We start from the raw sequence: 59,715 nt of genomic DNA on the forward strand, positions 1-59,715 counted from the left end.
TTGTATGCCAAAGCAATACCCTGCTAAATGTCAGCCATTTGTATCCCACAATGCCCTGCTGTGGCAGCCATCTTGTATTCCATAGTGATCAGTGCCAGCCATCTTGTATCCCACAATGCTCTGCTTTGGCAGCCATCTTGTTTTCCATAGTGATCAGTGTCAGCCATCTTCTATCCCACAATGCCCTGTTTGATGTCAGCCATCTTGTATCCTACAATTCCCAGCATGGTCTCAGCCATTTTGTATCCCACAATGCCCTGCTGTGTCAGCCATCTTGTATTCTATAATGCTTACTGTCAACCATGTTGTATCCCACAATGTCCTGCTAAATGTCAGCCATTTTGTATCATATGATACTCAGTGGCAGCCATCTTGTATCCCACAATACCCTGTGTTGTCAGCCATCTTGTATCCCACAATTCTCTGCCTTAGCAGCCATCTTGTATTCCATAATTTTAAGTGTCAACCATGTTGTATCCCACAATGCACTTCTAAATGTCAGCCATTTTGTATCCTATGCTACTCAGTGTCATCCATCTTGCATCCCAGAATACTCTGCTAAATGTCAGCCATCTTGTATCCTATGATACTCAGTGTCAGACATATTGTATCCCACAATGCCCTCCAAAATGTCAGCTATCTTGTATTCCATAGTGCTTACTGTCAATCATGTTGTATCCTAGAATGTCCTGCTAAATGTCAGCCATTTTGTATCCCATGATACTCAGTGTCAGACATGTCATATCCCACAATGCCTGGCTAAATGTCAGCCATCTTGTATCCCAGAATGCCCTGCTAAATGTCAGCCATTTTGTATTGAATGATATGCAGTGTCAGCCATGTTGTATCCCACAATGCCCTGCAAAATGTCAGCCATGTTGTATCCCACAATACCTTGCTAAATGTCAGCCACTTTGTATCGAATGATACTCAATGTCAGCCATGTTGTATCCCACAATACCCTGGTTTAGCAGCCATCTTGTATTCTGCAGTGATCAGTGTCAGCCATCTTGTATCCCACAATGCCCTGCTTTAGCAGCCATCTTGTATTCTGTAACTATCAGTGTTGGCCATTTTGTATCCCACAATGCCCTGCTGTGTCAGCCATCTTGTATTCTATAATGCTTACTGTCAGCCATCTTTTATCCCACAATTCCTTGCTAAATGTCAGCCATTTTATATCCTATGATACAGTGTCAGCCATGTTGTATCCCACACCGCCCTGTGATGTCAGCCATATTATATCCCAAAATTATCAGCGTCGGCCATTTTGTATCCCACAATGCCCTGTGCTGTCAGTCATCTTATATCCCACAATGCCCTGTGCTGTCAGCTTTCCTGTACTCTATAATGCTTAGCATCAGCCATTTTGCATCCCACAATGCCCTCTGCTGTGTCAACCATTTTGTATCCTATGCTACTCAGTGTCAGCCATCTTGTATCGCACAATGCCCTGTGCTGTGTCAGCCATCTTGTATCCCACATTGCCTTGCATGTCAGCCATGTTGTATCCCACAATTCCCTGCAAAATGTCAGCCATCTTGTATCCCACAATTCCCTGCTTGGGCAGTCATCTTGTATTTCATAATGATCAGTGTCAGCCATTTTGTATCCCACAATATGCTGCGCTGTCAGCCGTCTTGTATCCCACAATGCCCTGCTAAATGTCAGCCATCTTGTATCCTATGATACTCAGTGTCAGACATATTGTATCTTACAATGCCCTGCTAAATGTCAGCCGTCTTGTATCCTACAATTCTCTGCAAAACGTCAGACATGTTGTATCCCACAATGCCCTCCAAAATGTCAGCCATTTTGTATCCCACAATTCCCTTTGTTGTCAGCCATCTTGTGTCCTACAGTGCTCAGTGTCAGCGATCTTGTATCCCACAATGTCCTGCTAAATGTTACCCATTTTGTATCCTATGATACTCAGTGGCAGCCATCTTGTATCCCACAATGCCCTGCTAAATGTCAGCCATCTTGTATCCCACAATGCCCTGTGCTGTCAGCCATCTTGTATCCTAAAGTGCTCGGTGTCAGCCATCTTGTATCCCACAATGCCCTGTGCTGTCAGTCTTCATGTACTCTATAATTCTTAGCATCAGCCATTTTGTATCCCACAATGCCCTGCTAAATGTCAGCCATTTTGTATCCTATGCTACTCAGTGTCAGCCATCTTGTATCCCATAATACCCTGCTGTCCCAGCCATCTTGTACCCCACAATTCCCTGTCTTTGCAGCCATCTTGTTTTCCGTAATTATCAGTGTCAGCCATTTTGTATCCCACAAAGCCCTCTGCTGTGTCAATCATTTTGTATCCTATGCTACTCAATGTCAGCCATCTTGTATCCCACAATACCCTGTGCTGTCAGCCATCTTGTATCCTACAGTGTTCAGTGTCAGCCATCTTGTATCCCACAATTCTCTGATTTAGCAGCCATCTTGTATTCCGTAATTTTAAGCGTCAGCCATTTTGTATCCCACAATGCACTTCTAAATGTCAGCCATTTTGTATCCTATGATACTCAGTGTCAGCCATCTTGTATCCCACAATGCCCTCCGAAATGTCAGCCATCTTGCATCCCTCAAATCCCTGTGCTGTCAGCCATCTTGTAACTTCCAGTGCTCAGCGTCAGCCATCTTGTATCCCACCATGCCCCTCCTCAATCCCACAATGCCCCTCCCCAATCCCACAATGCCCCTCCCCAATCCCATGATGCCGCTCACCAGTTCCGGCCTTCCCGCAGGTCCCCACGCGCCCCAGGCACTCCTTGTGGGCGGGGGCTCGGCAGCGGCTGCAGCGATAGCCCTGGTAGAAGGTGCCCCTGGGGACACGGGGAGTACACGAGGTCATGGTCACAGAGAACACCACCAGATGTGCTCCACACCCACCCAAGGCCACCCGGGACTGCCCAGTCCAGGACTGGCCAGTCTATGGTTGCCCTGAGCCCACCCAGGACTGACCAGTCCATGGTTGACCCACTTTGGCCTTGACCTCCACCGAACCTTGACCCAGCTTGTTCTTCATCCTCCTTGTAATTTTCTACCCAACCATTGACCCACCTTGACCTCTTGATCTCCACCCAACCTTGACCCACTTTGGCTTCCACCCAACCTTGACCCATTTTGGTCTTGACCTCCACCCAACCATTGACCCACCTTGACCTCCTGACCTCCACCCAACCTTGGACCACTTTGGTCTTGACCCACCTTGTAATTTTCTACCCAACCATTGACCCACCTGGACCTCCTGACCTCCACCCAACCTTGGTCTCCACCCAACTTTCCCCCACCTTGACTTCAAACCAACCTTGACCCACCTTGGCCTTGACACACTTTGGTCTTGACCTCCAACCAACCCTTGACCTACTTTGGTCTTGACCCACCTTGTAATTTTCTACCCAACCATTGACACACCTGGACCTCCTGACCTCCACCCAACTTTGACCCACCTTGACTCCACCCAACCTTGACCCACTTTGGCCTTGACCAACTTTGGCCTTGACCTCCAACCCAACCTTGACCCACCTTGGTCTTCACCCACCTTGTTGTTTTCTACTCAATCTTGACCCACTTTGGTCTCGACTTCCACCCCACCTTGGTCTTGACCCACCTTGTTGTTTTCTACCCACCACTGACCCACCTGGACCTCCTGACCTCCACCCAACCTTGACCCACCTTGGTCTCCACTCAACCTTGTTCCGCCTTGACTCCAACCCAACTTTGACCCACTTTGGCCTTGACCTCCATCCAACCTTGACCCATCTTGGTCTTCACCCACCTTGTCATTTTCTACCCAACCTTGACCCACCTTGGTCTTGACCCACCTTGACCCACCATGACTCCAACCCAACCTTGACCCACCCTGAGGTCACTCAGAGCTTGACCCCCCAAGGATCTCCTTGACCCCCCAACCCTTGACCACCCTCCAAGGCTTGACCCACCTTGACCTTGACCTTCCCACCACCCCACCAGCCCCTCCATCACCAACTTCCACCTTGACCTCACCACCCCAAGGCCATGTCCCACCCACCTCCACCCTCCTGGGGGTCTCCTCCTCTCCCAACCCCTCCATGGCCTCTCCAGGACCACGTGGACGAAACTTTGGGTTCCTACCTCAGCAACATCTGGCAGGCCCTGCAGGATGTGGTGTCCTCGAAGGAGAACATCTGGAAGTCGTGTCCATCAGCCAGGGCGTTCTCAGGGAAGATGTTGGACCTGCCGGACACGGGGAGGGACCTGGGTCTGGTGGGGACAGCCCGGGCGTCCTCAGGAGCACCCGGTGGGGCAGGTGGGACCTCCTGGGTGGGGACAGGGCCACCTACAGGGCCATCTCGAACTGCTCCAGCCACTTCTTCTTCAGCTCGCGCGTCTTGAAGAAGAGCTCGTAGTCCGGCAGCCCGGCCATGTCCAGCAGCATGAAGGTGTGGGACCACTGTGGGGTGGGGCGGGGTCACGTGGGGACATTGGGGTCACCACCCTCCACCTCTGGGGTCATCGGGTGGTGGGGTGGCCACTGAGGAGGTGGACATGAGGGTGAACCAGGGACGAGATTTTGGAGATCCACCAGAGAATGGGGTTTTGGGGTCCACCAAGGAAAAGGATCCTGGGATCCATCAGGGAACACAGTTTTGGGGTCCACCAAATCCGGACATTTGGCACCACCAGGGACCTGGATGTTGGGGTCCATCAGGGAACAGGATTTGGGGGTCCATCAGGGAATGGGATTTTGAGGTTCACCAGGGAATGGGGTTTTGGGGTTCACCAGGGAATGGGATCTTGGGGTCCACCAGATCTGGACATTTGTGACCACCAGGGACCTGGATGTTGGCATCACCAGGAACCAAAATCCTGGGAGCCACCACACCTGGACCTCTGAGGCCATGGGGAAGAGGATCTGAGGACCACCAGGGAATGGGGTTTTGGAGTTCACCAGATCTGGACATTTGGGACCACCAGGGACCAGAATCTTGGGATCCACCAGGGAAAGAGGGTTTGGGGTTCACCAGGGACCAGATTATGGAGATCCACCAGGGACCAGGATGTTGGGGTCCACCAGGAACCAAAATCCTGGGATCCACCAGACCTGGACCTCTGAGGTCATGGGGAAGAGGACCTGGGGACCACCAGGGAATGGGAGTGTGGGGTCACCAGGGACCAGATTTTGGGGATCCACCAGGGAATGGGGTTTTGGGGTCACCAGGGACCTGGATGTTGGAACCCACCAGGAACCAAAATCCTGGGATCCACCACACCTGGACCTCTGAGGTCATCGGGAAGAGGACCTGGGGTCCACCAGGACGTGGACACTCAGGACCACTTGGAACTGGACACCAGTATCCACCAGTGACCAGGTTCCTGAGATCCACAAGACTGGAGGACACCTGTGTCCACCTGGTTCCTTTGGGACTGGAGGAACGTGGACACTGATGTCCCCCTGATGTCCCCATGATGTCCCCATGGTGTCCCAGGTACCTTCTTGCCATCGCGAGGCTCGAGGTCACCATCGTGGAGCTGGTGGCTCTGGAGGTCCACCACGTCCTTGGTCTCGTAGGAGTCCCCGCGGCGCTTGCAGATGATCAGGGCCTTGTCCAGGAGGAAGCCGTACCTGGAGATGGTGGCAAAGGTGGCACCGTGTCCCTGAGGCCACCGCGCTCCACGGGGTGTCCTCATGGCTGCCCTGGACCACCAGGAACCACCACACACCTCCAAGTGTCCCTGCGGTGGCCCTGTGGTGTCCCCAAGGGTGTCCCCATGGGGAGGTCTCGGTTTTCTCACGTCCCCGTGGTGTTCCTGAGGTGTCCCCATGGATGTCCCCATGGCCCCGTGGTGTCCCCATGTCCCTGAGATGTCCCCATGGATGTTCTCATGTCCCCATGCTTGTCCCCATGGTGTCCCTGAGATGTCCCTGAGGTGTCCCCAAGGTGTCCCTGAGGTGTCCCCAAGGTGTTCCTGAGGTGTCCCCATGGATGTCCCCATGTCTCTGAGGTGTCCCCATGTTCCTGAGGTGTCTCCACATCCCTGAGGTGTTCCTGAGATGTTCCTGAGGTGTCCCTGAGGTGTCTCCATAGATGTCCCCATGTTCTTGAGATGTTCCTGAGGTGTCTCCATGGATGTTCTCATGTCTCCATGGTGTCCCCATGATGTCCCCATGTCCCTGAGGTGTCCCCAGGTGTCTCCACGGATGTTCTCATGTCCCCATGGTGTCCCTGCAGTGTCTCCATGGTGTCCCCATGTCCCTGAGGTGCCCCTGAGGTGTCTCCATGGATGTCCCCATGTCCCTGAGGTGTCCCCATGTCCCTGAGATGTCTCCAAGGTGTCTCCATGAATGTCTCCATGTTCCTGAGGTGTTCCTGAGATGTTCCTGAGGTGTCTCCATGGATGTCCCCATGTCCCTGAGGTGTCCCTGCAGTGTCTCCATGGATGTTCTCATGTCCCCATGGTGTCCCCACGTCCCTGAGGTGATCCTGAGGTGTCCCTGCAGTGTCTCCATGGATGTTCTCATGTCCCTGAGTTGTCCCTGAGGTGTTCCTGAGGTGTCTTCATGGATTTCTCTGCCTTCTTGAGGTGTTCCTGAGGTGTTCCTGAGGTGTCTCCATGGATGTCCCCATGTCCCTGAGGTGTCCCCATGTCCCTGAGATGTCTCCAAGGTGTCTCCATGGATGTCCCCATGTTCCTGAGGTGTTCCTGAGATGTTCCTGAGGTGTCTCCATGTCCCTGAAGTGTCCCCAAGGTGTCCCTGAGGTGTCTCCATGGTGTCCCTATGTCCCTGAGGTGATCCTGAGGTGTCCCTGCAGTGTCTCCATGGATGTTCTCATGTCCCCATGGTGTCCCCATGTCCCTGAGGTGACCCTGAGGTGTCCCTGCAGTGTCTCCATGGATGTTCTCATGTCCCCATGGTGTCCCCATGTCCCCGAGGTAATCCTGACGTGTCTTCATGGATTTCTCCGCGTTCTTGAGGTGTTCCTGAGATGTTCCTGAGGTGTCTGTGAGATGTCCCTATGTCTCTGTGGTGTCCCCATATTCCTGTGGTGTCCCCAGGTGTCCCCAGATGTCCCTGTGGTGTCCCCAGGTGTCCCCAGCCCACCTGTCCACCTTGGAGCGTCTCTCGGCGCTGGAGACCTTCAGCTCCCCGTCGATCTTGGGGCGCCCGAACTGCGCCAGGGACTGCGGCTGGCACGGGGTGGACATCGGGGGTGAGGTGGACATCAGGTACGGGATGGACATCAGGAACGGGGTGGACATCGGGGGTGAGGTGGACATCAGGTATGGGATGGACATCAGGAACGGGGTGGACATCGGGGGTGAGGTGGTCATCGGGTACGGGATGGACATCAGGAACGGGGTGGACATCGGGAATGGAGTGGACATTGGGACAACGGGAATGGGATGGACATCAGGAACAGGACATTGGGAATGGGACATCGGGAATGGGGTGGACATCAGGAACGGGATGGACATTGGGACCTCAGGAATGAGGTGGACATCAGGAATGGGGTGGACATTGGGGACAGAAATGGGATGAACATCAGAAATGAGGTGGACATCGGGAATGGGGTGGACATCGAGAATGGAGTGGACATTGGGACAACGGGAATGGGACGGACATCAGGAACAGGACATTGGGAATGGGACATCGGGGGTGAGGTGGACATCGGGTACGGGATGGACATCAGGAACGGGGTGGACATCGGGAACGGAGTGGACATTGGGCCAACGGGAATGGGATGGACATCAGGAACAGGACATTGGGAATGGGACATCGGGAATGGGACATTGGGAAGGGGGTGGACATTGGGAATGAGGTGGACATCGGGAATGGGGTGGGCATCAGGAACGGGATGGACATTGGGACATCAGGAATGAGGTGGACATCGGGTACGGGATGGACATCAGGAACGGGGTGGACATCGGGAGTGAGGTGGACATCGGGTACGGGATGGACATCAGGAACGGGGTGGACATCGGGAACAGAGTGGACATTGGGACAACGGGAAATGGGATGGACATCAGGAACAGGACATTGGGAATGGGGTGGACATCAGGAACGGGATGGACATTGGGACCTCAGGAATGAGGTGGACATCAGGAACGGGATGGACATTGGGACATCAGGAATGAGGTGGACATCGGGTACGGGATGGACATCAGGAGCGAGATGGACATCGGGGGTGAGGTGGACATCGGGTACGGGATGGACATCAGGAGCGAGATGGACATCGGGAACAGAGTGGACATTGGGACAACGGGAATGGGATGGACATCAGGAACAGGACATTGGGAATGGGACATCGGGAATGGGGTGGACATCAGGAACGGGGTGGACATTGGGACCTCAGGAATGAGGTGGACATCAGGAATGGGGTGGACATCGAGAATGGAGTGGACATTGGGACAACGGGAATGGGACGGACATCAGGAACAGGACATTGGGAATGGGACCTCAGGAATGAGGTGGACATCAGGAATGGGGTGGATATCAGGAATGGGGTGGACATCGGGAACAGAAACGGGATGGACATCAGGAATGAGGTGGACATCAGGAATGGGGTGGACATTGGGACATCAGGAGCGAGATGGACATCGGGGGTGAGGTGGACATCGGGTACGGGATGGACATCAGGAACAGGGTGGACATCGGGAACAGAGTGGACATTGGGACAACGGGAATGGGATGGACATCAGGAACAGGACATTGGGAATGGGACATTGGGAATGGGGTGGACATTGGGAATGAGGTGGACATCGGGAATGGGGTGGACATCAGGAACGGGATGGACATTGGGACATCAGGAATGAGGTGGACATCGGGTGCGGGATGGACATCAGGAACGGGGTGGACATCGGGAATGGAGTGGACATTGGGACAACGGGAATGGGATGGACATCAGGAACAGGACACTGGGAATGAGGTGGACATCAGGAACGGGATGGACATTGGGACCTCAGGAATGAGGTGGACATCAGGAACGGGATGGACATTGGGACCTCAGGAATGAGGTGGACATCACGAATGGGGTGGACATTGGGACATGGGGTGGACATCAGGAATGGGATGGACATTGAGAACAGAAATGGGATGGACATCAGGAATGAGGTGGACATCAGGAATGGGATGGACATTGGGACATCAGGAGCGAGATGGACATCGGGGGTGAGGTGGTCATCGGGTACGGGATGGACATCAGGAACGGGGTGGACATCGGGAACGGAGTGGACATTGGGACAACAGGAATGGGATGGACATCAGGAACAGGACATTGGGAATGGGGTGGACATCAGGAACGGGATGGACATTGGGACCTCAGGAATGAGGTGGACATCAGGAACGGGGTGGACATCGAGAATGGAGTGGACATTGGGACAACGGGAATGGGACGGACATCAGGAACAGGACATTGGGAATGGGACCTCGGGAATGAGGTGGACATCAGGAATGGGGTGGATATCAGGAATGGGGTGGACATCGGGAACAGAAACGGGATGGACATCAGGAATGAGGTGGACATCAGGAATGGGATGGACATTGGGACATCAGGAGCGAGATGGACATCGGGGGTGAGGTGGACATCGGGTACGGGATGGACATCAGGAACGGGGTGGACATCGGGAACAGAGTGGACATTGGGACAACGGGAATGGGATGGACATCAGGAACAGGACATTGGGAATGGGGTGGACATCAGGAATGGGATGGACATTGGGACCTCAGGAATGAGGTGGACATCAGGAATGGGGTGGACATCGAGAATGGAGTGGACATTGGGACAACGGGAATGGGACGGACATCAGGAACAGGACATTGGGAATGGGACATCGGGAATGAGGTGGACATCAGGAATGGGGTGGATATCAGGAATGGGGTGGACATCGGGAACAGAAACGGGATGGACATCAGGAATGAGGTGGACATCAGGAATGGGATGGACATTGGGACATCAGGAGCGAGATGGACATCGGGGGTGAGGTGGACATCGGGTATGGGATGGACATCAGGAACGGGGTGGACATCGGGAATGGAGTGGACATTGGGACAACGGGAATGGGATGGACATCAGGAACAGGACACTGGGAATGGGGTGGACATCAGGAACGGGATGGACATTGGGACCTCAGGAATGAGGTGGACATCAGGAACGGGATGGACATTGGGACATCAGGAATGAGGTGGACATCGGGTATGGGATGGACATCAGGAGCGAGATGGACATCGGGGGTGAGGTGGACATCAGGAATGGGGTGGACATCAGGAACGGGGTGGACATCGGGGGTGAGGTGGTCATCGGGTACGGGATGGACATCAGGAACGGGGTGGACATCGGGAACAGAGTGGACATTGGGACAACGGGAATGGGATGGACATCAGGAACAGGACATTGGGAATGGGACATCGGGAATGGGGTGGACATCAGGAACGGGGTGGACATTGGGACCTCAGGAATGAGGTGGACATCAGGAATGGGGTGGATATCAGGAATGGGGTGGACATTGGGGACAGAAATGGGATGGACATCAGGAATGAGGTGGACATCGGGAATGGGGTGGACATTGGGACATCAGGAGCGAGATGGACATCGGGAATGGGGTGGACATCGGGAATGGGGTGGACATCAGGAATGGGATGGACATCAGGGAGACATCATCAGGAACGGGATATTGGGAACAGGACACAGGAATGGGGTGGACATCAGGAATGGGGTGGACATTGGGAACGGGATGGACATCAGGAAGGGGGTGGACATCAGGAAGGGGGTGGACATGAGGAATGGTGTGGACATCAGGGATGGGTGGACATCGGGAACGGGGTGGACATCGGGAATGGGGTGGACATCCATCAGGGATGGGGTGGACATTGGGAACGGGGTGGACATCAGGAACAGGATGGACATGAGGAGCGGGATGGACATGAGGAGCAAGATGGACATGAGGAATGGTGTGGACATCAGGAACGAGATGGACATCAGGGATGGGGTGGACATCAGGAATAGGTTGGACACCGGGACATTGGAAACAGGGTGGACATCAGGGATGGGGTGGACATTGGGAATGGGACATTGGAAATGGGGTGCACATCCATCAGGGATGGGATGGACATCAGGAGCGAGATGGACATCAGGAATGGGGTGGACATCAGGACATCAGGAATGGGGTGGACATCGGGAACGGGGTGGACATCAGGACTTCGGGAACGGATCCTGGGGGATTTTTGGGGTGTTTTGGGGGGTGTTTTTTTGGGGTCCCCACCATGTTGTGCAGGCAGAGCTGGATGCTCGTGAGCTGCTTCAGGGTCTCGTTGTCCCGTTTGACCTCGTTCACGCACTGCGCCAGGTCCTGCCGGCGTTTGGGGGGGCTCCGGTCAGAGACCCCCGAACCCCCAAAACCCCCAAATCCACCCGAACCCCAAAATCCCACCCTGAAATCCCCACCCAGAATCCCCAAAATCCCCCAAAATCTCACCCAGAATCCCCAAAATCCCCCAAAATCTCACCCAGAATCCCCAAAATCCCCCAAAATCTCACCCAGAATCCCCAAAATCCCACCTGGAATGCCCAAATTAACCCTGGAACCCCCAAATCCTCCCCTGGAACCCCCAAAATCCAACCCAGGACCCCCAAAATCCCACCCTGGAACCCCCAAATTATCCCGGGAACCCCAAATCCTCCCCTGGAACCCCCAAAATCCCACCCTGGAACCCCCAAATCCTCCCCTGGAACCCCCAAATCTTCACCTGGAAACCCCAAAATATCTCAAATTCCCCCCGAACCCCAAAATCCCACCCAGAATCCCCAAATCCCACCCCTGGAACCCCAAAATCCCACCCAGAAAACCCAAATCCCACCCCTGGAACCCCAAAATCCCCTCCAGAAACCCCAAACCTCCCCTGAACCCCAAAATGTCCCCGGGATTCCCCCAAATCCCACCCTGGAAACCCCAAAATCCAACCCAGGACCCCCAAAATCCAACCCAGGACCCCCAAAATCCCACCCTGGAACCCCCAAATTATCCCCCCTGGAACCCCCAAATCCTCCCCTGGAAACCCCAAATCTTCACCTGGAAACCCCAAAATATCTCAAATTCCCCCGAACCCCAAAATCCCACCCTGGAATGCCCAAATTATCCCTGGAACCCCCAAATCCTCCCCTGGACACCCCAAAATCCCACCCGGAATCCCCAAATCCCACCCCTGGAACCCCAAAATCCCACCCAGAATCCCCAAATCCCCCCCCTGGAACCCCAAAATCCCACCCAGAAAAACCCCAAATCCCACCCTGGAAACCCCAAAATCCCACCCAGAATCCCCAAATTCCACTCCGGAACCCCAAAATCCCCCCCAGAAACCCCAAACCTCCCCTGAACCCCAAAATGTCCCCGGGATTCCCCCAAATCCCACCCTGGAAACCCCAAAATCCAACCCAGGACCCCCAAAATCCCACCCTGGAACCCCCAAATTATCCCCCCTGGAACCCCCAAATCTTCACCTGGAACCCCCAAATCTTCACCTGGAAACCCCAAAATATCTCAAATTCCCCCCGAACCCCAAAATCCCACCCTGGAACCCCCAAACCTGCCTCGAACCCCAAAATCCCACCCAGAATCCCCAAATCCCACCCCTGGAACCCCAAAATCCCACCCAGAATCCCCAAATCCCACCCTGGAAACCCCAAAATCCCACCCAGAATCCCCAAATTCCACCCCGGAACCCCAAAATCCCCCCCAGAAACCCCAAACCTCCCCTGAACCCCAAAATGTCCCCGGGATTCCCCCAAAATCCCACCCTGGAAACCCCAAAATCCAACCCAGGACCCCCAAAATCCCACCCTGGAACCCCCAAATTATCCCTGGAACCCCCAAATCCTCCCCTGGAACCCCCAAATCTTCACCTGGAAACCCCAAAATATCTCCAATTCCCCCCGAACCCCACAATCCCACCCTGGAACCCCAAATCCCACCCCTGGAACCCCAAAATCCCACCCAGAATCCCCAAATTCCACCCCGGAACCCCAAAATCCCCCCAGAAACCCCAAACCTCCCCTGAACCCCAAAATGTCCCCGGGATTCCCCCAAATCCCACCCTGGAAACCCCAAAATCCAACCCAGGACCCTCAAAATCCCACCCTGGAACCCCCAAATTATCCCTGGAACCCCCAAATCCTCCCCTGGAACCCCCAAATCTTCACCTGGAAACCCCAAAATATCTCCAATTCCCCCCGAACCCCACAATCCCACCCTGGAACCCCAAATCCCACCCCTGGAACCCCAAAATCCCACCCAGAATCCCCAAATTCCACCCCGGAACCCCAAAATCCCCCCCAGAAACCCCAAACCTCCCCTGAACCCCAAAATGTCCCCGGGATTCCCCCAAATCCCACCCTGGAAACCCCAAAATCCAACCCAGGACCCCCAAAATCCCACCCTGGAACCCCCAAAATCCCACCCTGGAACCCCCAAATCCTCCCCTGGAACCCCCAAATCTTCACCTGGAAACCCCAAAATATCTCAAATTCCCCCCGAACCCCAAAATCCCACCCTGGAACCCCCAAACCTGCCTCGAACCCCAAAATCCCCCCCAGAATCTTCAAATCCCACCCCTGGAACCCCAAAATCCCACCCAGAAACCCCAAACCTCCCCTGAACCCCAAAATGTCCCCGGGATTCCCCCAAATCCCACCCTGGAAACCCCAAAATCCAACCCAGGACCCCCAAAATCCCACCCTGGAACCCCCAAATTATCCCCCTGGAACCCCCAAATTATCCCCCCTGGAACCCCCAAATCTTCACCTGGAAACCCCAAAATATCTCAAATTCCCCCCGAACCCCAAAATCCCACCCTGGAACCCCAAATCCCACCCCTGGAACCCCAAAATCCCACCCAGAAAACCCCAAATCCCACCCCTGGAACCCCAAAATCCCACCCAGAATCCCCAAATTCCACCCCTGGAACCCCAAAATCCCACCCAGAATCCCCAAATCCCACCCCTGGAACCCCAAAATCCCACCCAGAAAACCCCAAACCTCCCCTGAACCCCAAAATGTCCCCGGGATTCCCCAAATCCCACCCTGGAAACCCCAAAATCCAACCCAGGACCCCCAAAATCCCACCCTGGAACCCCCAAATTATCCCGGGAACCCCAAATCCTCCCTGGAACCCCAAATCTTCACCTGGAAACCCCAAAATATCTCAAATTCCCCCGAACCCCAAAATCCCACCCAGAATCCCCAAATCCCACCCCGGAACCCCAAAATCCCACCCAGAATCCCCAAATCCCACCCCTGGAACCCCAAAATCCCACCCAGAATCCCCAAATCCCACCCTGGAAACCCCAAAATCCAACCCTGGAACCCCCAAATCATCCCCTGGAATCCCCAAATCTTCACCTGGAAACCCCAAAATATCTCAAATTCCCCCCGAACCCCAAAATCCCACCCTGGAACCCCCAAACCTGCCTCGAACCCCAAAATCCCACCCAGAATCCCCAAATCCCACCCCTGGAACCCCAAAATCCCCCCCAGAATCCCCAAACCTCCCCTGAACCCCAAAATGTCCCCGGGATTCCCCCAAATCCCACCCTGGAAACCCCAAAATCCAACCCAGGACCCCCAAAATCCCACCCTGGAACCCCCAAATTATCCCCCTGGAACCCCCAAATCCTCCCCTGGAACCCCAAAATCTTCACCTGGAAACCCCAAAATATCTCAAATTCCCCCGAACCCCAAAATCCCACCCTGGAACCCCCAAACCTGCCTCGAACCCCAAAATCCCACCCAGAATCCCCAAATCCCACCCCGGAAACCCAAAATCCCACCCAGAAAACCCAAATCCCACCCTGGAAACCCCAAAATCCAACCCAGGACCCCCAAAATCCCACCCTGGAACCCCCAAATCCTCCCCTGGAACCCCCAAAATCTTCACCTGGAAACCCCAAAATATCTCAAATTCCCCCCGAACCCCAAAATCCCACCCTGGAATGCCCAAATTATCCCTGGAACCCCCAAATCCTCCCCTGGAACCCCCCAAATCTTCACCTGGAAACCCCAAAATATCTCAAATTCCCCCCGAACCCCAAAATCCCACCCTGGAATGCCCAAATTATCCCTGGAACCCCCAAATCCTCCCCTGGACACCCCAAAATCCCACCCGGAATCCCCAAATCCCACCCTGGAAACCCCAAAATCCCACGCTGGAACCCCAAACCCGCACCTGGACACCCCAAAATCCCACCCAGAATCCTCAAACCTCCTCTGGAAACCCCAAAATCTCCCCCCCCCCACCCAGGACCCCCCAAATCTTCCCCACATTCTCCCCAGGACCCCCTCAAATCCCCCCCCCCCCCCCAGGAACCCCAAATCTCCCCCAAGACCCCCAAAATTTCCCCCTAATTCCCCCAAATCTCTTCCAGAACCCTCCAAATCTTCCCCAGGACCCCCAAATTGCTCCCAAATCCCCCCAAAATCCTCCCCAGGACCCCCCAAATTCTCCTCAAATCCCCCCAAAATCCCCCTCAGTGCCCCCCAGGACCCCCCAAATCCCCCTCAGGACCCCCAAATCTCCCCCAAATCCCCACAAACCCCTTAGGACCCCCCAAATCTCCCCCAAATTTCCCCCACAGGAGCCCCCAAACCCTCCCAAATCTCCCCCAAATTCTCCTCAAATCCCCCCAAAATCCTCCTCAGTGCCCCCCAGGACCCCCCAAAACCCCCTCAGGACCCCCAAATCTCCCCAAATCCCCACAAAATCCCCTCAAATCCTCCCCCAAAATCCCCCCTCAAACCCCTCAGGACCCCCCAAATCTCCCCCAAATTTTCCCCCACAGGAGCCCCCAAACCCTCCCAAATCTCCCCCAAATTCTCCTCAAATCCCCCCAAAATCCCCCTCAGTGCCCCCCAGGACCCCCCAAATCCCCCTCAGGACCCCCAAATCTCCCCCAAATCCCCACAAAACCCCCTCAAATCCTCCCCCAAAATCCCCCCTCAAACCCCTCAGGACCCCCCAAATCTCCCCCAAATTTCCCCCACAGGAGCCCCCAAACCCTCCCAAATCTCCCCAAATTCTCCTCAAATCCCCCCAAAATCCTCCTCAGTGCCCCCCAGGACCCCCCAAATCCCCCTCAGGACCCCCAAATCTCCCCCAGGACCCTGTCAAATCCCCCCTAAATCCTCCCCAGGACCCCCAAATCCCCCCCGCAAAATCCCCCTCAAACCCCTCAGGACCCCCAAACCTCCCCCAAATTTCCCCCAAATTCTCCTCAAATCCCCCCCAAATCTTCCCCAAATTCCCCAAAATCCCCCTCAATGCCCCCCAGGACCCCCCAAATCCCCCTCAGGACCCCAAATCTCCCCCAAATCCCACAAAATCCCCTCAAATCCTCCCCCAAAATCCCCCTCAAACCCCTCAGGACCCCCCAAATCTCCCCCAAATTTCCCCCACAGGAGCCCCCAAACCCTCCCAAATCTCCCCCAAATTCTCCTCAAATCCCCCCAAAATCCCCCTCAGTGCCCCCCAGGACCCCCCAAATCCCCCTCAGGACCCCCAAATCTCCCCCCAAAATCCCCCTCAAACCCCTCAGGACCCCCCAAATCTCCCCCAAATTTCCCCCACAGGAGCCCCCAAACCCTCCCAAATCTCCCCCAAATTCTCCTCAAATCCCCCCAAAATCCCCCTCAGTGCCCCCTGGACCCCCCAAATCCCCCTCAGGACCCCCAAATCTCCCCCAAATCCCCACAAAAATCCCCTCAAATCCTCCCCCAAAATCCCCCCTCAAACCCCTCAGGACCCCCCAAATCTCCCCCAAATTTTCCCCCTCAGGAGCCCCCAAACCCTCCCAAATCTCCCCCAAATTCTCCTCAAATCCCCCCAAAATCCCCCTCAGTGCCCCCCAGGACCCCCCAAATCCCCCTCAGGACCCCCAAATCTCCCCCAAATCCCCACAAAATCCCCTCAAATCCTCCCCCAAAATCCCCCCTCAAACCCCTCAGGACCCCCCAAATCTCCCCCAAATTTTCCCCCTCAGGAGCCTAAAACTCTCCCCCCAAATCTCCCCCAAATTCTCCTCAAATCCCCCCAAAATCCCCCTCAGTGCCCCCCAGGACCCCCCAAATCCCCCTCAGGACCCCCAAATCTCCCCCAGGACCCTGTCAAATCCCCCCTAAATCCTCCCCAGGACCCCCAAATCCCCCCGCAAAATCCCCCTCAAACCCCTCAGGACGCCCAAACCTCCCCCAAATTTCCCCCAAATTCTCCTCAAATCCCCCCCAAATCTTCCCCAAATTCCCCAAAATCCCCCTCAATGCCCCCCAGGACCCCCCAGGACCCCCCAAATCCCCTCAGGACCCCCAAATCTCCCCCAAATCCCCACAAAATCCCCTCAAATCCTCCCCCAAAATCCCCCCTCAAACCCCTCAGGACCCCCAAACCTCCCCCAAATTTCCCCCAAATTCTCCTCAAATCCCCCCCAAATCTTCCCCAAATTCCCCAAAATCCCCCTCAATGCCCCCCAAGGACCCCCCAGGACCCCTCAAACCGCCCCCAGCCCCACCCTCATGGCGTCCAGGGCCCCCCTCAGCCGCTCCCGCTCGGCCGCGTCCGGGGTCAGCTTCACCAGCTCCTGCGCGGGGTCAAAGGTCAGCGTGGGCACAGGTGACCCCCAGGTGTGCCCAGGTGTGCCCAGGTACACCCAGGTGTGTCCCCAGGTGTGCCCAGGTGTGCCCCAGGTGTGTCCCAGGTGCCCCCCAGGTACCCCCCAGGTGTGCCCAGGTGTGTCCCAGGTACCCCCAGGTGTGTCCCAGGTACCCCCAGGTGTGTCCCAGGTGTGCCCAGGTGTGCCCAGGTGTGTCCCTCCCTCCCAGGTGTGCCCAGGTGTGCCCCAGGTACCCCCCAGGTACCCCCCAGGTGTGCCCCAGGTACCCCCAGGTGTGTCCCCAGGTGTGTCCCAGGTACCCCCAGGTGTGCCCCAGGTGTGACCCCAAATGTCTCCAGGTGTGCCCCAGGTGTGCCCCAGGTGTGCCCAGGTGTGTCCCAGGTACCCCCAGTTGTGTCCAGGTGTGCCCAGCTGTGTCCCCAAGTTGTGCCCAGGTGTCCCCAGGTGTGTCCCAGGTGTGTCCCCAATGCCCCCAGGTGTGTCCCAGGTGTGTCCCCATGTCCCCAGGTGTATCTCAGGTGTGTCCCCACGTGTGTCCCCATGTCCTCAGGTGTGTCCCAGGTGTGTCCCAGGTGTGTCCCCATGTCCCCAGGTGTGTCCCAGGTGTGTCCCAGGTGTATCTCAGCAGTCCCCAGGTGTGTCCCAGGTGTGTCCCCGGTCCCACCTGGAGCAGCAGGTGATATTTCAGCACCCTCTGCATGGGCACCATCAGCAGCTGCTGACCCCAGGTGTGTCCCCATGTCCCCAGGTGTGTCCCAGGTGTGTCCCCAGGTGTGTCCCAGGTGTGTCCCCAGGTGTGTCCCCGGTCCCACCTGGAGCAGCAGGTGATATTTCAGCACCCTCTGCATGGGCACCATCAGGAGGTCGCGCAGGGAGAATCGCCCGTTGGTGGCGCGCTGCGAGCACTCCTGGGGACAGCGGGGGACATGCGGGGACATTTGGGGACATTTGGGGTCACTTTGGGGACATTCGGGGTCAGTTTCGGGTTTTTTGGGGGCCGCTTTGGGGTCATTTGGGGAAATTTTGGGTCGGTTTGGGTCGTTTTGGGGTCGTTTTGGGGAATTTGGGGTCACTTTGGGGACAATTTGGGGCTGTTTGGGGACATTTGGGGTCAGTCTGGGGTCACTTTGAGGACACTGGGGTCACTCGGGGGTCACTTTGGGGACGTTTGGGGTCAGTTTCGGGTTTTTTGGGGGGGAATTTGGGGTCATTTGGGGAAATTTTGGGTCGGTTTGGGGTCGTTTTGGGGACATTTGGGGAAATTTTGGGGACAATTTGGGGCTGTTTGGGGTCATTTGGGGTCAGTCTGGGGTCACTCTGAGGACACTGGGGTCACTCGGGGGTCACTTTGGGGACATTCGGGGTCAGTTTAGGGTTTTTTGGGGGGGAATTTGGGGTCATTTGGGGAAATTTTGGGTCGGTTTGGGTCGGTTTGGGGTCGTTTTGGGGACATTCGGGGTCACTTTGGGGACAATTTGGGGCTGTTTGGGGTCACTTTGGGATCACTTTGAGGACACTGGGGTCACTTGGGGGTCACTTTGGGGTCACTTTGGGGTCTGTTCGGGGTTTTTTGGGGGCCACTTTGGGGTCATTTGGGGAAATTTTGGGTCAGTTTGGGTCGGTTTGGGTCGTTTTGGGGGCATTCATGGTCATTTTGGGGACATTTGGGGTCATTTTGGGGTCATTTGGGGTCAGTCTGGGGTCACTTTGAGGACACTGGGGTCACTTGTGGGTCACTTTGGGGACATTTGGGGTCACTTTGGGGTAATTTTGGGGATATTTGGGGTCATTTGGGGAAATTTTGGGTCGGTTTGGGTCGTTTTGGGGTCGGTTTGGGGACAATTTGGGGACATTTGGGGCTGTTTGGGGTCATTTGGGGTCAGTCTGGGGTCACTCTGAGGACACTGGGGTCACTCAGGGGTCACTTTGGGGACGTTTGGGGTCAGTTTCGGGTTTTTTGGGGGGCGCTTTGGGGTCATTTGGGGAAATTTTGGGTCGGTTTGGGGTCGTTTTGGGGACATTCGGGGTCGTTTTGGGGACAATTTGGGGCTGTTTGGGGACATTTGGGGTCAGTCTGGGGTCACTTTGAGGACACTGGGGTCGCTCGGGGGTCACTTTGGGGACGTTTGGGGTCAGTTTCGGGTTTTTTGGGGGGCGCTTTGGGGTCATTTGGGGAAATTTTGGGTCGGTTTGGGGTCGTTTTGGGGACATTCGGGGTCATTTTGGGGTCATTTGGGGTCAGTCTGGGGTCACTCTGAGGACACTGGGGTCACTCGGGGGTCACTTTGGGGACATTTGGGGTCAGTTTCGGGTTTTTTGGGGGCCGCTTTGGGGTCGTTTGGGGAAATTTTGGGTCAGTTTGGGTCGGTTTGGGGTCGTTTTGGGGACATTCGGGGTCACTTTCGGGACATTTGGGTCGGTTTGGGGACAATTTGGGGCTGTTTGGGGACATTTGGGGACACTTTGGGAACATTTGGGGCTGTTTGGGGGCAATTTGGGGTCAGTCTGGGGTCACTCTGAGGACACTGGGGTCACTTGTGGGTCACTTTGGGGACATTTGGGGACACTTTGGGGTAATTTTGGGGATATTTGGGGTCATTTGCGGAAATTTTGGGTCGGTTTGGGTCGTTTTGGGGACAATTTGGGGCTGTTTGGGGACATTTGGGGTCAGTCTGGGGTCACTTTGAGGACACTGGGGTCACTCGGGGGTCACTTTGGGGACATTTGGGGTCAGTTTCGGGTTTTTTGGGGTCGTTTGGGGGTCATTTAGGGTCACTTTAGGTTCAGTTCATGGTTTTTTGGGGTCACTTTGGGGTCGCTTTTGGTCACTTTGGGGTCACTTTGGGGTCACTTTGGGGTCACTTTGGGGTCAATTTGGGTCAATTTGGGGTCACATTGGGGACATTTGGGGTAATTGGGGTCAGTTTAGGGTTTTTTGGGGTCATTTTGCGGTCACTTTGGGGACATTTTAGGGTCATTTTGGGGACATTTGGGGTCAGTTTAGGGTTTTTTGGGGGCGCTTTGGGGTCACTTTTGGTCACTTTGGGGTCAGTTTCGGGTCACTTTGGGGACATTTGGGGTCACTTTGGGGCAGTTTGGGGTCATTTGGAACCAGTTTGGGGTCAGCGGGGACTTTGGGGTAATTTGGGGTCAGTTTGGGGCTGTTTGGATTCATTTAGGGCAATTTGGGGTCACTTTGGGGCCATCAGGGACATCGGCGCCACTTTGGGGCCATTTGGGGATTTTTTGGGTTTTTTTTTTTTTGAGGCCTACCTTGATCTTCGTGGGGAGTTTCGGGAGAAGATTTTGGGGGGTTTTGAGGGATTTTTTTGGATTTTTGGGGTTTTTTGGGGGCTCACCTGGAGCTTCATGCGCAGGTCGGTGCAGGTGGAGAGCTGGTCCAGGCGCCGCGCGGCCGCTTCCACCTGGCTGCAGTAGCGGCCGTAGAGCAGGAACCTGGGTGGAAACCCAAAATCAACGAAAATCAACCCAAAATCTGACAAAATTCACAAAAATTCCAACAAAATTCCCGCCAAAATTAAAAAAATTCATCCAAAATTCAACCAAAATCCACCCAAAATCCACCTGGCTGCAGTAGCGGCCGTGCAGCAGGAACCTGGGGTGGAAACCCAAAATCAACAAAAATCAACCCAAAATCCGACAAAATTCACAAAAATTCCAACAAAATTCCCGCCAAAATTAAAAAAAATTCACACAAAATTTTAAAAAAATTAATCCAAAATCCACCAAAATCCACCCGGCTGCAGTAGCGGCCGTGCAGCAGGAACCTGGGGTGGAAACCCAAAATCAACAAAAATCAACCCAAAATCTGACAAAATTCACAAAAATTCCAACAAAATTCCCGCCAAAATTAAAAAAAATTCATCCAAAATCCAACAAAATTCATCCAAAATCCACCAAAATCCACCCAAAATCCACCCGGCTGCAGTAGCGGCCGTAGAGCAGGAACCTGGCGTGGAAACCCAAAATCAACAAAAATTCCAACAAAATCTGACAAAATTCACAAAAATTCCAACAAAATTCCCGCCAAAATTAAAAAAAATTCACACAAAATTTTAAAAAAATTAATCCAAAATCCACCAAAATCCACCCGGCTGCAGTAGTGGCCGTAGAGCAGGAACCTGGGGTGGAAACCCAAAATCAACAAAAATTCACCCAAAATCTGACAAAATTCACACAAAAAAAATTCCAACAAAATTCACACAAAAATTTAAAAAAATTCATCCAAAATCCAACAAAATTCAACCAAAATCCACCCAAAATCCACCTGGCTGCAGTAGCGGCCGTAGAGCAGGAACCTGGGGTGGAAACCCAAAATCAACGAAAATTCACCCAAAATCCGACAAAATTCACAAAAATTCCAACAAAATTCCCGCCAAAATTAAAAAAATTTCACCCAAAATCCACCAAAATCCACCCAAAATCCACCTGGCTGCAGTAGCGGCCGTAGAGCAGGAACCTGGGGCGGAAACCCAAAATCAACAAAAATCAACCCAAAATCCGACAAAATTCACAAAAATTCCAACAAAATTCCCGCCAAAATTAAAAAAATTTCACCCAAAATCCAACAAAATCCACCCAAAATCCACCCAAAATCCACCTGGCTGCAGTAGCGGCCGTAGAGCAGGAACCTGGGGTGGAAACCCAAAATCAACAAAAATTCACCCCAAAATCTGACAAAATTCACAAAAATTCCAACAAAATTCCTGCCAAAATTTAAAAAAAATCATCCAAAATCCACCCAAAATCCACCCAAAATCCACCTGGCTGCAGTAGCGGCCGTAGAGCAGGAACCTGGGGTGGAAACCCAAAATCAACAAAAATCAACCCAAAATCTGACAAAATTCACACAAAAAAAAATTCCAACAAAATTCACACAAAAATTTAAAAAAATTCATCCAAAATCCAACAAAATTCAACCAAAATCCACCTGGCTGCAGTAGCGGCCGTAGAGCAGGAACCTGGGGCGGAAACCCAAAATCAACAAAAATTCACCCAAAATCTGACAAAATTCACAAAAATTCCAACAAAATCCGACGAAATTTCCACAAAAATTTAAAAAAATTCATCCAAAATCCAACAAAATCCACCTGGCTGCAGTAGCGGCCGTAGAGCAGGAACCTGGCGTGGAAACCCAAAATCAACAAAAATCAACCCAAAATCTGACAAAATTCACAAAAATTCCAACAAAATTCCCGCCAAAATTAAAAAAAATTCACCCAAAATCCAACAAAATTCAACCAAAATCCACCCAAAATCCACCTGGCTGCAGTAGCGGCCGTAGAGCAGGAACCTGGGGTGGAAACCCAAAATCAACAAAAATTCACCCAAAATCTGACAAAATTCACAAAAATTCCAACAAAATTTAAAAAAATACAACAGAAATCTGCCCCAAATCCAACAAAATTCACACAAAATTTTAAAAAAATTAATCCAAAATCCACCAAAATCCACCTGGCTGCAGTAGCGGCCGTAGAGCAGGAACCTGGGTGGAAACCCAAAATCAACAAAAATTCACCCAAAATCCGACAAAATTCACAAAAATTCCAACAAAATTCCCGCCAAAATTAAAAAAAATTCACACAAAATTTTAAAAAATTAATCCAAAATCCACCAAAATCCACCCGGCTGCAGTAGCGGCCGTAGAGCAGGAACCTGGGTGGAAACCCAAAATCAACAAAAATCAACCCAAAATCCGACAAAATTCACACAAAAAAAAATTCCAACAAAATTCACACAAAAATTTAAAAAAATTCATCCAAAATCCAACAAAATTCAACCAAAATCCACCCAAAATCCACCTGGCTGCAGTAGCGGCCGTAGAGCAGGAACCTGGGGCGGAAACCCAAAATCAACAAAAATCACCCAAAATCTGACAAAGTTCACAAAAATTCCAACAAAATCCAACAAAATTCACACAAAATTTAAAAAAAAATTCATCCAAAATTCAACAAAATTCAACCAAAATCCACCCGGCTGCAGTAGCGGCCGTAGAGCAGGAACCTGGGGTGGAAACCCAAAATCAACAAAAATCAACCCAAAATCGGACAAAATTCACAAAAATTCCAACAAAATTTCCCGTCAAAATTTTAAAAAATACAATGGAAATCTGCCCAAAATCCAACAAAATTCACACAAAAAATTTTTAAAATTCACCCAAAATCCGACGAAATTCACCCAAAATCCGATAAAACTCACCCAAAATCCGATAAAACTCACCCAAAATCCGATAAAATTCACACAAAATCCAACAAAATTCACCCTGAATCCCCTCAGGACCCCCCAAATTCCCCCAGGACCCCCCAAAGTATCCTCAGAACCCCCCGGGTCCTCTCCAAAAGCCTCCCAAGACCCCCGAAATCCCCCTCAGGACCCCCCAAAAATCCCCCCAAATCCCCCTGAATCCCCTCAGGACCCCCCAAAATCCCCCCAAGATCCTCTCGGGACCCCCCAAAATTCACTCAGGACCCCCCAAATCCCCTCAGGACCCCCCAAACCCCCCAATTCCACCCCCAAAATCCCCCCAAAATCCCCCTAAATCCCCTCAGGACCCCCCAAAATCCCCCCAAGACCCCCTCAGGACCCCCCAAATTCCCCCAGGACCCCCCAAATCCCCCCAAGACCCTCTCGGGACACCCCAAAATCCCCTCAGGACCCCCCAAACACCCCCAGGACCCCCCAAAATTCACTCACGACCCCCCAAATGCCCCCAAATCCCCCTCAGGACCCCCCAAAATCCCCCCAAGACCTCCTCGGGACACCCCAAAATCCCCTCCGGACCCCCCCCAAACACCCTCAGGACCCCCCAAATCCCCCCAAGACCCCTTCGGGACCCCCCAAAATTCACTCAGGACCCCCCAGATTCCCCCAGGACCCCCCAAAATCCCCCCAAGACCCCCTCGGGACCCCCCAACCCCCCCCCAGCACCCCCCAAACCCCCCAATTCCACCCCCAAAATCCCCCCAAAATCCCCCTAAATCCCCTCAGGACCCCCCAAAATCCCCCCAAGACCTTCTCGGGACCCCCCCAAAATTCACTCAGGACCCCCCAAAATCCCCACAAGACCTTCTCGGACCCCCCAAACCCCCCAATTCCGCCCCCAAAATCCCCCCAAAATCCCCCTAAATCCCCTCAGGACCCCCCAAGACCCCCTCAGGACCCCCCAAAATTCACTCAGGACCCCCCAAAATCCCCCCAAGACCCCCTCGGGACCCCCCAACCCCCCCCCAGCACCCCCCAAACCCCCCAATTCCACCCCTAAAATCCCCCTAAATCCCCCTAAATCCCCTCAGGACCCCCCAAAATCCCCCCAAGACCCCCTCGGGACCCCCCAAAATTCACTCAGGACCCCTCAAACACCCCAAACCCCCCAATTCCGCCCCCAAAATCCCCCTGAATCCCCTCAGGATCCTCCAAAATCCCCCCAAGACCCTCTCGGGACCCCCCAAAATTCCCCCAGGACCCCCCAAAATCCCCCCAAGACCCCTTCGGGACCCCCCAAAATTCACTCAGGACCCCCCAAATTCCCCCAGGACCCCCCAAAATTCACTCACGACCCCCCAAATCCCCCCAAATCCCCCTCAGGACCCCCCAAAATCCCCCCAAGACCTCCTCGGGACCCCCCAAAATTCACTCAGGACCCCCCAAAATCCCCTCAGGACCCCCCAAATCCCCCCAAGACCCCCTCAGGACCCCCCAAATCCCCCCAGGACCCCCCAAATCCCCCCAAGCCCCCCCCCCGTACCTCTCCTTGTACTGCAGGAACAGGGGGGGCAGCGCCCGCCCCCCCCCCCCGGGCCCCCCCAGCGCCCCCCGGAGCTCCCCCAGGAAACGGCGATGGAGCCCCAGCAGCTCCTGGGGGGGAACTGGGGTTACTGGGAGCACTGGGAGCGAACTGGGGTTACTGGGAGCACTGGGAGCGAACTGGGAGAGCCCCAGCAGCTCCTGGGGGGGAACTGGGGTTACTGGGAGCACTGGGAGCACTGGGAATGGGCACTGGGAGGGAACTGGGGTTACTGGGAGCACTGGGAGCGAACTGGGGTTACTGGGAGCACTGGGAGCACTGGGAATGGGGACTGGGAGCGAACTGGGGTTACTGGGAGCACTGGGAGCACTGGGAATGGGCACTGGGAGGGAACTGGGGTTACTGGGAGCACTGGGAGCACTGGGAATGGGCACTGGGAGCACTGGGAGAGCCCCAGCAGCTCCTGGGAGGGAACTGGGGTTACTGGGAGCACTGGGAGCGAACTGGGGTTACTGGGAGCACTGGGAGCACTGGGAGAGCCCCAGCAGCTCCTGGGAGGGAACTGGGGTTACAAACTGGGAGCAAACTGGGAGGGACTGGGAGCACTGGGAGCGAACTGGGGTTACTGGGAGCACTGGGAGCGAACTGGGAGAGCCCCAGCAGCTCCTGGGGGAGGGAACTGGGGTTACTGGGAGCACTGGGAGCACTGGGACTGGGCACTGGGAGGGGACTGGGAGAGCTGGAAGGGGTCACTGGTGTCACTGGTCAGTGTCCCCTGTCCCATTGTCACTGTCACCTCCCCATCACTGGTGTCACTGGTGTCACTGGTGTCACTGGTGTCACCGGTCAGTGTCCCCGTGTCCCCCTGTCTCTGTCATTGTCACCTCCACATTGATGAAGACGCTCTCCATGTCCCCTGTCCCCTGTCCCCATGTCCCCATTGTCACTGTCACCTCCATGTCACTGGTGTCACTGGTGTCACTGGTGTCACTGGTGTCACTGGTGTCACTGGTGTCACTGGTCATTGTCCCCCTGTCCCCCTGTCCCCCTGTCCCCGTGTCCCCCTGTCCCCGTGTCCCTGTCACTGTCACCTCCACGTTGATGAAGACGCTCTCCATGTCCCCCTGTCCCATTGTCACCGTCACTTCCCTATCGCTGGTGTCACTGGTGTCACTGGTGTCACTGGTGTCACTGGTGTCATTGGTCATTGTCCCCGTGTCCCCATGTCCCCACTTCACCTCCACGTTGATGAAGACGCTCTCCATGTCCCCCTGTCCCCCTGTCCCCGTGTCCCCCTGTCCCCATTGTCCCCGTGTCCCCCTGTCCCCCTGTCCCCCTGTCCCCCTGTCCCTGTCACTGTCACCTCCACATTGATGAAGACGCTCTCCATGTCCCCGTCCCATTGTCACTGTCACCTCCCCATCACTGGTGTCACTGGTCAGTGTCCCCGTGTCCCCAGTGTCACCTCCACATTGATGAAGACGCTCTCCATGTCCCCTGTCCCATGTCCCCATGTCCCCATTGTCACCTCCATGTCACTGGTGTCACTGGTGTCACTGGTGTCACTGGTGTCACCGGTCAGTGTCACTGGTGTCACTGGTGTCACTGGTGTCACTGGTCATTGTCCCCCTGTCCCCCTGTCCCCCTGTCCCCGTGTCCCCCCTGTCCGTGTGTCCCTGTCACTGTCACCTCCACGTTGATGAAGACGCTCTCCATGTCCCCCTGTCCCATTGTCACCGTCACTTCCCTATCGCTGGTGTCACTGGTGTCACTGGTGTCACTGGTGTCACTGGTGTCATTGGTCATTGTCCCCGTGTCCCCGTGTTCCCGCTGTCACCTCCACATTGATGAAGACGCTCTCCATGTCCCCCTGTCCCCCTGTCCTGGTGTCCCCCTGTCCCCCTGTCCCTGTCACTGTCACCTCCACGTTGATGAAGACGCTCTCCATGTCCCCGTCCCATTGTCACTGTCACCTCCATGTCACTGGTGTCACTGGTGTCATTGGTCATTGTCCCCCAGTCCTGGTGTCCCCCTGTCCCCGTGTCCCCGTCACTGTCACCTCCACATTGATGAAGATGCTCTGAATGTCCCCCTGTCCCCCTGTCCTGGTGTCCCCCTGACCCCATGTCCCTGTCATTGTCACCTCCACATTGATGAAGATGCTCTGAATGTCCCCCTGTCCCCCTGTCCTGGTGTCCCCCTGTCCCCGTGTCCCCGTCACTGTCACCTCCACGTTGATGAAGACGCTCTCCATGTCCTGGGGGCTCAGGAAGTGCCGCAGCGGCCGCAGGAAGTGCTGGGGACAGCAGGGGACACCAGGGGACATCAGGGGACATCGGGGGACAGCAGGGGACATCGGGGGACATAGGGGGACATCAGGGGACATCAGGGGACAGCAGGGGACATTGGGGGACATTGGGGGACATTGGGGGACAGCAGGGGACATTGGGGGACACCGTGCCTTACTGGGAGAACTGGGAGGCCACCTCTGTCCCCAGAGTCCCCAACGTCCCCAACATCCCCAATGTCCCCAATCCCCCCAGTGTCCCCAATGTCCCACCTGGCAGATGGACTCCAGGGTCTCCGTGTACCCAATGTCCCCAATGTCCCCAACGCCCTCAATGTCCCCAATCCCCCCAGTGTCCCCAGTGTCCCCAGTGCCCCCAATGTCCCCAATTGTCCCCAATCCCCCCAGTGTCCCCAATGTCCCCAAGGTGTCCCCCAATGTCCCCCAATGTCCCCAATCCCCAGTGTCCCCAGTGCCCCCAGTGTCCCCAATCCCCCCAGTGTCCCCAGTGTCCCTACTGTCCCCAATGTCCCCAATGCCCTCAATGTCCCCAATCCCCCCAGTGTCCCCAATGTCCCCAATGCCCTCAATGTCCCCAACACCCCCAATGTCGCCAATCCACCCAGTGTCCCCAATGTCCCCAGTGTCCCCAACATCTCCAATGTCCCCAATATCCCCAACATCCCCAGTGTCCCCCAATGTCCCCCCAGTGTCCCCAGTGTCCCCAATGTCCCCAATCTCCCTCAATGTCCCCAACACCCCCAGTGTCCCCAATGTCCCCAGTGTCCCCAGTGTCCCCAATGTCCCCAAGGTGTCCCCAATGTCCCCAATGTCCCCCAGTGTCCCCAACGCCCTCAATGTCCCCAACACCCCCATTGTCCCCAATGTCCCCAATGTCCCCAGTGTCCCCAGTAACCCCAATGTCCCCAATGTCCCCAATGTCCCACCTGGCAGATGGACTCCAGCGTCTCCGTGTATCTCTCCTCCGTCTGCCGCAGCTCCTGGAGGCAGCAGAGCCGCCGGTCCACGGCGCCTTTCTGTGGGGACATTGGGGACACAGGGGACATTGGGGACAGTGGGGACAGTGGGGACAGTGGGGACACAGGGGACATTGGGGACACAGGGGACATTGGGGACAGTGGGGACAATGGGGACAGTGGGGACAATGGGGACACAGGGGACATTGGGGACATTGGGGACACAGGGGACATTGGGGACAGTGGGGACATTGGGGACATTGGGGACAGTGGGGACAGTGGGGACAGTGGGGACAATGGGGACACAGGGGACATTGGGGACACAGGGGGACAGTGGGACAGTGGGGACAGTGGGGACATTGGGGACAATGGGGACAGTGGGGACACAGGGGACATTGGGGACATTGGGGACACTGGGGACATTGGGGACAGTGGGGACATTGGGGACAGTGGGGACAATGGGGACAGTGGGGACAGTGGGGACAATGGGGACACAGGGGACATTGGGGACACAGGGGGACAGTGGGGACAATCAATCAATCAATCAATCAATCAATCAATCAACCTCCGAAAAACACCCGGGACCACCTCCAAAAACCACCCGGGAGTCCCAAAAAACACCTGGAAGCACCCAAAATACTCTATTTTTGGGGCTCCCTTCTATTTTTGGGGTGTCCCGGGTATTTTTGGGGCTCCCTTCTATTTTTGGGGTGTCCCGGGTATTTTTGGGGCTCCCCTCTGTTTTTGGGGCTCCCATCGATTTTTGAGGTGTCCCGGGTATTTTTTGGGGCTCCCATCTATTTTTGGGGCTCCCAGTTCTATTTTTGGGCGTTCCCAGTTCTGTTTTTGGGGCTCTCATCTGTTTTTGGGGTGTCCCGGGTATTTTTGGGGCTCCCATCCATTTTGGGGGTATTTTTTGGGGGTTCCCCTCTGTTTTTGGGGCCCCACCCACCGCGGCCGGGGGCGGCTCCACCCTCATCAGGTCCTCGTAGACGTCGTCGCCGTCGTCGCCTTCGGCCTCCACGCAGTCGTAGAGGTCATCGTCCTCCTCGGCCGTGTCACTGCGGGGACATCGGGGACATTGGGGACACTGGGGACATTGGGGACACTGGGGGGATTGGGGACATTGGGGACATTGGGGACACTGGGGACATTGGGGACACTGGGGGGATTGGGGACATTGGGGACATTGGGGACACTGGGGACATTGGGGACACTGGGGGGATTGGGGACATTGGGGACACTGGGGACACTGGGGACATTGGGGACATTGGGGACACTGGGGACATTGGGGACATTGGGGACACTGGGGACAGTGGGGGGACATCGGGGACATTGGGGACACTGGGGACACTGGGGACAATGGGGGGATTGGGGACGTTGGGGATGTTGGGGACATTGGGGACACTGGGGACATGTACATGGACAACCCAGTACACCCCAGTCCATCCCAGTCCATCCCAGTCCATCCCAGTCCATCCCAGTACACCCCAGAACATCCTGGTGTCCCCGGTGTCCCCAGTACACCCCAGCCCATCCCAGTCCATCCCAGTACACCCCAGTACACCCCAGTACACCCCAGCCCATCCCAGTCCATCCCAGTACATCCCAGTCCATCCCAGTACACCCCAGTACACCCCAGTACACCCCGGTGTCCCCAGTCCATCCCAGTACACCCCAGTGTCCCCAGTCCATCCCAGTCCATCCCAGTACACCCCAGTACACCCCAGTACACCCCAGTACCCCCCGGTGTCCCCAGTCCATCCCAGTACACCCCAGTACACCCCAGTACACCCCAGTCCATCCCAGTACACCCCAGTACACCCCAGTGTCCCCGGTGTCCCCAGTACATCCCAGTACACCCCAGTGTCCCCAGTACACCCCAGTCCATCCCAGTACACCCCGGTGTCCCCAGTCCATCCCAGTCCATCCCAGTACATCCCAGTACATCCCAGTACACCCCAGTACACCCCAGTCCATCCCAGCCCATCCCAGTCCATCCCAGTACACCCCAGTACACCCCAGTACCCCCCGGTGTCCCGCGCTCACTCGATCAGGTCGGACAGGCCGCTGTAAACGTCGTCGTCCCCAACGCTGTCCTCGGACGGGAACGGCCTGGGGGACACGGCCGGACACTGCTGGACACTGGGACTGGACACTGGGAGTGGACATCACTGACCACTGGGGTGGACACTGCTGGACACTGGGGACACTGCTGGACACTGGGACTGGACACTGGGCTGGACACTGCTGGACACTGGGACTGGACACTGGGGCTGGACACTGGGACTGGACACTGCTGGACACTGCTGGACACTGGGGTGGACACTGGGAGTGGACATCACTGACCACTGGGGTGGACACTGCTGGACATCACTGACCACTGGGGTGGACACTGCTGGACACTGGGGCTGGACACTGCTGGACACTGGGGTGGACACTGGGGCTGGACACTGGGACTGGGCACTGCTGGACACTGGGGTGGACACTGCTGGACACTGGGGCTGGACACTGCCGGACACTGGGGTGGACACTGCTGGACACTGGGGTGGACACTGGGGCTGGACACTGGGACTGGGCACTGCTGGACACTGGGGTGGACACTGCTGGACACTGGGGCTGGACACTGCCGGACACTGGGGTGGACACTGCTGGACACTGGGACTGACCACTGGGGCTGGACACTGCTGGACACTGGGGCTGGACACTGCCGGACACTGGGGTGGACACTGCTGGACACTGGGGTGGACACTGCTGGACACTGGGACTGGACACTGCCGGACACTGGGGTGGACACTGCTGGACACTGGGGTGGACACTGCTGGACACTGGGGCTGGACACTGCCGGACACTGGGAGTGGACATCACTGACCACTGTGGTAGACACTGCTGGACACTGGGACCGGACACTGCTGGACACTGGGGTGGACACTGCTGGACACTGGGACCGGACACTGCTGGACATCACTGACCACTGGGACCGGACACTGCTGGACACTGGGGCTGGACACTGCTGGACACTGGGGTGGACACTGGGGTGGACACTGCCGGACACTGGGACTGGACACTGCTGGACACTGGGGCTGGACACTGCCGGACACTGGGGTGGACACTGCCGGACAGCACTGACCACTGGGGTGGACACTGCTGGACACTGGGGTGGACACTGGGGCTGGACACTGCTGGACACTGGGGCTGGACACTGCCGGACACTGGGGCTGGACACTGCTGGACACTGGGGTGGACACTGGGGCTGGACACTGGGGCTGGACACTGCTGGACACTGCTGGACACTGGGACTGGACACTGGGGCTGGACACTGGGACTGGGCACTGCCGGACACTGGGGTGGACACTGCTGGACACTGCTGGCCATCACTGACCACTGGGACTGGACACTGGGGCTGGACACTGCTGGCCAGCACTGACCACTGGGGCTGGACACTGGGGCTGGACACTGCTGGACACTGGGACTGGACACTGGGGTCCCTCAGAGATGGGACTGGACACCAGGGACTGGACACTGGGGTCCCTCAGGGACTGGACTGGACACTGGGGCTGGACACTGGGGTCCCTCAGAGACTGGACATCATGGACTGGACACTTGGGACCCTCAGGGTCAGGACTGGACACTGGGGCTGGACACTGGTGTCCCTCACAGACTGGACATCATGGACTGGACATTAGGGACCCTCCGGGACTGGACACTGGGCTCCCTCATGGGACTGGACACTGGGGTCCCTCAGGGACTGGACATCGTGGACTGGACACTGGGGTCCCTCAGAGATGGGACTGGACACTGGGACTGGACACTGGGCTCCCTCATGGGACTGGACATTAGGGACCCTCCGGGACTGGACACTGGGGTCCCTCAGAGAGGGGACTGGACACTGGGAATGGACACTGGGGTCCCTCAGGGACTGGACACTGGGACTGGACACTGGAGTCTGTCGTGGATGGACACTGGGACTGGACACTGGGAATGGACACTGGGGTCCCTCCTGGCACTGGACACTGGCACTGGACCCCCTGATCCTCAGGGACCGGACACCTGGGAACTGGACCCCAGTGACCATGAGGGACTGGACACCACTGACCCTCGGGGACCGGACACTGGGACTGGACACTGGGGTCCCTCAGAGATGGGACTGGACACCATGGACTGGACACCAGGGACTGGACATTGGGCTCCCTCAGGGACTGGACACTGGGAATGGACACTGGGGTCCCTCAGGGACTGGACACCATGGACTGGACACCAGGGACTGGACATTGGGCTCCCTCAGGGACCGGACACTGGGAATGGACACTGGGGTCCCTCAGAGAGGGGACTGGACACCATGGACTGGACACCAGGGACTGGACACCACTGACCCTCGGGGACTGGACACTGGGACTGGACACTGGGGTCCCTCAGAGATGGGACTGGGCACCATGGACTGGACACCAGGGACTGGACATTGGGCTCCCTCAGGGACTGGACACTGGGAATGGACACTGGGGTCCCTCAGGGACTGGACACCATGGACTGGACACCAGGGACTGGACATTGGGCTCCCTCAGGGACTGGACACTGGGAATGGACACTGGGGTCCCTCAGGGACTGGACACCATGGACTGGACACCATGGACTGGACACCAGGGACCGGACACTGATGGACACCAGGGACTGGACATTGGGCTCCCTCAGGGACTGGACACTGGAAATGGACACTGGGGTCCCTGAGGGACTGGGCACCATGGACTGGACACCAGGGACCGGACATTGATGGACACCGGGGACTGGACACTGGGCTCCCTCAGAGAGGGGACTGGACATCATGGACTGGACACTGGGACTGGACACTGGGAATGGACACTGGGAATGGACACTGGGAATGGACACTGGGGTCCCTCCTGGCACTGGACACTGGCACTGGACCCCCTGATCCTCAGGGACCGGACACCTGGGAACTGGACCCCAGTGACCATGAGGGACTGGACACCACTGACCCTCGGGGACCGGACACTGGGACTGGACACTGGGGTCCCTCAGAGATGGGACTGGACACCATGGACTGGACACCAGGGACTGGACATTGGGCTCCCTCAGGGACTGGACACTGGGAATGGACACTGGGGTCCCTCAGGGACTGGACACCATGGACTGGACACCAGGGACCGGACATTGATGGACACCGGGGACTGGACACTGGGCTCCCTCAGAGAGGGGACTGGACATCATGGACTGGACACTGGGACTGGACACTGGGGTCCCTCAGAGATGGGACTGGACACCATGGACTGGACACCAGGGACCGGACACTGATGGACACCGGGGACTGGACACTGGGGTCCCTCATGGGACTGGACACTGGGACTGGACACTGGGGTCCCTCAGAGAGGGGACTGGACACCATGGAATGGACACTGGGAATGGACACTGGGAATGGACACTGGGGTCCCTCCTGGCGCTGGACACTGGCACTGGACCCCCTGATCCTCAGGGACCGGACACCTGGGAACTGACCCCAGTGACCATGAGGGACTGGACACCACTGACCCTCGGGGACCGGACACTGGGACTGGACACTGGGGTCCCTCAGAGATGGGACTGGGCACCATGGACTGGACACCAGGGACTGGACATTGGGCTCCCTCAGGGACTGGACACTGGAAATGGACACTGGGCTCCCTCAGAGATGGGACTGGGCACCATGGACTGGACACCAGGGACCGGACACTGATGGACACCGGGGACTGGACACTGGGGTCCCTCGTGGGACTGGACATCATGGACTGGACACCAGGGACCGGACATTGATGGACACCGGGGACTGGACACTGGGAATGGACACTGGGAATGGACACTGGGAATGGACACTGGGGTCCCTCAGAGATGGGACTGGGCACCATGGAATGGACACCAGGGACTGGACATTGGGCTCCCTCAGAGATGGACACTGGGGTCCCTCAGGGACTGGACATCATGGACTGGACACCAGGGACGCTCAGAAGTGGGAACTGGACCTCTGGACCCTGGGGATGGACACCTGGACCCTCATGGATGGACACCTGGACCCTCATGGATGGACACCTGGACCTGTGATGGACACCTGGACCTGTGATGGACACCTGGACCTGGGGATGGACACCTGGACCCTCATGGATGGACACCTGGACCCCCATGGATGGACACCTGGACCCTGGGATGGACACCTGGACCCTGGGATGGACACCTGGACATGGGATGGACACCTGGACCCTCATGGATGGACACCTGGACCCCCATGGATGGACACCTGGACCTGGGATGGACACCTGGACCTGGGGATGGACACCTGGACCTGGGGATGGACACCTGGACCCTCATGGATGGACACCTGGACCTGTGATGGACACCTGGACCTGGGATGGACACCTGGACCCTCAGGGATGGACACCTGGACCTGGGGATGGACACCTGGACCCTCATGGATGGACACCTGGCCCTGGGATGGACACCTGGACCTGGGATGGACACCTGGACCCTCATGGATGGACACCTGGACCCTCATGGATGGACACCTGGACCTGTGATGGACACCTGGCCCTGGGATGGACACCTGGACCTGTGATGGACACCTGGACCTGGGGATGGACACCTGGACATGGGATGGACACCTGGACCCTCAGGGATGGACACCTGGACCTGGGATGGACACCTGGACCTGGGATGAACACCTGGACCCTCATGGATGGACACCTGGACCCTCATGGATGGACACCTGGACCTGGGATGGACACCTGGACCTGGGATGGACACCTGGACATGGGATGGACACCTGGACCCTCATGGATGGACACCTGGACCTGGGATGGACACCTGGACCTGGGATGGACACCTGGACCTGGGGATGGACACCTGGACCTGGGGATGGACACCTGGACCCTCATGGATGGACACCTGGACCTGGGATGGACACCTGGCCCCTCATGGATGGACACCTGGACCCTCATGGATGGACACCTGGACCTGGGATGGACACCTGGACCTGGGGATGGACACCTCGTGACCCTGGGATGGACACCTGGACCCTCATGGATGGACACCTGGACATGGGATGGACACCTGGACCTGGGGATGGACACCTGGACCCTCATGGATGGACACCTGGAGCTGGGATGGACACCTGGACATGGGATGGACACCTGGACCTGGGGATGGACACCTGGACCTGGGATGGACACCTGGACCCTCATGGATGGACACCTGGAGCTGGGATGGACACCTGGACCCTCATGGATGGACACCTGGACCTGGGATGGACACCTGGACCTGGCGATGGACACCTGGACATGGGATGGACACCTGGACCTGGGGATGGACACCTGGTCCACCATGGATGGACACCTGGACCTGGGATGGACACCTGGACCTGGGGATGGACACCTGGACATGGGATGGACACCTGGACCCTCAGGGATGGACACCTGGACCTGGGGATGGACACCTGGACCCTCATGGATGGACACCTGGACCATGGATGGACACCAGGTGACCCTGGGATGGACACCTGGCCCTGGGATGGACACCTGGACCATGGATGGACACCAGGTGACCCTGGGATGGACACCTGCCCCTGGCACTCACGTGAGGCCTCTGCTCTGCGCGATCGGCGTCCAGGAGAGCGTGGAGAGCGTCTCGATCACCTGGGGACACCGAGGGGACAGCGGGCACTGAGGGGACACCCGGACACCTGGGGGGCACCCCCCGGGACAGACGGACACCGGGGTGGACAGACAGACCCCGAGCTCACCCCCAGGACAGACGGACACCCGGGGTGGACAGACGGACACCGGGGTGGACAGACGGACCCTGGGGTGGACAGACAGACCCTGGAGTGGACAGACGGACCCTGAGCCCACCCCCCAGGACAGCTGGACCCTGGAGTAGACAGACGGACCCTGGAGTGGACAGACGGACGCTGAGCCCCCCCCCCAAGGACAGCCGGAGACCCGGGTGCCACCCCCCAGGACAGACAGACCCCGGGGTGGACAGACAGACCCTGGGGTGGACAGACGGACTCTAGGGTGGACAGACGGACCCCAAGGTGGACAGACGGACCCTGAGCCCACCCCCCAGGAGAGCCGGACCCCGGGGTGGACAGACAGACCCCGGGGTGGACAGACGGACCCTGAACCCACCCCTCAGGACAGACAGACGCCGGGGTGGACAGACAGACCCCGGGGTGGACAGACGGACACCGGGGTGGACAGGCGGACCACAGTCCCGCCCCCCAGGACAGACGGACGCTGGGGTGGACAAACAGACCCCAGAGTGGACAGACGGACGCTGGGGTGGACAGACGGACCCCGGGGTGGACAGACGGACCCCGGGGCGGACAGACGGACCCCGGGGTGGACAGACGGACCCCATTCCCCCCCAGGGCAGCCGGAGCCCCGGCCCCACCTTGCCGAAGTCCTGGACGTCGAAGAGGTCGAAGGCGCCGAAGAGCCGGTGCTTGGGCAGCCCGAACTTGTCGGCGCAGGCCGTCAGGAAGGTGCGGATGTTCCTCAGGCACAGGAACTGCGGCGGCACGGCCGTGGCACCGGTGTCACCGTCACCGGCGTCACCCGTGTCACCAGCGTCACCGGCGTCACCCGTGTCACCGGCGTCAACTCTGTCACCTCTGTCACCTCTGTCACCTCTGTCACTGGCGTCACCGGTGTCACCATCACCAGCATCACCGGTGCCACCAGTGTCACCTCTGTCACCTCTGTCACCTCCTCTGTCACCTCTGTCACCTCTGTCACCTCTGTCACCCGTGTCACCGTCACCAGCATCACCCGTGTCACCGGTGTCACCTCTGTCACCTCTGTCACCCGTGTCACCTCTGTCACCTCTGTCACCCGTGTCACCTCTGTCACCTCTGTCGCCTGTGTCACCTCTGTCACCTCTGTCACCTCTCTCACCAGTGTCACCTCTGTCACCTCTGTCACCCGTGTCACCAGCGTCACCTCTGTCACCAGTGTCACATCTGTCACCTCTGTCACCTCTGTCACCTCTGTCACCTCTGTCACCGGTGTCACCTCTGTCACCTCTGTCACCCGTGTCACCTCCTCTGTCACCTCTGTCACCGGTGTCACCTCTGTCGCCTGTGTCACCTCTGTCACCAGTGTCACTGGTGTCACCTCTGTCACCTCTGTCACCGGTGTCACCTCTGTCACCTCTGTCACCTCTGTCACCTCTGTCACCGGTGTCACCTCTGTCACCGGTGTCACCTCTGTCACCTCTGTCACCTCTGTCACCAGCGTCACCGGCGTCACCCGTGTCACCTCTGTCACCTCTGTCACCTCTGTCACCTCTGTCACCTCTGTCACCGGTGTCACCGGCGTCACCTCTGTCACCTCTGTCACCTCTGTCACCCGTGTCACCTCTGTCACCTCTGTCACCTCTGTCACCTCTGTCACCTCTGTCACCTCTGTCACCGGTGTCACCGGTGTCACCTCTGTCACCTCTGTCACCTCTGTCACCTCTGTCACCTCTGTCACCGGTGTCACCGGTGTCACCTCTGTCAGCGCTGGCACCCCCCGTCGTCGCCGTCATAATCAGGGTGTTTGTGTCTCCATGGTTGTCACCACCGTTGTCACGGATGGTGACGCCATCTCTGTCACCGATGTCGTCACCGTCACTGTCACCCCCGTGGACATTGTCACCGTTGTCATTGTCATTGTCACCTCGTCAACGATTGTCCCTGTCCTTGTCACCCGTTTGGCGCCACCAGCATTGTCATTGTCACCCCGTCAATGTCACCACCAACGGTGGCAGTGGCACTGCCATCATCTCTGTCACCAACGCTGTCACTGTCATTGTCACCCCCGTGGACATTGCCACCATCATCGTCATTGTCATTGTCACCCCGTCAATGTCACCACCAACGGTGGCAGTGGCACTGCCATCATCTCTGTCACCAACGCTGTCACTGTCATTGTCACCCCCGTGGACATTGCCACCATCACCATCATTGTCATTGTCACCCCCGTGGACATTGCCACCATCATTGTCATTGTCACCCTGTCAACGTCACCACCAACGGTGGCAGTGGCACTGCCATCATCTCTGTCACCGATGTTGTCATTGTCATTGTCACCCCCATGGACATTGCCACCATCACTGTCATTGTCACTCCATCAACGTCACCACCAACGGTGGCAGTGGCACTGCCATCATCTCTGTCACCAGTGTTGTCATTGCCACCCCCGTGGACATTGCCACCATCATTGTCATTCTCACCCCATCAACGATTGTCCCTGTCCTTGTCACCCGTTTGGCGCCATCACCACCACCAGCATTGTCATTGTCACCCCGTCAACGTCACCACCAACGGTGGCAGTGGCACTGCCATCATCTCTGTCACCAATGTTGTCACTGTCATTGTCACCCCCGTGGACATTGCCACCATCATTGTCATTGTCATTGTCACCCTGTCAACGTCACCACCAACGGTGGCAGTGGCACTGCCATCATCTCTGTCACCAATGTTGTCATTGTCATTGTCAACTCCATGAACATTGTCACCATCACCATCATTGTCATTGTCACCCCCGTGGACATTGCCACCATCATCGTCATTGTCATTGTCATTGTCATTGTCATTGTCATTGTCATTGTCATTGTCATTGTCACCCCCGTGGACATTGCCACCATCATTGTCATTGTCATTGTCACCCCCGTGGACATCACCACCAACGGTGGCAGTGGCACTGCCATCATCTCTGTCACCAACGCTGTCATTGTCACCCCCGTGGACATTGCCACCATCATCGTCATTGTCATTGTCACCCTGTCAACGTCACCACCAACGGTGGCAGTGGCACTGCCATCATCTCTGTCACCAATGTTGTCACTGTCATTGTCAACTCCATGAACATTGTCACCATCACCATCATTGTCATTGTCACCCCCGTGGACATTGCCACCATCACCATCATTGTCATTGTCATTGTCATTGTCACCCCCGTGGACATTGCCACCTTCATCGTCATTGTCATTGTCACCCCATCAATGTCACCACCAACGGTGGCAGTGGCACTGCCATCGTCTCTGTCACCAACGCTGTCACTGTCATTGTCACCCCCGTGAACATTGCCACCATCATTGCCATTGTCATTGTCACCCTGTCAATGTCACCACCAACGGTGGCAGTGGCACTGCCATCATCTCTGTCACCAATGTTGTCATTGTCATTGTCACCCCCATGAACATTGTCACCATCACCATCATTGTCATTGTCACCCCCGTGGACATTGCCACCACTACCAGCATTGTCATTGTCACCCCGTCGACATCGCCACCAACGGTGGCAGTGGCACTGCCATCATCTCTGTCAACAATGTTGTCATTGTCACCCCCGTGGACATTGCCACCTTCATCGTCATTGTCATTGTCACCCCGTCGACATCGCCACCAACGGTGGCAGTGGCACTGCCATCGTCTCTGTCACCAACGCTGTCACTGTCATTGTCACCCCCGTGGACATTGCCACCATCATTGTCACTGATGCCATCAATGACCCCATCATTGTCACCGTCATTGTCGCCATCGCCATTGTCCCCACCACTCACCATTGTCACCACCATTGTCCCCCATCAATGTCCCCATCAATGTCCCCATGGTGTCACTCACCTGTGACATCTGCGGACGGGGACAGATGTCCCGTGGTGGCACTGCCATTGTCCCCATCAATGTCCCCATTGTCCCCACGGTGTCACTCACCTGTGACATCTGCGGCCGGGGACAGATGTCCCTTGGTGGCACTGTCACTGTCCCCATTGTCACTGTCCCCATGGTGTCACTCACCTGTGACATCTGCGGCCGGGGACAGATGTCCCGCGGTGGCACCGTCACTGTCCCCATTGTCACTGTCCCCACTGTCCCCATCAATGTCCCCATGGTGTCACTCACCTGTGACATCTGCGGCCGGGGACAGATGTCCCTCGGTGGCACGGCGCGGGGCAGCAGCGCGTTCAGCAGGTGGCACAGCAGGACATTGTCACTGTCCCCATTGTCACTGTCCCCATTGTCACTGTCCCCATTGTCACCCTCACGGTGTCACTCACCTGTGACATCTGCGGCCGGGGACAGATGTCCCGCGGTGGCACGGCGCGGGGCAGCAGCGCGTTCAGCAGGTGGCACAGCAGGACATTGTCACTGTCCCCACTGTCACTGTCCCCATTGTCACTGTCCCCACTGTCCCCATGGTGTCACTCACCTGTGACATCTGCGGCCGGGGACAGATGTCGCGCGGTGGCACGGCGCGGGGCAGCAGCGCGTTCAGCAGGTGGCACAGCAGGACATTGTCACTGTCCCCATTGTCACTGTCCCCATTGTCCCCATCAATGTCCCCATGGTGTCACTCACCTGTGACATCTGCGGCCGGGGACAGATGTCCCTTGGTGGCACGGCGCGGGGCAGCAGCGCGTTCAGCAGGTGGCACAGCAGGACATTGTCACTGTCCCCATTGTCCCCATCAATGTCCCCATTGTCACCATCCCCAGTGTGTCACTCACCTGTGACATCTGCGGCCGGGGACAGATGTCCCATGGTGGCACCGTCACTGTCCGCACTGTCCCCACTGTCCCCATGGTGTCACTCACCTGTGACATCTGCGGCCGGGGACAGATGTCCCTCGGTGGCACCGTCACTGTCCCCATTGTCACTGTCCCCATTGTCACTGTCCCCATTGTCACTGTCCCCATTGTCCCCATTGTCCCCATGGTGTCACTCACCTGTGACATCTGTGGCCAGGGACAGATGTCCCTCGGTGGCCCTGCCATTGTCACTGTCCCCATGGTGTCACTCACCTGTGACATCTGCGGCCGGGGACAGATGTCGCGCGGTGGCACGGCGCGGGGCAGCAGCGCGTTCAGCAGGTGGCACAGCAGGACATTGTCACTGTCCCCACTGTCCCCATTGTCACTGTCCCCATGGTGTCACTCACCTGTGACATCTGCGGCCGGGGACAGATGTCCCTCGGTGGCACGGCGCGGGGCAGCAGCGCGTTCAGCAGGTGGCACAGCAGGACGCCGTCGCGCAGCGCCTGCGCCAGGTCCCACACCTGCCCCCCGGCGCCGCTGGCACGGTGCCCCGCGGGCAGGACGCGCGCGGCCACCAGCCAGTGGGCACACTGCCGCCACGCCTCCATGGGGACACCCGGGGGACACACGGGGCTCCTGGTGGGGTGGAGTTCTGTGGAGGAACTTCAGTGGAGGTGGGACCTGGTGGGGTGAACTTCTGTGGAGGAACTTCAATGGAGGAACTTCAATGGAGGTGGGCCCTGGTGGGATGAAGTTCTGTGGAGGTGGGCCCTGGTGGGATGGACTTTTGTGGAGGAACTGGTGGGGTGAAGTTCTGTGGAGGAACTTCAGTGGAGGTGGCTCCTGGTGGGGTGAACTTCAATGGAGGAACTTCAATGGATGTGGGTCCTGGTGGGGTGAAGTTCTGTGGAGGTGGATCCTGGTGGGATGAACTTCAGTGGAGGAACTTCAATGGAGGTGGGTCCTGGTGGGATGAACTTCAATGGAAGAACTTCAATGGAGGTGGGTCCTGGTGGGATGAACTTGTGTGGAGGAACTTCAATGGAGGTGGGTCCTGGTGGGATGAACTTCAATGGAGGAACCAGTGGAGGTGGGTTCTGGTGGGGGTGAGCTTCAGTCGAAGAACTTCAATGGAGGTGGGTCCCGGTGGGATGAACTTCAATGGAGGTGGGTCCTGGTGGGGTGAACTTGTGTGGAGGAACTTCAATGGAGGTGGGCCCTGGTGGGATGAACTTCTGTGGAGGAACTGATGGAGGTGGGTCGTGGTGGATGAACTTCAATGGAAGAACTTCAATGGAGGTGGGCCCTGGTGGGATGAACTTGTGTGGAGGAACCGATGGAGGTGGGTCGTGGTGGATGAACTTCAATGGAGGTGGGTCCTGGTGGGATGAACTTCAATGGAGGTGGGTCCTGGTGGGATGAACTTCTGTGGAGGAACTGATGGAGGTGGGTCGTGGTGGATGAACTTCAATGGAAGAACTTCAATGGAGGTGGGCCCTGGTGGGGTGAACTTCTATGGAGGAACTGATGGTGGTGGGTCCTGGTGGGATGAACTTCAATGGAGGTGGGTTCTTCTGGGGTGAACTTCAATGGAGGAACCAGTGGAGGTGGGTTCTGGTGGGGGTGAGCTTCAGTCGAAGAACTTCAATGGAGGTGGGTCCTGGTGGGGTGAACTTCAATGGAGGAACTTCAATGGAGGTGGGTCCTGGTGGGGTGAAGTTCTGTGGAGGTGGATCCTGGTGGGATGAACTTCAGTGGAGGAACTTCAATGGAGGTGGGTCCTGGTGGGATGAACTTGTGTGGAGGAACCGATGGAGGTGGGTCCTGGTGGGGTGAACTTCAATGGAGGTGGGTCCCGGTGGGATGAACTTGTGTGGAGGAACTTCAATGGAGGTGGGCCCTGGTGGGATGAAGTTCTGTGGAGGTGGGCCCTGGTGGGATGGACTTTTGTGGAGGAACTGGTGGGGTGAACTTCTGTGGAGAAACTTCAATGGAGGTGGATCCTGGTGGGATGAACTTGTGTGGAGGAACTTCAATGGAGGTGGGCCCTGCTGGGGTGAACTTCAATGGAAGAACTTCAATGGAGGTGGGTCCTGGCAGGATGAACTTTTGTGGAGGAACTGATGAAGGTGGGTCCTGGTGGGATGAACTTCTGTGGAAGAACTGATGGAGGTGGGTCGTGGTGGATGAACTTCAATGGAAGAACTTCAATGGAGGTGGGTCCTGGTGGGATGAACTTGTGTGGAGGAACCGATGGAGATGGGTCCTGGTGGGGTGAACTTCAATGGAGGAACTGGTGGGATGAACTTCTATGGAGGAACTGATGGAGGTGGGTCCTGGTGGGATGGATTTCTGGTGGAGGTGGGTCCTGGTGGGATGAACTTGTGTGGAGGAACTTCAATGGAGGTGGGCCCTGGTGGGATGAAGTTCTGTGGAGGTGGGCCCTGGTGGGATGGACTTTTGTGGAGGAACCGATGGAGGTGGGTCCTGGTGGGATGAACTTCAATGGAGGTGGGTCCTGGTGGGGTGAACTTCAATGGAAGAACTTCAATGGAGGTGGGTCCTGGTGGGATGAACTTTTGTGGAGGAACCGATGGAGGTGGGTCCTGGTGGGGTGGACTTTAATGGAGGAACTGGTGGAGATGGATCGGATGAAGTTACAGCCCTGGACACCTCTGGACACCTCTGGACACCCCTGGACACCTCTGGACACCCCAGGACACCTCTGGACACATCTGGACACCCCAGGACACCCCTGGACACATCTGGACACCTCTGGACACCCCTGGACACCCCTGGACACCCCTGGACACCTCTGGACACATCTGGACACCCCAGGACACCCCTGGACACATCTGGACACCTCTGGACACCCCTGGACACATCTGGACACCCCCTGGACACCTCTGGACACCTCTGGACACCTCTGGACACATCTGGACACCCCTGGACACCCCTGGACACCCCAGGACACACCTGGACACCCCTGGACACACCTGGACACCTCTGGATGACCCCAGGACACATCTGGACACCTCTGGACACCCCTGGACACCCCTGGACACCCCTGGACACACCTGGACACCTCTGGATGACCCCAGGACACATCTGGACACCTCAGGACACCCCCTGGACACCCCAGGACATCCCTGGACACCCCTGGACACCCCTGGACACCTCTGGACACCTCTGGACACCCCAGGACACATCTGGACACATCTGGACACCCCTGGACACCCCTGGACACATCTGGACACCTCAGGACACCCCTGGACACCCCTGGACACCTCTGGACACCCCTGGACACCTCTGGATGACCCCTGGACACCCCAGGACACCTCTGGACACATCTGGACACCTCTGGACACCCCTGGACACCTCTGGATGACCCCTGGACACCCCTGGACACCTCTGGACACATCTGGACACCTCTGGACACCTCTGGACACCTCTGGACACCCCTGGACACCTCTGGACACCTCTGGACACCTCTGGACACCTCAGGACACCCCTGCACACCCCTGGACACCTCTGGACACCCCCAGGACACCTCTGGACACCCCTGGACACCTCTGGACACATCTGGACACCCCTGGACACCCCTGGACACCTCTGGACACCCCAGGACACCCCAGGACACACCTGGACATCCCTGGACACCTCTGGACACATCTGGACACATCTGGACACCCCTGGACACCCCTGGACACCTCTGGACACATCTGGACACCCCAGGACACCCCTGGACACCCCCTGGACACCCCTGGACACCCCAGGACACCCCAGGACACCTCTGGACACCTCTGGACACCTCTGGACACCCCTGGACACCTCTGGACACATCTGGACACCCCCAGGACACCCCAGGACACCCCAGGACACCTCTGGATGACCCCTGGACACCCCAGGACACCCCTGGACATCCCTGGATGACCCCAGGACACATCTGGACACCCCCAGGACACCCCTGGACACCCCAGGACACCTCTGGACACATCTGGACACATCTGGACATCCCTGGATGACCCCTGGACACCTCTGGACACCCCCTGGACACCCCTGGACACCTCTGGACACCCCTGGACACACTGGACACACCTGGACACCTCTGGACACCCCAGGACACCTCTGGACACCCCAGGACACCCCCAGGACACCCCAGGACACCCCTGGACACACCTGGACACCCCCTGGACACCCCCTGGACACCCCTGGACACCCCTGGACACCTCTGGACACCCCCAGGACACCCCCGGACACCCCCGGACCAACCTGATCTCCTGCAGCCCCCGCGGGGCCTCCTCGGGGCTCGGGCGGTTCCTCCCGCCCAGCAAAGGAGGAACCGGAGGCGCCGCGGGGCCACCACGGGGCCACCGCGGGTGACGAGCGACGAGCGGCGCCGAGGGGCCACCGCAGCGTCCCCGCCGGGCCCTGCTGGAGCTCCTGCCGCGGTGGTGGCCCTGGTCCTGGTGGTGGTGGCCCTGGTCCTGGTGGTGGTGGTGGTGGTGGCCCTGGTCCTGGTGGTGGCCCTGGTGGTGGTGGTGGTGGCCCTGGTCCTGGTGGTGGTGGTGGTGGCCCTGGTCCTGGTGGTGGTGGTGGCCCTGGTCCTGGTGGTGGTGGTGGCCCTGGTCCTGGTGGTGGTGGCCCTGGTGGTGGCCCAGGGTCACAGCCCGGAGGTGACACCGGGGACAATGGAGGTGGCGCCTGCGCCCCGGAGGTGACACCACAGGAGGAGGTGACACAGGAGGAGGTGACACAGGAGGAGGTGACACAGGAGGTGACACCACAGGACGTGGCTTCCTGTCCCAGCCGTGGTGGTGGTGGTGGCACCGGCGGGGAGGAGCTGCCACCAGGGGGGTGGTGGCCTCAAGGGGGGACACGGGACACGCGGCGGACACCCGGGGCTTGGAGAGGGGACACGGGCACAGGAGGGTCCTGGTGGGATGGGTGTGGTGGTCCAGGAGGTCCAGGAGGTCCAGGAGGTCCAGGAGGTCCAGGAGACCTGGACATGGTGGAGATGGGTCCAGGTGGTCTGGATGTGGTGGTCCAGGAGGTCCAGGAGGTCCAGGAGACCTGGACATGGCGGACCAGGAGGGTCCAGGTGGGATGAGCATGGTGGACCAAGGGGTCCAGGTGGGTTGGATGTGGTGAAGGTGGGTCCAGACGGTCTGGACACAGGTCCAGGAGAGGTTCAGGTGGTCTGGACATGGTGGCCCAGGGGGTCCAGGTGGGATGGGTGTGGTGGAGGTGGGTTCAGGTGGTCTGGACATGGTGGTCAAGGAGGTCCAGGTGACCTGGAAATGGTGGCCCATGGATTCCAGGAGAGGTCCAGGTGGGCTGGACATGGTGGCCCAAGGGGTCCAGGTGGCCTGGACATGGTGGACCAGGAGAGGTCCAGGTGGGCTGGATGTGGTGGAGATGAGTGCAGGTGGTCTGGATGTGGTGGCCCAGGAGGTCCAGGAGAGGTTCATAACAGGCAGGGACCCCAAAATCTGCACGCCCAACCCTGCACCCCAAATTCTGCAGCCCAAATTTCCCAAGCCAAACCCTGCACCCCAAATTCTACACCTCAAACCCCGCACCCCAAATTTCCCACCCCAAACCCCGCACCCAAATTCTGCACCCCAAATTCCCCAACCCGAATTCTGCACCCCAAACTCTGCACCCCAAACTCTGCACCCCGAATTCTGCACCCCAAATTCTGCACCCCAAATTCTGCACCCCAAATTTCCCACCCCAAACTCTGCACCCCAAACTCTGCACCCCGAATTCGGCACCCCAAATTTCCCAACCCGAATTTCCCAGCCCAAATTCTGCACCCCAAACCCTGCAGCCCAAGTTTCCCACCCCAAACTCTGCACCCCAAATTTCCCAGCCCAAATTCTGCACCCCAAATTTCCCACCCCAAACCCCATACCCAAATTCTGCACCCCAAATGTCCCACCCCAAATTTCTCAACCCAAATTTCCCACCCCAAAACCCGCACCAAAAATTCTGCACCCCAAATCCCACACCAAAATTCTGCACCCCAAACCCTGCACCCCAAATTCTGCACCCCACATTTCCCAACCCAAACCCCACACCCAAATTCCGCACCCCAAATTCTGTGCTCCACATTTCTCTCTCCAAATTTCCCAACCCAAACCCCTCACCAAAAATTCTGCACCCCAAATTCTGCACCCCAAAGTCGGCATCTCAAATTCTGCATCCCAAATTTCCCGCCCCAAATTCTGCACCCCAAACCCTGCACCCCGAATTCTGCACCCCAAATTTCCCAACTCAATTCTGCACCCCAAATTCCCCAACTCGAATTCTGCACCCCAAATTTCCCACCTCAAACTCTGCACCCCAAACTCTGCACCCCAAATTTCCCAACCCGAATTTCCCACCCCAAACCCTGCACCCCAAACCCTGCACCCCAAATTTCCCTCCCCAAACCCCACACCCAAACTCTGCACCCCAAATTTCCCAACTCAAGTTCTGCGCCCCAAATTCCCCAACTCGAATTCTGCACCCCAAACCCCGCACCCCAAATTTCCCACCCCAAATTTCCCAACCCCAATTTCCCACCCCAAATTCTGCACCCCAAATTCCGCATCCCAAATTTCCCAACCCAAACCCTGCATCCCAAATTTTCCACCCCAAATTTCCCACCCCAAACCCCACACCCAAATTCTGCACCCCAAACCCTGCACCCCAAATTTCCCAACCCGAATTCTGCACCCCAAACTCTGCACCACAAATCCTGCACCCCACATTTCTCACACCAAATTTCCCACCCCAAACCCCACACCCAAATTCTGCACCCCAAATTTCCCAACTCAAGTTCTGCGCCCCAAATTCCCCAACTCGAATTCTGCACCCCAAACCCCGCACCCCAAATTTCCCACCCCAAATTTCCCAACCCGAATTTCCCACCCCAAATTCTGCACCCCAAATTCCGCATCCCAAATTTCCCAACCCAAACCCCACACCCAAATTCTGCACCCCAAACCCTGCACCCCAAATTTCCCAACCCGAATTCTGCACCCCAAACTCTGCACCACAAATTCTGCACCCCACATTTCTCACACCAAATTTCCCAACCCAAACCCTGCACCCCGAATTCTGCACCCCAAATTTCCCAACCCAAACCCTGCACCCCGAATTCTGCACCCCAAATTTCCCAACTCAAGTTCTGCGCCCCAAATTTCCCAAGCCGAATTCTGCACCCCAAATTCTGCACCCCAAACCCCACACCCAAATTCTGCACCCCAAATTTCCCACCCCAAATTCTGCACCCCACATTTCCCACCCCAAACCCCACACCCAAATTCTGCACCCCAAACTCAGCCCCCGAAATTCTGCACCCCAAATTTCCCAACCCGAATTTCCCACCCCAAATTCTGCACCCCAAACTCTGCACCCCACATTTCCCGCCCCAAACCCCACACCCAAACTCTGCACCCCAAATTTCCCAACTCAAGTTCTGCACCCCAAATTCCCCAACTCGAATTCTGCACCCCAAATTTCCCACCCCAAACTCTGCACCCCAAATTCTGCACCCCAAATTTCCCACCCCAAATTCTGCACCCCACATTTCCCACCCCAAATTTCCCACCCCAAACTCCACACCCAAATTCTGCACCCCAAATTCTGCACCCCAAACCCTGCACCTCAAATTTCCCAACCCGAATTCTGCACCCCGAATTCTGCACCCCAAATTTCCCACCCCAAACCCCAACCCAAATTCTGCACCCCAAATTCCCCAACTCGAATTCTGCACCCCAAATTTCCCACCCCAAACCCTGCAACCCCAATTCTGCACCCCAAATATCTCAACCCAAATTCTGCACCCCAAATTTCCCAACCCGAATTCTGCACCCCAAACCCTGCAACCCAAATTCTGCACCCCAAGCCCCGCACCCCAAATTTCCCACCCCGAATTCTGCACCCCGAATTCTGCACCCCAAATTTCCCACCACGAATTCTGCACCCCAAATTTCCCAACTCAAGTTCTGCACCCCAAATTCCCCAACTCGAATTCTGCACCCCAAACCCCGCACCCCAAATTTCCCACCCCAAATTTCCCAACCCGAATTTCCCACCCCAAATTCTGCACCCCAAATTCCGCATCCCAAATTTCCCAACCCCAAACCCCACACCCAAATTCTGCACCCCAAACACTGCACCCCAAATTTCCCAACCCGAATTCTGCACCCCAAACTCTGCACCACAAATTCTGCACCCCACATTTCTCACACCAAATTTCCCAACCCAAACCCTGCACCCCGAATTCTGCACCCCAAATTTCCCACCCCAAACCCTGCACCCCAAATTCTGCACCCCAAATTTCCCACCCCAAATTCTGCACCCCACATTTCCCACCCCAAATTTCCCACCCCAAACTCCACACCCAAATTCTGCACCCCAAATTCTGCACCCCAAACCCCGCACCTCAAATTTCCCAACCCGAATTCTGCACCCCGAATTCTGCACCCCAAATTTCCCACCCCGAATTCTGCACCCCAAATTTCCCACCACGAATTCTGCACCCCACATTTCCCACCCCAAACCCCACACCCAAATTCTGCACCCCAAACTCAGCCCCCGAAATTCTGCACCCCAAATTTCCCAACCCGAATTTCCCACCCCAAATTCTGCACCCCAAACTCTGCACCCCACATTTCCCGCCCCAAACCCCACACCCAAACTCTGCACCCCAAATTTCCCAACTCAAGTTCTGCACCCCAAATTCCCCAACTCGAATTCTGCACCCCAAATTTCCCACCCCAAACTCTGCACCCCAAATTCTGCACCCCAAATTTCCCACCCCAAATTCTGCACCCCACATTTCCCACCCCAAATTTCCCACCCCAAACTCCACACCCAAATTCTGCACCCCAAATTCTGCACCCCAAACCCTGCACCTCAAATTTCCCAACCCGAATTCTGCACCCCGAATTCTGCACCCCAAATTTCCCACCCCAAACCCCAACCCAAATTCTGCACCCCAAATTCCCCAACTCGAATTCTGCGCCCCAAATTTCCCACCCCAAACCCTGCACCCCAAATTCTGCACCCCAAATATCTCAACCCAAATTCTGCACCCCAAATATCTCAACCCAAATTCTGCACCCCAAATTTCCTAACCCGAATTCTGCACCCCAAACCCTGCAACCCAAATTCTGCACCCCAAGCCCCGCACCCCAAATTTCCCACCCCGAATTCTGCACCCCAAATTTCCCACCACGAATTCTGCACCCCAAATTTCCCACCCCAAACTCTGCACCCCAAACCCTGCACCCCAAATTCTGCACCCCAAACCCCGCACCCCAAATTTCCCACCCCCCAAATTTTGCCCCATCACCCCAAAAATTGCCCCAGAGGTCACCCCGGTTTTTTTTTGGGGGGGACGATGCAGGCGGTGAAAAGAATCCATAAACAAATTTATTCGTTGATTCATAAATAATTAATTGAGGAAAATAATTAATAAATAAATAATTAAGAGCAATAATTAATTAAGAACAATAATTAATTAAGGACAATAATTAATTAAGGACAGCAGGGACCTCCCCCCCCCAAAGTGTCCCCAAATGTCCCCAAGGAGGTCCCAAGTGTCCAGCACTGGGTCCCAAATGTCCCCAAGTGTCCCCAAATGTCCCCGAGTGTCCCCAAGTGTCCCCAAATGTTCCCAAGTGTCCCCAAATGTCCCCGAGTGTCCCCAAGTGTCCCCAAATGTCCCCAAGTGTCCCCAGGTGTCCCCAGGTGTCCAGCACTGGCATCCCCAAATGTCCCCAAATGTCCCCAAGTGTCCCCAAATGTCCCCAAGTGTCCCCAAGTGTCCCCAGGTGTCCAGCACTGGGGTCCCCAAATGTCCCCAAGTGTCCCCAAATGTCCCCAAATGTCCCCAAGTGTCCAGCACTGGGGTCCCCAAATGTCCCCAAATGTCCCCAAGCACCAAATTGGGGGGGTCACCGATGTCACTCGATGTCCCCAAACCTTCAGGTGTGAAGGTCACCGATGTCCCTCGATGTCCCCAAATCTCGGGGTTTGGATGTCACCAAAGTCCCTCGATGTCCCCAAATCTTGGGGTTTGGATGTCACCAATGTCCCTTGATGTCCCCAGATCTCTGGGTATGGCTGCCACCAAAGTCCCTTGTCCCCAAATCTCTGGGTTTGGATGTCACCGGTGTCACCTGATGTCCCCAAACCTCCAACCATGGGTGTCACCAATGCCCCTCGATGTCACCAATGCCCCTCGATGTCCCCAAATCTTGAGGTTTGGATGCCACCAATGTCCCTTGATGTCCCCAGATCTCTGGGTATGGCTGCCACCAAAGTCCCTTGTCCCCAAATCTCTGGGTTTGGAGGTCACCGATGTCCCTTGATGTCCCCAAATCTCCAACCATGGATGTCACTGATGTCCCTTGATGTCCCCAAATCTTGAGGTTTGGATGCCACCAATGTCCCTTGATGTCCCCAGATCTCTGGGTATGGCTGCCACCAAAGTCCCTTGTCCCCAAATCTTGGGGTTTGGAGGTCACCGATGTCCCTTGATGTCCCCAAATCTCCAGCCATGGATGTCACAGATGTCCCTTGATGTCCCCAAATCTCTGGGTTTGGATGTCACCAATGTCCCTTGATGTCCCCAAATCTCTGGACAGGGGGACCTTGTCACTCAAATCTCCAGCCTTGGAGGTCACCGATGTCACCTGATGTCCCCAAATCTCCAGCCTGGGATGTCACCAATGTCCCTTGATGTCCCCAGATCTCTGGGTATGGCTGCCACCAAAGTCCCTTGTCCCCAAATCTCTGGGTTTGGATGTCACCGGTGTCACCTGATGTCCCCAAACCTCCAACCATGGGTGTCACCAATGCCCCTCGATGTCCCCAAATCTCTGGGTTTGGATGTCACCGATGTCCCTTGATGTCCCCAGATCTCTGGGTGTGGCTGCCACCGATGTCCCTCAATGTCCCCAAATCTTGGGGTTTGGAGGTCACTGATGTCACTTGATGTCCCCAAATCTCCAGCCATGGATGTCACAGATGTCCCTTGATGTCCCCAAATCTTGGGGTTTGCAGGTCACCGATGTCCCTTGATGTCCCCAAATCTCTGGGTATGGATGCCACCAAAGTCCCTTGATGTCCCCAAATCTCTGGACAGGGGGATCTTGTCACTCAAATCTCCAGCCTTGGATGTCACCAAAGTCCCTCAATGTCCCCAAATCTTCAGGTGTGGAGGTCACCGATGTCCCTTGATGTCCCCAAATCTCCAACCATGGACGTCACTGATGTCCCTCGATGTCCCCAAATCTCTGGGTTTGGATGTCATCGATGTCCCCAGATCTCTGGGTTTGGATGTCACCGATGTCCCTCGATGTCCCCAAACCTCCACACTCAGGACTCCCAGATGTCCCCAAGCCCCACCCAGGCAGGTGACCAGCAGGACACGAGGACGGCCACCCCCTCATCACCCCGGTGCCACCACCAGGTGCCACCACCCGGTGCCATCCCCCAGGTGCCACCACCAGGTGCCACCCTCTCATCACCCCGGTGCCACCATCTGGTGCCACCCCCTCATCACCCCGGTGCCACCACCAGGTGCCACCACCCGGTGCCACCACCAGGTGCCACCAGCCACTGTCATCACCCTGGTGCCACCACCCAGTGCCACGACCAGGTGCCACCCCATCATCATCCCGGTGCCACCACCCACTGCCACCAGCCGCTGTCCCCACCAGGTGCCACCACCCAGTGCCACCACCAGGTGCCACCCCCTCATCACCCCAGTGCCACCACCCGGTGCCACCACCCAGGTGCCACCAGCCGCTGTCACCCGCCCGCGATCCTCAGCAGCCCCACAAAGTTCCCCTCGCGCTCCTCCTGCTCCAGCTGCCACCCGCCCATGTCCCCAACGCCGATGTCCCCAACGCCGTCCCCAACGCCGTCCCCAACTTTGTCCCCAACGCCGTCCCCAACGCTGTCCCCAGAGGTGTCCCCAACCATCTCGAGGCTCAGGGTGTCCCCCGGCCACAGCTGTGCCACCGCCTGTCCCAGCTGCGAGCGCTGGCGGTGGCCGCCGGCCGCGGGTGACAGGGACAGGGACACGGCCAGCAGCGGCCGCGGGGACGCGGCGCGGCGCAGCCGCAGGGTGACACGGCCTTGGGGACAGCGGGCGGCGGCGCAGGTGACACCCAGCTGGCCGTAGAGCAGGTACAGGCCACCCGATGCCACCCGCAGCGACGTCCCCGACGCGTCCGGCCCGATGTCACCGCTCTGGAAAACGCCCCGGACGCCGTCGCGGTAGTGCCAGCGCGGGGACGGGGACAGCGAGCCTGGGGACAGAGGGGACACCGGGTCAGGGGGACACTGGGGACAGTGGGGACAATGGGGACAGTGGGGACAGAGGGGACACTGGGGACATCAGGGACATTGGGGACAGAGGGGACACCGGGTCAGGGGGAGAGTGGGGACAATGGGGACAATGGGGACAGAGGGGACATGGGGACAGAGGGGACACGGGGTCAGGGGGGCAGTGGGGACAATGGGGACATTGGGGACAATGGGGACAGTGGGGACAGAGGGGACATGGGGACAGAGGGGACACCGGGTCAGGGGGGCAGTGGGGACAGTGGGGACAATGGGGACAGTGGGGACAGTGGGGACAGAGGGGACACTGGGGGACATGGGGACATCAGGGACAATGGGGACAGTGGGGACAATGGGGACAGTGAGCCTGGGGACAGAGGGGACACTGGGGACAGTGGGGACAGAGGGGACGCGGGGTCAGGGGGGCAGTGGGGACAGCAGGGACAATGGGGACAATGGGGACAATGGGGACAGTGAGCCTGGGGACAGAGGGGACACTGGGGACAGTGGGGACAGAGGGGACACGGGGTCAGGGGACACTGGGGACAGCAGGGACAATGGGGACAATGGGGACAATGGGGACAGTGAGCCTGGGGACAGAGGGGACATGGGGTCAGGGGGACATTGGGGACAATGGGGACAGAGGGGACACTGGGGACACTGGGGACAGTGGGGACAGCGGGGACACTGGGGACACTTGGGACAGTGGGGACAGCGGGGACACTGGGGACAGCGGGGACAGTGGGGACACTGGGGACACTTGGGACAGTGGGGACAGCGGGGACACTGGGGACACTTGGGACAGTGGGGACAGCGGGGACACTGGGGACAGCGGGGACAGTGGGGACAGAGGGAACAGCGAGCCTGGGGACAGGGGGGACATGGGGTCTGGGGGGCATTGGGGACATCAGGGGGACTCTGGGGACAGTGGGGACAAAGAACCTGGGGACAATGACACCCTGGGGACAATGACATCCTGGGGACAATGACACTGTGGGGACACTCCATGACATCCTGGGGACAATGACACCGTCGGGACAATGACACCGTCGGGACAATGACATCCTGGGGACAATGACACCTTGGGGACAATGACACCGTGGGGACAATGACACTCTGGGGACAATGACACCGTGGGGACAATGACACCTTGGGGACATTCCGTGACACTTTGGGGACACTCTGGGACACCCTAGGAACATTCCAAGACGCCTTGGGGACAATGACACCATGGGGACAATGACATCCTGGGGACACTCCATGACATCCTGGGGACATTGACACCGTGGGGACAATGACACCGTGGGGACAATGACACCCTGGGGACAATGACATCCTGGGGACACTCCATGACATCCTGGGGACATTGACACCGTGGGGACAATGACACCGTGGGGACAATGACACCCTGGGGACAATGACATCCTGGGGACACTCCATGACATCCTGGGGACATTGACACCGTGGGGACAATGACACCGTGGGGACAATGACATCCTGGGACAATGACACTGTGGGGACAATGACACCGTCAGGACAATGACACCGTGGGGACAATGACACTGTGGGGACAATGACATCCTGGGGACAATGACACGCTGGGGACACTCCATGACATCCTGGGGACAATGACACTGTGGGGACAATGACACCGTGGGGACAATGACATCCTGGGGACAATGACATCCTGGGGACACTCCATGACATCCTGGGGACAATGACATCCTGGGGACAGCAGCTCCGTGACGCCGCCTGTGCCACCGCCGGATGTGGCGGGAGAGGTGACAAGGGGGAGGGGACACTGGGGGAGGGGACACTGAGGTGGTGGCATTGGGGGAGGGGGACACCGGGAGGTGACACTGGGGGGAGGGGACACTGGGGTGGTGGCATTGGGGGAGGGGACACTGGGGGAGGTGACACTGGGGGAGGTGGCACTTCCTCTGCGAGGAGCCCGGGTGACAATTTCGATATGACTGCGGTGGGGGGAGGGGAGGGGGGGGGGGTGACATCAGGGACAGGAGGGGACATTGGGGACATTGGGGACATCGGGGACAATGGGGACAGTGGGGACAGTGGGGACAATGGGGACAGTGGGGACATCGGGGACATGAGGGACATGAGGGGACACTGGGGACATTGGGGACATTGGGGACACTGGGGGACACTGGGGGACATCAGGGGACTGAGGAGGACAGGAGGGGACATTGGGGACATTGGGACCTTGGGGACATTGGGGACAATGGGGACAGTGGGGACATCGGGGACAATGGGGACAGTGGGGACATCGGGGACATGAGGGACATGAGGGGACACTGGGGACATTGGGGACATGGGGGACATGGGGGACACTGGGGGACATCAGGGGACTGAGGAGGACAGGAGGGGACATTGGGGACATTGGGGACCTTGGGGACATTGGGGACATTGGGGACATCGGGGACCTTGGGGACAGAGGAGACACTGGGGACATTGAGGGACATTGGGGACATGAGGGGACATTGGGGACATTGGGGACATTGGGGACAGTGGGGACATCGGGGACATCGGGGACACTGGGGACAGTGGGGACATTGGGGACAGTGGGGACATCAAGGCACATCAGGGACAGGAGGGGACAGGAGGTGACATCGGGGGTCACTGGGGACTTCAGGGGACATTGAGGGACATCAGGGGACAGGAGGTGACATCGGGGGACAGGAGGGACACAGGTGACATTCAGGTGACATTCAGCACTTACCGGGGCTGAGCAGGATGTGGGCAGCGGTGGCAGCCTGAGGGGACAGGAGGGGACAACGTCAGCACCAGGGTCCCCAAGGTGTCCCCATTGTCCCCAAGGTGTCCCAAACATCCCCAAGGTGTCCCCAATGTCCCCAAGGTGTCCCCATTGTCCCCAAGGTGTCCCCAAGGTGCCCCCAGGGTGTCCCCAAGGTATCCTCAAGGTGTCCCAAATGTCCCCAAGGTGTCCCCAAGGTGTCCCCAATGTTCCCAAGGTCCCCAATGTCCCCAGTGTCCCCAATGTCCCCAAGGTGTCCCCAAGGTGTCCCCAAGGTGTCCCCAATGTCCCCAAGGTGTCCCCAAGGTGTCCCCAAGGTGTCCCCAAGGTGTCCCCAATGTCCCCAAGGTGTCCCCAGGAAGGGAAGGTGGCAAACACAGAGGACGGACACCCCAGACGGACGGACGGACAAAGCCCCGGACAGACGGACAGAGCCCAGGGCAAGGAGGACGCCCCGGACGGACGGACGGACGGACAGACGGACACCTGGACGGACAGACGGACGCACAGCCGGTCGGACGGACAGACACCCGGACGGACAGACGGACAGCCAGGCCGGTCATCACTGGTCACTGGACACGCGGACGGACGGACAGACGGACGGACGGACAGACGGACACCTGGACAGGCAGGCCGGTCACTGGACACGCGGACGGACGGACAGACGGACGGACGCCTGGACGGACAGACAAGCGGGCGCTTGGACAGACGGACACCTGGGCAGGCGGATCCCGTCCCTCCCTCCAGAGGGACGGACAGACGGACGGAGAGCAGACAGACACCTGGACGGACAGAGGGACGGACGCCGGGGACACACGGACAGACGGGCAGACGGACAGCAGGACAGACGGACACCTGGACAGACGGACACCGGGACAAACACCCAGACAACTGGACACCAGGGCACCAGGACAGACGGACACCAGGACGAACGGACACGGGGACAAACGGACACCAGGGCCAATGGCCAAAAAAACTGCAAAACCAGACAAACGGACACCAGGACAGACGGACACCAGGACAGACGGACACCTGACAGACGGACACCTGGACAGACGGACACCGGGATAACTGGATAACCAGACACTGGGACAAACGGACACCGGAACAAAAGGACAAACGGACACGGGACAAACGGACGTCGGGACAGACAGACGGACACCTGGGCTAGCAGACACCCGGATGAGCACCCGGACAGACGGACACCGGGACAAACGGACACCGGGACACCAGGACAAACGGACACCAGGACAGACAGACGCCAGGACAAACGGACACTGGGACAACCGGATAACCAGACACTGGGACAAACAGACCCCGGGACAGACAGACACTGGGACAAACGGACGCCGGGACAAACGGACACCGAGAGACCCGGACAAACGGACACCGGCACTCGCGGCCCCCCGGGACACCCCGACCCCGGACGAGCGGCCGCGCCGCCCTCGGGACAGACGGACGGACGGACGGACGGACGGACAGACGGACGGAGCCCTCCCTCCCCGCCGTGCCCACCTGCGGCGGGGGCGGCCCCCGGAGCGCGGCCACGGCGGCGGCGGCGGCGGCTCCGAGCGCGGCCAGGGCGGCGATGGCGGCGAGCGCGGGCAGCACGAACCGGCACCGGCACCGGCTCCGGCGGTGGGAGCGGCGCTGCTCCGGGTCCCGCTCCCGGTTCCGCTCCACCTCCCGGTTCTGCTCCAAATCCCGGTCCCGGTTCTTTTCCCGGTTCTGGTCCCAGTTTTGGTGCCGGTTCATGTCCCAGTTCTGCTCTCGGTCCCGGTTCATGTCCCGGTTCTGGTCCCGGTGCCAGTTCTGGTTCTGGTGCGGGTTCTGGTCCCAGTTCCGGTCCCGATTCTGGTCCCAGTTCTGGTGCCCGTTCACGTCCCGGTTCGTGTCCCACATCCGGTCCCGGTTCCGGTCCCAGTTGTGATGCCCGTTCTGGTCCCAGTTCTGGCTCTGGTGCGGGTTCTGGTTCCAGTTCTGCTGCCCGTTCTGGTGCCCGTTCTGCTCCCGGTTCGTGTCCCGGTCCTGGTGCCGGCACGGGTTCTGCTCCTGGTTCACGTCCCGGTCCTGGTGCCCGTTCTGGTGCCCGTTCTGCTCCCGGTTCGTGTCCCGGTCCTGGTGTCGGTTCTGGTTCTGGCACGGGTTCTGCTCCCAGTTCATGTCCCGGTCCTGGTGCCCGTTCTGGTTCTGGCACGGGTTCTGCTCCCGTTCACGTCCCCGTTCTGGTGCCATTCCCGGTTCTTGTCCCGCTCCTGGTGCCCGTCCTGTGCCAGTCCCGGTTCCGGTCCCGGTCCATGTCCCGCTCCTGGTGCCCGTCCTGGTGCCAGTCCCGGTTCCGGTCCCGGTCCATGTCCCGCTCCTGGTGCCCGTCCTGGTGCCAGTCCCGGTTCCGGTCCCGGTCCATGTCCCGCTCCTGGTGCCCGTCCTGGTGCCAGTCTCGGTTCCGGTCCGGGTCCGGGCCCGGGCAGAGGCACCGGCGGGACCGCGCGGGCCGCCGCGGGATTCTCGGGCTCGGCGAGCGGCGACATCGCGGCGACATCGGCGACAGAGCGGAGCGGGGCCGCCTTTAACGGGACAGGAACGGGGAGGGGACGGCGGGGAGGGGACAGCGGTGACATCAGGGAATGCACCGGGGACAGCGGGGAGGGGACAGCGGGGACAGCGGGGAGGGGACAGCGGTGACATCAGGGAATGCACCGGGGACAGCGGGGAGGGGACTGGAACAACGGGGAGGGGACAGCGGGGACAGCGGGGCGTGGGCGGCGACATCGGGGAGGGACACGGTGACATCGGGGAATGCACCGGGGACAGCGGGGAGGGGACAGCGGTGACATCGGGGAGGGGACACGGTGACATCGGAGAGGGGACACGGTGACATCAGGGAACGCACCGGGGATGTCGGGGAGGGGACTGGAACATCGGGGAGGGGACATCGGGGAGGGGACAAGGGGAGGGGACACGGTGACATCGAGGAGGGGACACGGTGACATCGAGGAGGGGACACGGTGACATAGAGGAGGGGACACGGTGACATCGGGGAACGCACCGGGGACAGCGGGGAGGGAACTGGAACAACGGGGAGGGACTGGAACAACGGGGAGGGGACACGGTGACAGCGGGGCGTGGGCGGCGACATCGGGGAAGGGACATCGGAACGGGAACGTCGGGGAGGGGACAGGGACACCGAGGAGGGGACAGCGGGGACAGCGGGGAGGGGACAGCGGCGACAACGGGGAGGGGACAGCGGTGACATCAGGGAACGCACCGGGGACAGCGGGGAGGGAACTGGAACAACGAGGAGGGGACACGGTGACAGCGGGGAGGGGACAGCGGGGACAGCGAGGCGTGGGCGCGACATCGGGA

General features: G+C 57.8%; 1 protein-coding gene across 1 annotated transcript; it reads right to left on the bottom strand.

Annotated features, from left to right (window-relative positions):
• Positions 1-2,730: 2,730 nt before the first annotated feature.
• On the bottom strand, positions 2,731-41,997 carry LOC134433019 (proto-oncogene vav-like; the record flags this gene model as incomplete). The annotated part of the gene is made up of 17 exons (XM_063181904.1): positions 41,630-41,997; positions 37,099-37,215; positions 36,280-36,338; positions 30,718-30,783; positions 29,621-29,729; positions 28,639-28,728; positions 27,632-27,700; positions 25,405-25,514; positions 20,999-21,095; positions 18,452-18,547; positions 17,538-17,606; positions 11,248-11,334; positions 7,091-7,176; positions 5,479-5,611; positions 4,329-4,438; positions 4,120-4,221; positions 2,731-2,828 (listed from the first exon to the last, which is right to left on the bottom strand). Coding segments are annotated over exons 1-17 (1,702 nt in total), but the record flags the coding sequence as incomplete, so codon positions are not given.
• Between the last annotated feature and the right edge of the window lie 17,718 nt (positions 41,998-59,715).

Source organism: Melospiza melodia (assembly GCF_035770615.1).
Source record: "Melospiza melodia melodia isolate bMelMel2 chromosome 17 unlocalized genomic scaffold, bMelMel2.pri SUPER_17_unloc_1, whole genome shotgun sequence".
Classification (NCBI taxonomy): Eukaryota; Metazoa; Chordata; class Aves; order Passeriformes; family Passerellidae; genus Melospiza; species Melospiza melodia.